This window comes from Arachis hypogaea, chromosome 16, assembly GCF_003086295.3.
Source record: "Arachis hypogaea cultivar Tifrunner chromosome 16, arahy.Tifrunner.gnm2.J5K5, whole genome shotgun sequence".
NCBI classification, from domain to species: Eukaryota; Viridiplantae; Streptophyta; class Magnoliopsida; order Fabales; family Fabaceae; genus Arachis; species Arachis hypogaea.
The window spans coordinates 105,346,606-105,418,694 of record NC_092051.1 but is presented as its reverse complement, the minus strand read 5'-3'; the positions used below and the strand labels follow the sequence as shown (position 1 = coordinate 105,418,694).

General features: G+C 37.8%; 2 non-coding genes across 2 annotated transcripts; both read right to left on the bottom strand.

Annotated features, from left to right (window-relative positions):
- Positions 1–43,791: 43,791 nt before the first annotated feature.
- Positions 43,792–43,899, bottom strand: LOC112761204 (small nucleolar RNA R71). The gene has a single exon (XR_003181610.1). It is a non-coding gene; the product is annotated as a small nucleolar RNA R71 (small nucleolar RNA).
- Positions 43,900–63,229: 19,330 nt separating this feature from the next.
- Positions 63,230–63,337, bottom strand: LOC112760370 (small nucleolar RNA R71). The gene has a single exon (XR_003180814.1). It is a non-coding gene; the product is annotated as a small nucleolar RNA R71 (small nucleolar RNA).
- Between the last annotated feature and the right edge of the window lie 8,752 nt (positions 63,338–72,089).

The window sequence follows — 72,089 nt, the reverse complement described above, 5'->3', positions numbered from 1 at the left end:
TGAACATTCAAGGACCTCCCACAGCCCCATGTGGACAATCTAATGAAGAGCGTAGTATGAAGGAGATACTAGAAACTCCAGTGGACAGAACAGGGCATGACTTCGTACTGGAACAAGTAGAGGAAGCTATCATTGTAAAAGAAGAAGAGTTGGTTGAAGACTTAGGAGAAGCTGAACTTCCATGGGAATCCAGAATTGTGAAAAATTCTGTCAAGGACGTTACAATTGATGCTAAGGAGGATAGTGCACAACTCCCAAAGCAAGTCTTTTATGAAGAACTAGACAGAATAATCCAAGAAGTAAGTTTCCTTGATGATGATAATCTCAAGTCAAGTTCTCCTAGTAATGAACTTGCATCCGCAAGTGAATTCTCTGAGATCGAAGAATCTTCCCCAAGTGAATACAAAGATGATGCGGGGGTAGATTTCTCTCAACCTCCCGTTTATGACTTAAGTGACGAGGAAGACATAGAAGGCTTTGATCAGGACATGGATGCATTTGAAGAAGTCTGCAAGGAAGTGAAGAAATTCACGGAAGAGCACAAGGGAGTAGAACTTACAGAACCACTGGAAACACCTATCCCAAGGCCATTACCACCCAATACAAGCTTCAAGTGGGTACAATCCTTAACCTTTAGCTTTATTTTTCCACTTGAATATGGGTTGCTTGAAACAGATGGCCAGCTTAGAGCTCTCTGCGGCTTTAAGAGTAAGAAGGAAATGGCTCGTACTCAGAGCTGGTGCACAAGGTTCAATAAGGTTCTACGCTTCAATTTGAAGTGCACGGATTGGCATCATGATCAATCGAATGGATCTCGGAAAATATTTGGTCACCATGGTGAGAATCTACTTTCTAAACCACCCGGATTGAAAAATATAGATCAAGACGGAGGCGGATTTAAAAGCAAAGTTTGGGATCCTGGAATCTATTCTGACATTCGCCACCCTGGGAACCTGAGAATCTGTTTGAAGCTACTCAGAAGCTTTACATGCCTAATTTGGGACCCCGGAGGCCATTGGCATTCCAAACATTGGTGGAGATTTCTGGATGAATTTAAGCATAAGCCACCATAACAGGAAGCTCATCCAATGTCCAACTTAAGGACTTTAACTAAAAGTGCTAGGTGGGAGACAACCCACCAGGGTATGGTCGTTCCTTTTTCAGTTTTATTTCGTGTTATTTATTTTTATTTCCTTTTCAATTGAACCTGAATATTATTCACTCGCATTGCATATTGCATAATTGCATACCTGCATAAAAAATAAAAAAAAAAGAAAGAAGAAAGGGCGCGCGACGTGACTGCATCACTCATGCGATCGCGTCAGTTGCGAAAAACACTTCCAACGCGTCCGCGTCATTCACGCGGCCGCGTGATCTGGAAATTGGCGTAAGGATCCAACGCCCAGAAAGTTGGGCTGGAATCGTGCAGCTGTTGCGCGTTTCGCACAAAATGACCCACGCGGTCGCGTCCTTGACGCGATCGCGTCACTTGCACAACACCCATCCCACGTGAAAGCGTGAGCGATGCGATCGCATCGCGTGGATTGCACAACACCCCAAAGGAGACAGAGAGTTGCACTGAAACAACGCTGGAATTGTGCGTTTCGTACAATTTCCAGCGACACGGTTGCATGCCTCACGCGACCGCGTCATTCATCCTTTTACCCATTCCATGCGATCGCATCACTCACGCGATCGCGTCAACCCCCATTCCACCCCAGCCACGCGACCGCGTGTCCCACGCGATCGCGTGGATTCAAATTTGATAACAACCAGCCACACGAAACCCTACCCATTCGTGCCCCCTAACCCTCTTCTCCTTCCTCTCTTCTCTGCAACCAACCACCACCAACTTCCAGCCACCACCACCGACCACCGCCCTACCGTCGACCACCCAGACCCCACCGCAACGCCACCCCCTTATTCCTTCCCTCTCTTTCTTCTTCTTCTTCTTTCCTCTTCTTCCCTCTACCACCGCTACCCCCTCTGCGACAACCACCGCCCACCGCGCCATCACCGCCGCGCCTCCACCCACCACCCACGCCTCCCTTCCCTTCCTTCCCCCTTAAACCCTACCTCCATTACCCTACCCGAAACCCCCTGCCTCTGAACAGCCACCACCGCCGCGCCAACCACCCTCAACCGCCGCGTCAGCCACCACCGCAGCCACCCCTACCATCTCTCTGCCCCACTTTCATTCATATGCCTACCAGGTTCCGCTGAACGCCACCCTTCTTTCAATTAATAGTTAATACCATAATTTTTTGTTTATGATTCATAATTAGGCTAGTTAGATATGCATGTTGTAGTAGATTCTAGGTGGTTAGGTAGCCTAGGATGTGGTTAGTGGATTTAGGCCTGATTAATTGCGTTGTTCATGCTACTTGCTTTATACTTTTCGTAATTCTGCTGTTGCTGTGCTCTACGTATTGTTCATATGATATTCTTACTATTCATGCTACTACTGCGAATGTTCCTTCATGTTCATCTTATTTATATCTATTTGCAGTTTATTTTAACTTATATGAACTATTCTGTTGCTGTTTATTTTTTGGAAACATCCAATTTTAGCCGGAATGCTGCCCAAATTCCTGTAAACCATTTTGATTTTCATTCATGTCTTGGTTTTGGCAATTTGTACTCTGCTTTACTCTGCTTTTACCAAACCATTGCATGAATGCCAGGGCAAGCTTTCTTATTCTTTTTAATTTCCTGGATAATAATCTGCATTTTTGATGTTTAGATTCCAATTTCTGCTATTTCTATATCCATATGAATCATCATCAACTTCCTTGTTTGAATATGAGTTGCCTGTAGCTTATAATTGTGAATCCTTGTTATTTAGACACCAATCATCATGCCGCTTACCTTAACTTTCTTTTTACTAACTCACTGATTTTTGATTTCTAACCTCTTTTTCAATTTCATACCACTTTTAACTTTCTAACAACCCCCTCTGCTTTTTGACTCACTCTTTACTTTTATTTTAACTCAAGGCATGTTTGTGGTTTTCCTAATTAACATGAATTCTATGGATCTTACATTTTTTGGATTGTGAATTTTTCTTCTCAGTTTTCTAACTCCCATACAATCCTTAATGCAAATTTACTTAACTCATTTTCATCATTCTACTGCTTCTTTGACATTTTATGCTTCTTTTGTTATTTGCCTCCTTGTTTTCCTGTTTTTATTATATCCTTGATTTCTGTTTTTCAGGATGTCTGACACCCAAAGAAAAGGAAAAGGTAAGGCAACAACTGGCAAACGTAAAAGAGGAGAATCCTCTATGTCCATCCTGGACATCATGCATGATGACTCCTGGCGGGAGAAACACTTTACCCCGCAGGAGAAGGCTGACCAGCTACTCCCTGCTACTGATCCCATCAAGTTTGCAAACAAATACTGCGAGTTAAAGTATCCGGTGTTTACAACCTCCAGGAACCTGTACCTAGAGTGGACTCTGAAATTCCAGAAGAACTCCAGTAATACACTTCTGATCAGATCAAATAAAGAGGCTGGTTCTTCCTGGAGAGAAACCTAACTGAGGTCAATGCTTCTTGGGTAAGAGAGTTTTACTGCAATTACTTCAAAACTTCTCTAGATGCAGTGAACCTAAAAGGAAAGCAGATACTGGTCACTGAAGAGGCCATTGAGGATATTCTGAAGCTTCTGCCTAAATCTGATCAGCCAGATGGTTATCAAAAGGATGAGGAGGACATGCGCTTCATGAGGTTTGACTGGGATGCCGTCAAGGCAAGGATAGCCCTTGACCCGACAGTTCCATAGGTCATAGGTCAGAACACCACCATGCCTAAGGGAATCAAGCGAATTTACTTAAATGATGAGGCTCGGCTATGGCATCAGATCCTGAGCAACTTTGTTATGCCGAGTACCCATGAGACGGAGCTACCTGCCGCTATGATCACCCTCATATGGTGTGTGATGGAGGGTAAGGACCTGTACCTACCACGCTTCATCCGGTACTACATGGCCAGGGTCCACGTCTGAGGCACTCTCCCCTTTCCATATCTGATTACACAGCTAGGCCGTCGAGCTGACGTGCCTTGGGAGGATGCTGATGAGAAGCCACCTGCTGTAGAATGCAAGAAGATTATCCCTCACAGCAGGAACTTTCTGGCTTTGGGCTACAGACCTCCATTCCTCACAGCTCCTGGTGAGACAGCTACACCGTCTGCTGGCCCCTCTTCCTCTACAGCTACCCTAGCTACCCCTGCTACCACCACTGCACCTCCACCTACCTTAGAGCCAGTTTATCACCTAGTACATCGCCTGTTTCAGTAGCTAGACCAGATGGAGCGCCGCAACCGGCGCCGATATGAGAGATCTGAGTGTCGCAGCAAGCGACGCTATGAGCACCTGAAGCTGATGATCCGTTCTGGCAGTGACATCCCCTCCGAGCCTGACACATCATCAGAGCCATCTGAGGAGGAGGCGGATGATCATGAGGCGGAGACCCACCCACAGAGAGAGGCTGCGCAGGCAGGCACGAAGCAGGCTGCATCACAGCAGGAGACCCCGCCTCAGATTCAGGCTGCAGACTCAGAGATCCCTATTCAGTCAGCACCTCCTCTGCAGCAGGCAAATCTTCAGACCACCACCACAGAGACTCCGGCTACCCATCCTTTCAGTGATGACACCCCTTCACACCCTGCTTGAGTGAGCATCAGGGACGATGCTTCATTTTAAGTGTGGGGAGGTCGCCATCTCTGGCGTATTTTTTGGTGAACCACTACAGACTCTTTTACTTTATTTTGCTACTTTTCTGTATTTTTCTTTTTATTTTTTTTATTTTCTCAATACTTATACATTGCTATTTTCATGTATTTTTACTATATTTCTGCATGCTGCACTTTTGTTCATATTTTAGCCATTTAGTTTAGTTGCAATTCTAACTTATTAGTTATAGAAAATGTGGATTAATTAGTATAGTTAACCCTTTTTAGCATAAGATAACTTAGTTTAAATTGAAAATATAAAAAGGAAGTAAACTAGAGACTTTAACATAATAAAAACAATCCACACACCTTGTATATAGCATTACATGTTAGTTAGTTAACAACATTTCATCAAGGAGAAACACTAAAACTTTAAAGCCACCTTAAGATTTACATTGAGAATAATGGGAACTCTTAATTTTTACTTGCATGACATATATAACTGATATATGATTTTTGAGTTAGAGAACACACAGCCTGTGAGTTTTGAGCTTAATTGTATGGTTACATTCAAACCATAATTTTTATTCCTGTGTGTTTCGCCTTTCTTTTTTTATTCTGGTGTTCTTTACTTTGTTTTAATCTATATGTCCGATTATAGAATATAGATACATACCTAGAAAGTGATTGAGGCCATTGTTTGATTCTAGATCACTTATCCCAAATTAGCCTACCTTTTACATCACCCTTGTTAGCCCCCTTGAGCCTTTAAATCCCCTCTTATTCTATAAACCACAATACTAGCCTTAAGCAGAAAAACAAAATAAAAATCCCAAGTTGAATCCTTGGTTAGCTTAAGATAGAAAGTGTGTATTGTTTAAGTGTGGGAAACCTATTGGGAACATGGATGATAAAAACAAAGGGTAGAAAGTTAAAAAGAATAAAATAATTCAAAATAAAAATTTTGGAAAGCATGCTCATGTGAAATCAAAATAATTGAATTACCATGTGCATTAAAAAAAATAAAAAAAAAATTTACTTTTCAGTATTTGAATAAAGGGGATTCAAAAGAATTCCCCAAATGCAAAATAAAGCAATGCACATGGGACAAAATTAAAACTAATGCATGAGCATGTAACATCAAAAGTGGGAAAATTTGGGTGAATAGGTAAAGAAATTCTTGCTTTACAAAGTATGTATGTTAGGAGAAATCTTAGACTAATCAAGGATTCACTTATTAGCTCACTTAGCCTTATACATATACCCTTACCTTTACCTTGGCCCCATTACAACCTTAATTAAAGACCTCATGATTTTTGTATGCCTATATTCTATAATTGTTGATTGGTTAGATGAAGAACAAAGTTATAGAAAGTAAGGATATAAAGAAGAATAGAGTGATTAACCCAATAAACACTGAGTAACTAGAGAGTAAACACAAAATCCAGTGAGGGTTCAATAGCTCATTAACATATATCTCTGCTTAAATTGTTAATTGTCTTGCAAGCTTGTAAAATGTCTTTCTCTCCCATCTCAATTGTAAAAGTGCTTTATCATTATCTAAGGTTTGGCTATATATATATATATATGATTCCTTGAGAATGTGAATTAATTCAACTACATGTAAGCTTTATATACAAGTGGATTTAGAATTGCATGATTCAATTAGGTAGTTGCATTTAGAATAGATTGCATTGCATGAGATTCCACCACTTTAACCTTACCTTACTCTTTATCTTGGATTTAGCATGAGGACATGCTATTGTTTAAGTGTGGGGAGGTTGATAAACCCATATTTTATGATATATTTTGTGCTCAAATTATGTGATTTATTCAATCCTTCACTCACTTATTCATGAAAATTGCATGGTTTTACTTTTCCTTCCTTATTATGTGATGTATGTGAAAAAAACATATTTCCTATGCTTTAAAAATAATTATTTTAATTACCCTTTATTTTCATTCGATGCCGTGATTCGTATGTTGAGTAGTTTCAGATCTTCTAAGGCAGGAATGACTCAAAGGATGGAAAGGAAACATACAAAAATGGAAGAAAAGCACAAAATAGAGTTTTTGGAGAAACTGGCAGTGACGTGATCGCATGGACGATGTGGCCGCATGCCAGCGCGAAATGATTGGAAGAAGGCAATAGGAAAGCAAAGGTTCAGAAGGAACAAAGCATCTTCATACGCTTATCTGAAATTCTTACCAATGAATTACATAAGTATCTCTATCTTTATTTTATGTTTATTCATCTTTTAATTATCAATTCTCCATAACCATTTGAATCCGCTTGAATGAGATTTACAAGATGACCATAGCTTGCTTCAAGCCGACAATCTCCATGGGATCGATCCTTACTCACGTAAGATTTATTACTTGGACGACCCAGTGCACTTGCTGGTTAGTTATGCGGAGTTGTGATAAAGAGTTGAGATTACAATTGTGCGTAGCAAGTTTTTGGCGCCATTGATGATTACAATTTCGTGCACCACCCAACACTTGCGAGTTTGAAGCTCGTCACAGTCATCCCTTCCCAGATCCTACTTGGAATACCACAGACAAGGTTTAGACTTTCCGGATCTCAGGAATGGCCACCAATAATTCTAGCATATACCATGAAGACTCTGATCGTAGATCAGAAGGCTAAGAGATACGCATTCAAGCTTGCTTTCATGTAGAACGGAAGTGTTTGTTAGGCACGCGTTCATAAGTGAGAATGGTGATGAGCGTCACATAATCATCACATTCATCATGTTCTTGTGTGCAAATGAATATCTTAGAGAAGAAATAGGCTTGAGTTGAATAGAAAAACAATAGTACTTTGCATTAATTCATGAAGAACAGCAGAGCTCCACACCTTAATTTATGGTGTGTAGAAACTCCACCGTTGAAAATACATAAGTGAAAATAGTTTGAGCATGGCCGAATGGCCATCCTCAAAGGTCTAAGGACTAAACGTCCAAAGATGATGATAATCCCTCAGTAAAAGGTCCTATTTGTAGAAAACTAGTAACCTAGGGTTTACAGAATTGAGTAAATAATGCAGAATCTACTTCCAGGCCCACTTGGTGTGTGCTTGGGCTGAGTATTGAAGCTTTCACGTGTAGAAACTTTTCTTAGAGTTAAACGCCAGCTTTTGTGCCAGTTTGGGCGTTTAACTCCAGCTTTTATGCCAGTTCTGGCGTTTTGACGCCAAAATTTTTGTGATAAATTGGAATGCCGGTTTGGGCCATCAAATCTCAGGAAAAGTATAAACTATTATATATTGCTGGAAAGCCCAGGATGTCTACTTTCCAACGCAATTAAGAGCACACCAATTGGGTTTTTGTAGCTCCAGAAAATTCACTTCGAGTGCAGGGAGGTCAGAATCCAACAGCATCTGCAGTGCTTTTTCAGCCTCTGAATCAAATTTTTGCTCAGGTCCCTTAATTTCAGACAGAAAATACCTGAAATCACAGAAAAACACAAAAACTCATATTAAAGTCTAGAAATGTGATTTTTATTTAAAAACTAATAAAAACATAATAAAAACTAACTAAAACATACTAAAAACATACTAAAAATAATGCCAAAAAGCGTATAAATTATCCGCTCATCACCCATTCACTTTCAAAAATAAAACATATTAAGTTCACATCTCACCAAGAATCATTTTCATATCTCATTTAATCTAAAATTCACAGTCGGATTTGCAAACAATTTAGAAACTCAATTCATCGGATTTTTCCACACTCATTTTAGAGTTTAAAAATCAGTTATCAAACATCATATAGGTTTTACAGGGGATTACAAGCTTGTAGGGAAAGATAATACAACGATATCACATAACCAAAAGTACAAAAATCCCTTCAAAAGTATCTTTGTCCATATCCTGAAAAGGTAAGACTATAGGGGTGAGAACCTAACCATATAGTCTCAGCAGAAGAGTTTAGAATTGTTATAAGAAGATATATAAAAAGGAAAGTTATTTTCAATCGTAGTAATCATCATTCATTTTATGAACCTTTTTGAAATCCAACAGCTAATCATCCAAAAATCCAAACCTCTTCGAAGACTAACAGTTAATTATCCAAAATCCAAAACTCGTATGTTTTTTATAAAAATCTTAAAAATTACCTAGACTATATGAATGACCAACTTGTTCCAAGCATAGGTTCATTAAGTCTATGCTGAACCACCTTAATTTTTTATACTTGCTAAACCTCAAACACAAAATCAATCACGGCCACTAGCCCATCATATAATCAATCACGGCCTCCAGACCAAACAAGTCAATCAATACTTAAATCACCACAATCCTACCAATCAGTCACAATCACAATTAATGGAGTTCAAGCACAATCAAGAGCAATTACAGCAAGTATGGCAATTAACAGTTAAACATAATTACTCACATAGGCAAACCAAATACGATATGTACACCCAAACAATGTCTCATAGATGCACATGATACATGCCTGTCCTACTAGCCATGTGCTCACGTGTCGGTTATATTGCCAGACCTGACTGGAGCAAGTGGGATAAACTAACCATCTTTACTCTTAGGTTCCATATAAACAAGCAAGATTCACCAACCATCCTTGCTTGGAACATTTTTACCTATGCAAGCGGGATTAACCACCGTCCTTGCCATCTAAGTAAACCACATTAGTCCACGAGTAAGCGGGATTAACCAATCATCCTTACCAGGTACCTCGAACAAGCGAGATTAACCAATCGTCCTTGTCCGGAACAAATCTAAGTAACATTCACAATTAATCAAGCTCAAATTCACAATTAAAATTGAACCATAATTCTTTAAACTCATTTTTATCATGATTCAAAATCATACTTGGCCTATTCACTTTAAAAAATAAAACATATTCAGTTCACATCTCACCAAAAATCATTTTCATATCTCATTTAATCTAAAATTCACAGTCGGATTTGCAAATAATTTAGAAACTCAATTCATCGGATTTTTCCACACTCATTTTAGAGTTTAAAAATCAGTTATCAAACATCATATAGGTATTACAGGGGATTGCAAGCTTGTTGGGAAAGCTAAACCACCAAAAACAGAGTTCTTTCAAGAAAATAGGACATATGCTGCATAGAATAACCATGAGCATCATAGTTGTTTATTATAGTTATTTTTCATAGAATAACCATGAATCCTGCTCATTAATGAAATGTTTTTGTGGATAATTCTCATTTTTCATGGCATGCAAAGAATCATTAAACGTTGGCTGATTTTGGAGTGTTTCATGATTATTTGAATATAGCTTTGAGCCCTTTGGTCTAATGATCTTTGCAGAAAAATGTTAAGCAAGAACAGAAGCCACCAAAAAACAAGAATAAGCCAATATGAAGGGTGCATACACAAATACTCCATCAACAATGCATGCATTTGGAGCTTGCAATTCTTGTGTCAAAAGATGGCATTAAACATGCCAAGAAAGCAAGGCGTGTGTGCCCAATAACGCCTTCTATGATTGCCTTCCCTGAAAGCTTAAGTTTTGCAAGAAATGTGGCGTTAAACACGTCAAGATTGTGAAGAGGGTGAGCAAAGTAACGCCTTTGACTCAACTCCACTCATGGGTGCACCAGTTTTGCAAGAAATGTGGCGTTAAACACTGATAAACCACTATTTTATGGTTTATCTTGTGTTTAATTGAGTGGTTTCATCAAGTCTTTACCAACTTATTCATATGATTTGCATGATTTTACAACTCCTTCCTAGTTTTGTTTTATGGTTGAAAACTTGCTTCCTAGGGATCTTTAATTTGTGTATTTTAATTCTCCTTTATACCATTCGATACCATGATCCGTGTGTTAAGTGTTTCAGGCATTATAGGGCAGGAATGGCTTAGAAAATGGAGAGAAAGCTTGCAAAAATGGAAGGAACACAAGAAACCAAGGAGATAACCACTGAGCATCGACACGCACGCATGGCTCACGCAAGCGCGCGATATGGAGAAATTTGCAGCGACGCGTACGCGTGCCTGACGCGTACGCGTAGATTGGAGTTCTGCAAGAAAAGGAAAGCGAAGAGAGCGCCGTAACAAGCGCCGATTTACACACCTCAAGGAGCTGTTTGTTGGTAACCACCGACCTGAAGAAGACCCAGACACCCCGGACTCCACTTTATTTACCAGCACAGGGAGCCATGACGGTTTCGATTGTGAAGATACTGCTACCAGCTCTCCTTTGTTCCTGACTGATGGCACCGAGGACGGTGCAAAGCTTTAAGTGTGGGGAGGTCGGTCTGTACCTGACTTCCGGAGGTATTTACTTTTCCTTAACATCAATAAATTATTTATTTTTATTTTTCTTTTGTTTAGGATATGATAAATTGCATAGTAATAGGTATTTGCATGCATGTTCTAATTGGTTGAAAAATAATAAGTTTCTTTTTAAGACCCTATTTTTGAAAATTGCACTAATTCAAATCAAAACTTTTGAGTTAAAACCTGTTTGAAGACTGTAAATTGGAACATGGTTTAAAGCTAGAACACACAACCTGTGAGAATCGAGCATAATTACATGGTTACATTATTTAACCATAATATTTTATTCTTGTGTGTTTTACTTCTCTATGATTGTAATCTATATTTTGTTCCATCCTATATGTCCAATGTTTAGTGTATTTATATGCATGCATATGCTTGAGGCCATCATTTGTTATTAGCTCACTTATCCCAAATAGCCTACCATTTTCACTTACCTTTATTAGCCACTTTGAGCCTTTTAATCCTATTTGTTCTATATTTTACCACATCACTAGGCTTAAGCAGAAAAATAAATTAAATACCCCAAATTAAATCTTTGGTTAGCTTAAGATAGAGATTATGTGCCAATTAAATGTGGGAAAAATTATGGGAACATGGGTTAATAGGGAATGTGTCATGATAAAATATTAGGAAATTGGGTACCTACTCATGTAAGACCAGAAAAATTAAAAATCCATGTGCATTAATAAGTTATATTTATTTTTCCTTAAAAAAAATCCAAAAATATTCAATAAATAAGTAAATAAATAAGGGGACAAAATTACCCCAATGCTAAGTTAAGTTAATGAAAAGATCAATGCATATGTGATAGAAATTGAAAGAAAAGTTGATGCATGAGTATGTAATGAAAAAGTGGGAAAATTATGGGTAGCTAGGTATGATTTTTAAAAGTATAAAGAGTGTATGTATAGGTAAGAGCTTAGGTTAATCAAGGATTCAATTCATAGCTCACTTAGCCATATATATATACCCTCACCTTTACCTTAGCCCCATTACAACCTTGAAAAGACCTCATGATGTTTGCATTGGTATATTAAATTTTTTTTGATTGGTTAGGTGAAGAACAAGGTCTAGAAAGCATGACTAGAGAAGACTAGAGTGATTACCCTATACACTTGAGTGATTAGAGTGCATATACACCATCAATGAGGGTTCAATGCTTAATTCTATGTTCCTTGCTTTCATGAGCTGTCTTCTTACAAAGTTTACTTGTCTTTTATCATAAGAATTGAATTAGTGGAATTTGATTTATGTTTGTCTTGAAGGACCTATTTATTTTTAATCAAGTAGACAGAATCATCTTAGCATATAGTTGCACTCATACATAGGTTGCATTGCATTGCATTGCATGAGTCTTACTTTTCCCTACTCATTTATTTTATCTCCTTAAGCTAAGCATGAGGACATGCTAATGTTTAAGTGTGGGGAGGTTGATAAACCACTATTTTATGGTTTATCTTGTATTTAATTGAGTGGTTTCATCAAGTCTTTACCCACTTATTCATATGATTTGCATGATTTTACAACACCTTCCTAGTTTTGTTCTATGGTTGAAAACTTGCTTTCTAGGGATCTTTAATTTGTGTATTTTAATTCTCCTTTATACCATTCGATACCGTGATCCGTGTGTTAAGTGTTTCAGGCTTTATAGGGCAGAAATGGCGAAGAAAATGGAGAGAAAGCTTGCAAAAATGGAAGGAACACAAGAAACCAAGGAGATAACCAGCGAGCGCGCGATATGGAGAAATTTGTAGCGACGCGTACGCGTGGATTGGAGTTCTGTAAGATGACGTGTACGCGTGACTGACGCGAACGCGTGACACACCAAAACGACCAGCGGCGCGTACTCGTAATTGACGCGTACGCGTGACATGCGCAATCTGCAGAAATAACCGAAAATGCTGGGGCGATTTCGGGCCAAGTTTTGACCTAGTTTTTGGCCCAGAAACACAGATTAGAGCCAGGGAACATGCAGAGACTCAACACACATTCTCATTAGCATAGTTTTAGGTTTTTAGATTGGGATCTAGAGAGAAATTACTTTTTCTCTAGGTTTTCTTTACACTCATAGCTTATTAGTTTTATTGCTTTTGCTTTGGATATTGAAGAGTCATCACCTCCGTTGAAGATACTACTCTAGTTTGTTTTCTTACTTCCTATTTATTTATTCTATATTCTTAATTCTTGTTTAGAGTTACAATTGGATTATTTTCATGGATTGTTAATGCAAAGAGTACTTTTCCTTTAATTGAATTTCAATCTCTATTTTATTTAATTTATCATGTCTTCTTCTTATATTTCTATGAGCGTTATATTCATGTCAATGGAGTAGATTACCTACTTGACATGGGGGTTGATTAAGAGGAGACACTTGAGTTGGAATACTTAAGTGATTAGTTAGATTGGAAGTTGTTGGCTAATTCTGTATTTACTAACACTGGACCTTCCCAAGGGAGAGGACTAGGATTTACGAATAAGAGTTAGCTCAATCACTTGACTTTCCTTTATTTAGTAAGGGTTAACTAAGTAAAAATAACAACCTCTTTATACTACACTTGAGAGAATTCCAACAAGGATAGAACTTTCAATTAATCATTCCCCCAGTCAAAGCTTTTTATTTAGAATATTATTAATCTCTTTTAATTTTCACTGCTATTTACAATTATTTATTTGCCCATTACCCAAACTTAAAATCACCCAGAAACTCCTGATTAATAACTTAGCATCCTTTCTAGCAACTCGTTGGGAGACGACCTGGGACTCCTACTCCCAGTATTTTTTTTCTAAATTTTTGTGACAACCTTTCTAAACTTTCTAAGATAACAAGGCGTGTGAGCTTGTTAACGCCCTAAAAAATATGGTGCATTAAGAAGCTCCAATTTTGGTCCCAAGTGTGGTGTTAAGCATGCCAATTTTGTGAATAGTTAGACTACACTAATGCCTTTGACAATTGGTTCATTGGAAGCTAACAATTGTGGCATCAAAAGCTGGCATTAAACACACCACAAAGACAAGGCGTTAGAGCTCATTAATGCCTTTGATGGTTACTGCCCTGGGAGCTTGATTGTGGCATCAAAAGGTGGCGTTAAACATGCCACAAAGACAAGGTGTTAGAGCTCATTAACACCTTTGATGGTTACTTTCCTGGGAGCTCGATTTTCCTTCAAAAGGTGGCATTAAACATGCCACAAATACAAGGCATTGGTGCACAATAATACCTTCGATAATTTGCTCATTGAGAAGCTCCAAGTTTGGTTCAAAAGGGGGCGTTAAACATGCCAGTTTTATTGAGGCGTGTAAGCACTTTAATGCCATGCACAATGTGGTCCCTAGGAGGTTGAAATTTGGCCAAAAAGTGGCATTAACACACGCCACAAATGCAAAGAGGGTGAGCATTTACATGCCACTTCATAACACTAACAATGCATGGCCAAAACTATCACCCAAGTCCACCTTATTTTCATACAACTAAAGCCCACAAGTGACAAGCAATCAAGACCACAAAAGGACCCATTAATGAAGCAAGAATCATCTAGAATAAGTCACTAAGTGAATTTGAATTTGATTGTAATTTGAATTGAGCTTTTCATTTGAATTTGAGAAGTAGTATAAAAGCCCATAAATGATACATTGTTAGGGACTTCTTTACTTCTCTCTATCTCATTTTATTCTATCTTTTCTTCTAGCTTGTAGCATGAGTCAGTAATTTTTCTTCATTAAGGAGATAAGCTTTGTTGAATAATAATGAATTGATGTATTCTTTCTCTTCTTCTTGATTCAATCATTGTTGTTATAAGAGAGAGTTTTGTTTTTCTTTACAAAGATTCAAATCTATTGGAAAATAGTTTGAATCTCATTTGAATTCTATGAGAACTTGGCAAAAGGGATCATAATAATTAAGCTCGAAACTCTTCTCTCATAATTCCTCTGAATCTTGATTTAGAATTTGATAACTAACGTTGAATCAATCTAAACCTAAATCTTAAGAGTTGTGTGGTTTGAATAAAAAATTATTCTTCACTTCTTCTCATAAGCAATTAATCAAGAAATTGACAATTGATTAAGTTAAGAGAAATTGAATCACCAAGGAATTGGGGTTCAATTACTTATAATTTTCCAGAGATCTAACTTTGCATGATTGAGAAAGGAGTGAATTTCATTAATTCATGAAGATTCAACATCTCCAATCCTTAATGTTTCAAATTCATATTACTTTTTTCATCAATTAATTGCTCACTTACAATCTAATTCATTTACTGCTTTCTTATTATTCAAGTCATTTACTAGCTTTCCTTTAATTCTTGTCATTTAAGAGCTTTCCTTTAATTCTAGTCACTTAATTACTCTATTGATCCTCTATTTTTATTTTCGTCAATATCTTTATTACAATTTACATTCTGGAATTTATTGCTTTCATTTAATTACCGTTAATCAATTGTTTCAATTTAATGCTTTCTTTTGATGTTCATTTACTTATGCTCGTTTAATTGCTTTCTTTACTTGCATCATAACTTCATTTAATTGTTTTTAATTCCTCTAGATCCCTGCTTTCAATTTGTTCTTTAATCTTGAATCAACAAACCATAATTCGAACCGTTTAACTAGAATAATCAATTAATCATGGTTGCTTGATCTATAAATCCTCGTGGAAATGATTACCCACTTACTGTGGTATTAATATCGGTGTACTTGTCAGTAGTTTACAGATTTGCTAAAATCCGTATCATATTTTTGGCGCCATTGTCGGAGATTAATTGTGATTAACAACCACCACATTAATTGATTACCTAGATTAGACACTTTTTTATTTTTTTTGTTATTTACTTGTTTTTGTTAGTTAATAAATTTTTGTTAGTTTCCTGCTTGTGTTATTGTCTCACTTGGGATTCCCTTTACTTTGATGTGGAGAATTCCAACTCCTCTTTCTCTTGGTGCTTTTGTGTTTTGAGAAAAATCACATAAGTTACTACTCATAACCATAAAATAATTCATATTCCATGGATGGGAGATCTATCTGGATTTTGATTGGGAGAGTCAAAAACAAGGAATGGAGTTTGAATCACCCTACATGGGATACTTTTCACCACCACAAAATGATTCACATTTCCATAAATGGAGTAACTATCCAAATTATGGTTAAAAAAACTAACAACAAGAAAATTTCAGTGTTCCATATCCCATTCATCAAGAGCCATCACCTGTTGAGCTTGCCTTGAAAGAACTAGAGCAAACAGTTGCCAACAAACAAGAGGAATGAGGAGCTTCTACATGCATTCCACCAAAGGAGAAGGATACAGTGAAGCCTTATACACCTAGAATTCCATATCATCAAAGGCTACAAGAGGTGACAGAGGAACATGCAAATTTTATCCCAAGAGAAACAAACAAACAAACAAAGGAGGAAGCGATGCACACTTCATGCATGTACGTTCCAACAACTAAGGAGGATGCCATACATGTCCCTTCAACCCTATGCATGCAAGCTCTTAGAAAGAAAAGTTTGAATGCACCACCCACATTTGAATTGAAGTCTCTCCTGCCAACACTTGAATATACTTTTCTTGGTCCTAGTGAATCAAAGAATTGTATGGAAGTTAATTTCTGGTGAGTATCCTTGTTCTCCTCATGTCCATTGAAGTCATTTCTCTTAACCAACTGGAAGAAGAGGAAGAAAATTCAAGAACCACACGTCAAGCTAATAATGTTAAAAGAGCGCTTGTTGGGAGTCAACCCAATTTTTGGTAACTTATTTTCTCACTCTTCTCTTTTAGTATTCAATTAATTTTGATGTGTATTGCATGGAATAAGTTGGTGTTAGCACACAATAATATAAGTTTTTACCCTCACTGGATACTTGGCACAAATTCAAGGTTTATTATAAGTTAACATATCATTTGAAAGAACAACTAAATTTACAACTCTAAATTCCACCAAAGCTACAACAGAAAATAGCAACTACAAATGCCCCTAATATCAAACCGCTAACAAAGGCAAAAATTTCACTTTCTTAACAACATTGTCATTTTTTTTCTCAAACATCAGTTCTTCAAACACCTTAACTCTCTTGATGGTAATCAGTGGCTAAGAGAAAGGGGGTTGAATCTTAGCCCCTTTTTTTGCTGAGAATTGCTTTCTGCCTTTTAAGATAGCTTCAGGAGATATTTCTCTTTTTGTCCTGTAACTAGTCAAGAGACATTTTCTTTTTGTCTCATTACCGGTTAGGAGATATTTTTCAATTTTGTCTCATACGCAATAGAATCAGAAATGGAGTAGAAGAGAAAGAGAGAATCACACCCAGAAGTATCCTGGTTCAGCTGCTAAGTGCAATGCAACCTACATCCAGTCTCCATCACAATAGTGATGGAATTTCACTATAATCAAATGATTATATACAGCAATTCTTTCCTAGGAACTACCCATTCCTATCTGGGACAAGTCCAGAATCTACCCCAAAACTAAACTTGACTTGGTCACCTACCAAGCTTTCAACCGCAAAGTGCTAACCCAACTTGCAAGGGAATCCCCACAGGATCATGAAACACAACACAGATGTACAAAGGAACTCTTAGACATCTATGACTTTTTCTTTAATTTCACACACTCTGCCTTTTTTCTCTCACTGGTTTTTTTTTACAAACCTCACTCTGTTTGCCTTTTTCACCATGAGACTCAAACAGACAAAACTAAAGAAAAGAATACAAAATATACCACATTGAAGGAGAAGAACGCCTGTTAGCTTCGGTAGCTATGAGAACTCTGTGCTTACTCTCCTTGTCTTAACCCTTGACTGTTCACCCTTATTATAGAAGGCGAAGCTTCCAAGGTTGAAACCGGTTCAACCAAGCCACAAACATCTTCTCCATCAAACAAAACCGGTTCGGACAGAGAGAAGAGAGAGGGAAACCGAAAGTAAATCAACATGCATGTACCTCTCTCTCATCCCTTCTCATCAAGCTTCATCAATCTGAGCCTTCCATCTTGACTTTGTCCCCAAGAAAGAATTCTGACCCTTGATGAATTCTTAATCCTTGACAACTCCATCTATTCCATTTTTGCTTCTTCCTCCACGTAGCTACAGTAGCTACCTTCTGTCTTGGATGAACAAAAGTGAAAATGAGCTTCACCACAGAGATCTTCTTCTCTGACCGAGGGTGATTGCTTCTACTTTTGGCATGAAGATCTTGAAGCTTCTTCTTCACATCTTGCCTTTAGTGGCAAAAATCTCAGCCACGCCATGCTTTAGATCTTCTTTTCTCAAAGGCCATCTTTACCCTAGCCTTTTTTCCTTCTTCATAGCTTTACTGCTTTTCTGATAACTTCTTCTTTCTTCCTTCCTGTATGACCTGACTGAATACAAAAGAGAGAGAGGAGAGAGAAGAGAAAAAAAAGCTTTGGATGCAATGAATGAAATTAAAATAAATTAAATCCCACTTCCATTCTCCTATGCATAGTAACGTGTGGAGCATTGATTGCCATCAAATCAATTTAAGTTTTCTTTCACTTACCAAGGCAAGTAATTAAACTAATTTAATTTTGAATTCCATTCCACAAGGGGAGTAGGTAACCGAACTAAGCTTGCTCCAATTCCTTTCTTTCTTCTTCAATTTCGGACCAACAAGTTTTTGGATCAAAAGGAAGCATTGTTTTGGGCTTCACATTAGTTTTCTGGCCCAATAAGCATTTGCTTATGCAAAAAATAATTCAGCCACTTTGCTTGGAATTATTTTTGCACCAAGTTTGAATACTTTCTCATCATATTGGACTCATGTGACTTTTGGCCCAATAAAAATCTGCACACTCAACAAAATTATTAAATAACTAATTGGAATAAAAAATCAAATTAATAACTTTGTAATAATATTTGATCATCATCATATTTTAAGTTTTCCATACTCAACAATCTCCCCCTTGATGACAAACATTATTAAAAATGAATTGAAAAAGGTTAAGTATTAAGAGAACTTCCTTGAAGATTTTGAATCCTCCCCCTTTCCATTTATCATATAGCTCCCCCTTAATGTGTGCATTTTTTCAGTGGAAGCAGTACCTGTACCATGCTTCAAGTAGTTCCAAAAGAAATTTATGTATTCACCACTTGGAACCTTAAGAAGCAAAGAACATGCTAAAAATTGATTTTTGATCAAATGGATAAAAATAATCAGATAACATGCTACTCAAAAAATGTTGTTGTAAAACGGAGTATGCCAGAGTACATTAAGAGTACATTTTAACAAATGGTCAAGACTCAACATACTGCCAATATTAACATGTTCAGATCATAAATAAATCCCTACCAATAAAAATATTTCCTACCAATCAAAGCAATAAATCAAGCAATGAAACATATAGCCAATATTCAGTTATTAAATCAGAGTATCAGAAATATTGGCATGAAGCAATAATTATCAGAAAACTAAAAAAAAATCAGAAATCAGAGCACAAGAATTGGATTGGAACTATCAGAGCACAAGAATTGGATTGGCAGTTCCAATTCTATTTTCAACTAATCAGCCTATTTTTCTTTTCTTTTTAATGTTCCTCCCCCTTTTGTCATCAAGGAGGGACCCTGCAAAAAAGATTGTGAGAAGCAATGCAATGCAATCCATAATCATTAAACAGAACAAGTAGTTAAGTTATGGTTACAGTCATCCAAATCAAAATAAATAGTTCAAATAAAACTGTCCAAAATAAACTAAGTCTATAACACCAAAGAAATTTTATGTCCATGAAGAGCAGAGAACAAATCTTCTGGCATCAGAGAGATTGACATCAGAGTCAAGAAGGTCATCTTCCTTGTCGGTATGGACCGTGTCTTTTTCTGTAGTCTTCATATGCTTGATGAGCAGATTCACCCTCTCATGGTATTTCATCCATGCCTTTTCATTTTCAAAGACTTGTTTCCTAGCCTCTTTGTATGAATTTGCCATGAGGTTGGACATTTAAAAGAGCGAAACTCTTGCGCGATCTAGAATTTTCACAAATAAGTTCCCGTTGTAAGTATAGCTTCTAGACCGACAAGAATTCCTTCCTTACAAAAGTTTTGTTTGTCACTTAAGCAAACCCAATAAAATTATAAACCGAAGTATTCAAATCTCGGGTCGTCTTCTCAAGGAATTGCAGGGAAGTATGATTTATTATTGGTTATGAAAAATAGTATTTTTGGGTTTTAAAAGGTTTGAACAAGGGGAATAAATTGCAGGAATTAATAAATTAATAACCAATAAAACTCTTGGCAAGGTATGAAAATTTGGAAGTCCTATCCTAGTTATCCTTATCGATGGTGATGAGAATTGAGTTTTAATCCCACTTAGTTAACCTTTACTAAAGCAAAGGAAAGTCAAGTAGACTAATTAGTTTGATCCTCAAGTCCTAGCCAACTCCTAAGAAAGGACTAGAGTTATCGGAATTCAATTCAATTAGCAAAAACAACAATTATCAATCACGATGAGTTTGATAACTCAAGAGTCTCCAATTAATCAATTAAAGCCGAGAATATGAAGAGCTAAATAAATAAAAATCATAAATCTAAAATACCTCAATTGCATTAATAAAAGAAAATCAATCTAAACATAAAGAGTTCATAAACTAAATTGATAAAATAAATAAAAGGAACATTGAACCTATAATGAAGATAAGCAGTCCTAACATTGAGAGAAATCCTAATCCTAATCCTAATCCTAAATCCTAAGAGAGAGGAGAGAACCTCTCTCCCTAAAAACTACATCTAAATTATGAAAAGTGAATAATGAGTCATCTCTCTTCATTCCTCCACTTTACAGCCTTTAATCTGTGTTTTCTGGGCTTGAAACTGGGCCGGAAATAGCCCAGAAATCGCTGATTACAAAATCTGCCACGCTGATTTTTGTCACTGCAATGCGTCCGCGTGGAGCACACGTTCGCGTCACCTATCTGTACGGCTACTATGGCAAATTATATATCAAATCGAAACCCCAGACGTTAGCTTTCCAATGCAACTAGAACTGCATCATTTAGACCTCTGCAGCTCAAGTTATGACCGTTTTAGTGCGAGAGGGTCAGGTTGGACATCTTAGCAATTTCTTCAACTTCTTGTATTCCTTCCACTTTTGCATGCTTCCTTTCCATCCTCTAAGTCATTCCTGCCCTGAAATCACTTAACGAACATATCAAGGCATCGAATGGTAATAAGAGAAGATTAATATTAGCAAATATAAGGCCAAAGAAGTATGTTTTCAATCATAGCACAAAATCAGGAAGGAGAATGTAAATTCATGCGAATCATATAAATAAGTGGGTAAGGACTTGATAAAAATCACTCAAATGAGCACAAGATAAACCATAAAATAGTGGTTTATCAGACATATTGGAAAATTCAGTGAGAAAGTCCTTAATAGTTTCAGAGAACCGAGAGGTTTTAGGAGGAAGACTCTCCTCTTCACTTTCATAGACCTCAGATTCCTTATAATTTTTACCCTTCTTTCCTTTGGCAGTCTCAGGAACACCCCCACCTTTGATCATGAAAACCTTATTCTCCACCGGCTCATTAGTAAGATCAACATTAAAGTATTCAAAAATACATGTAAGAAACATGCCATAAGGTAGATTGCATTTTTTGTCACTCCGAACACAGTCCCAAATATTTCTGATCATGAGATATGCAAATGATATGGAGGAAGAAGTCAGAATAGCAAATAACACAAGAGTATCACAAACTGTGACTCTCTGATAAGAGCCACTTTGTGGCATGATGACATGTGTAACGATCCGATGCAACAGAGCTCTCATAGGTCCGAGAGCTTTATGAGTCAAGGTGGTACCATCCAAAGACGAGAAGTTTTCACACACCCTAGCCAGAGCATCTTGAAGAGAAATGCCAACTTGGTTATCCCATTTTCCAGTCATATAAGCTCGGGCCCCCTCATCTTGATATCCCAAGGCAGTGCTTATGGTTTCATGGTTTTAAGAAAGATGGACCTTTTTAACGTAAGTGTGAAGTTCACCATCATGAAAAATTAAGTTTGCATAAAACTCTCTTACTAAGTTGGGATAAATAGGCTTTCTAATTTTGAAAATTAGTGTCCATTTCAAATGTTGAAAATTTTGTGAAAAATCAATGCCCTTTTCAGTAAGAGTTTCCAAGTTAATAGCAAAAGAAGCACATAAGGGACGGTTCACCAACACCTTATAATGGAACTCATAAGCAGCACAAGAGATAAACCGATAAGGGTCAACATGAGAATGACTCTTAACATACTTGCTCTTGAATTCCAGGGAATCAAGATTAAGGGGTTCTCGGGTGTTGTAAATAGTGTAGCGCTTTGATCACTGAGAGTGTGTAGAACGGCCTGAGGGATGGGGTGTGGAGCGCCGTGGAGGTGGAGAGGGACGAGGTGGTGGAGATAGCGACGCTTCTTCTTCCTCGGGCATTGGCCCCTTTTCTTTTGTGTCCTTCCTGCAGGATGAGCTTCTTGGATGAATAACCTTTTTTCTCATGGAACCGGTTGAATGAGAAGAGGGAGATGAGGATGAGGGAGAGTGAATATGAATGTGAGTTGAGTTTGAGGAGCAGAGGAAGATGGAGGATTTTTGATAGAGGGGGTTCGGTTGCTTCTTTGTGTGGCTAACTTCTTTCTCATGATGAAAGTGATGAAGTAGAGAATAAGAAGATGAAGAGAGGCCGAAGAGGATGGAAGGTGAGGAGAGGTTACAACGCATTAAATGCTGAGTGGAGAGAATATCATTTAAAATAATGAGCATTTAATGGAAATGGTTTTCAATCAAGGAAATTTTAAAATTAAAACAAATAATTGAAAGGTCTTTTCCTTAAAACATGGGAGAGAATAAGGGAAAAGATTTTGATTTGACATGAACTCCCCTTATGAAGATATGATGTAATAACCTTCCCAAAAAAATTATTTAAAATTATTTTAATGAAAACATGATGAAAAAAAAAATGAAAACGGGCCAGTATCATGGAATGGATCAAAGTTAGTAGGTTGGGCTTGAGTTAAAAGGCACCAAGGTCCAGTCTCCCCCTGATTCACAGCTTGTTCATCATATGCCCAGATTTGTCTCCCTGCTACCTACGAGACAAAAACCAACAGAGACAAGAAAATCACATTTTTTCAATAAAACACAAGTCCTTCATCCCCAAACTATTCCTTAATGTACAAAACCTGTCTTTACACAGAGGTTTAGTGAAGATATCAGCAAGTTGCTCTTCGGATTTCACAAATTGGATATCAATAGTACCTTTTTGTATATGTTCTCTAATAAAATGATATCTTACTTAAATGTACTTAGTTCTAGAGTGCAGCACAAGATTTTTAGAAATTTTTATAGCACTCATATTATCACAAAACAAAGGTATACTATTGATTTTCAATTTGTAATCTTCTAACTGTGTTTTAAGCCATAAAAGTTGAGAACGACAAGCTGCCGCAAAGATATATTCAGCCTCAGCAGTGGATAAAGCGACTGTGGCTTGTTTTTTGCTAGACCACATGTTGAGTGAGCTTTCAAGGAAGCAACACATTCCAGAAGTGTTTCTTCTATCCACTCGGTCACCCACAAAATCTGCATCACAAAAATTTACTGCACAAAATTCATTAGATTTTGGATACCATAAACCAAGGTCATATGTGCCCTTAATGTATCTAATGATTCTTTTAACAGCCGAAAGATGGGATTCTTTTGGGTGTGATTGAAATCTTGAACAAACACCCACACTTTGAACAATATCCAGTCTAGAGGATGTAAGATACATAAGTGAGCCTATCATTCCTCTATACCGTATTTCATCCACATCTTTGCCATTTTCATCCTTATCAAGTTTAGTGTTTGGATGCATAGGTGTTCCCATTGGTTTGGAATTTTCAAGGACAAATTTCTTGATTAATTCTTTTGTATATTTACCTTGGTGAATAAAAATAACACTAGGAGTTTGTTTAATTTGAAGACCAAGAAAAAAGGTTAATTCACCCATCAAACTCATTTCAAACTTACTAGTCATAAGTTTTTCAAACTCTTCACACAAGGTTTCATTGGCTGAACCAAACACTATGCCATCCACATAAACTTGAACAAGTAAAATATCATCATTAGATTCTTTTATAAATAAAGTAGTATCGGTGGTACCCCTTTGAAAATGATTTTCCAACAAGAAGGCCCTAAGCCTTTCATACCAAGCTCTTGGAGCTTGCCTTAGGCCATAAAGAGCCTTTGAGAGTTTAAAAACATGATTTGGAAATTCTTTAGTTTCAAAACCGGGGGGTTAAGCCACAAATACTTCCCTATCTATAAAACCATTAAGGAAAGCACATTTGACATCTATTTGAAATATCTTAAAACCCTTGTGGGTAGCATAGGCAAGAAGCAATCTAATTGCTTCCATTCTCGCTACCGCGGCAAATGACTCATCAAAATCAATCCCTTCCTCTTGATCGTAACCTTGGGCCACTAATCTAGCCTTGTTACGAATAACACTACCATCCTCACCCAATTTATTTTTAAAAATCCACTTTGTACCGGTTACCTTCTTACCATTAGAATTTGGTACAAGTATCCAAACCTCATTCTTTTCAAATTGAGCAACTCCTCTTCCATGGCTTTAACCCATGAGGGGTCTTCAAGGGCTTGCTTTATATTAAGAGGCTCCAATTGGGACAAGAATGCAACATTGCTTTGTTCCACTTGTTTCTTGCTTGAGGTTCTAGTGATTATGCCTTGGGAAGGATCACCAATGATAAAATCATGGGGGTAACCCTTCAAAAACTTCCATTCTCGTGGCCTTTGAGGGAAGGTTCTGTCTTGATGAGTTTCAGTGGAATGCTCTGTTCTGGATTCTCTGGCTTGTTCAGGAGACAAAACAGAAATGTCTCCTTCATTCTGACAAGATATTTCTAGACAGTCAGGTTCAGCAGCTGGGATGGACTTGGGATCATCTTGACTGGCTTCTTGGTTTACATCAGCATCACAACCCGCATCATCTTCTATCACAGCACTGAGAATAGAGTTAGAATCACAAAAAGATACATGTATGGATTCCTCTATTGTTCTATGTTCCTTGAGGTAAATTCTAAACGCTTTACTAGTGGTGGAGTATCCAACAAAAATTCCTTCATAGGATTTTGGATCAAATTTTCCAAGATTTTCTTTATTGTTAAGAACAAAACATTTGCATCCAAAAATGTGGAAATACTTAAGATTAGGTGGGATTCCTTTCCATAGCTCATATGGAGTTTTCTTTAAACCTTTTCGAATGATGGTTCTATTCAAAATATAACAAGCTGTATTTACAGCTTCAGCCCACAAAAATTTTGGTACAACATTTTCACAAAGCATTGCCCTGATCATTTTTTGAAGCCTTTTATTCCTTCTTTCAACCACCCCATTTTGTTGAGGAGTTCTAGGACATGAAAAGTTGTGTACAATACCAAAATCATCACAAAATTTTTCAAAATCTTGATTTTCAAATTCTTTTCCATGATCACTTCTCAAGTGCGCAATTTTCAAATCTTTTTCATTTTGAATCTTTTTACAAAGATTAGAAAAAGCATGAAAAGCATCATTCTTGTGAGCTAAAAAGAGAACACAACCAAATCTAGAGTAATCATCCACCACCACCAAACTATAGTGTTTACCTCCCAAACTTTGAGTCCTAGTTGGACCAAAAAGATCAATGTGCAACATTTCTAATGGCCTCTTAGAGGAAATTCTATCTTTTGGTTTAAAAGAAGATTTTACTTGTTTGCCTAGTTGACAAGCATCACAAGTAATATCTTTGTCAAATTTAATATTGAAAATTTCTCTAACCAAGTTTTTCTTAACAAGCTTAGAAATTTGGTACATGCTTGCATGGCCCAATTTCTTATGCCAAAGTCATTTTTCAGATTCAAGAGAAGTAGAATAGGTTACTTTTTTATCTTTTAGATCCTCAAGAGTCAATCCATACATATTATTACATCTTTTTGCTTCAAACAAGAATTCACCAGATTTTTCACAAATAACTAAGTAATCTAATTTTCTAAAAATAACCTCATAACCAAGATCACACAATTGGCTAATGCTTAGTAGATTGTGCTTTAATCTGTCAACAAGCCAAATATCATTAATAAAAGAAGAAAAACCCCCACTTTACCTATGGCCACTATTTTTCCTTTTCCATTGTCACCGAAAGTAACAAAGCTTCCATCATACTTATCAAGCTTGATGAAGAATGTTGCCTTTCCGGTCATATGCCTAGAGCACCCACTGTCCATATACCACATGTTGTCCTCTCTTTTGGATGCTAGAAAAACTTACAAAATAAGCTCAAGTGACCTTAGGTATCCAAATCTTTTTGGATCCTTTGATGTCAAACCATCTTCTTTGTCCCAAGCCATTATAATCACAAACAATTTTGTAAACCTTTTCTCCAATCATCCTTTCACTTATAAAACACTGAATATGGAAATGACCATTCTGATTGCATAATCTACAAAATTTTTGAGTTGCTGTTTTTCTAAAGTTTGTTGGGTTTTGAAACATTATGTCACCCAAAGAGGATGCCATGTTGGTAAAAGAAGACTTTTGAATGAATTTTTCAGATTTGTGAAAACCCAACACAGCTTTATCATAAAGAGGTTTTTGACTAGCCAAGAGTTGATTTAGATTTTCAGAACTTTGAGCAAAGTTGGCTAAGTCCTCTTTAAGTCTTTTTATCTATTTATGCAGCCACTCATTTTCTTCAAAATAATTCAGATTAGCAGTCACAGAATGGTGATATTCACAGCTCTTAAGTTCAACTTTCAACCGCTTGTTTTCTTCAACAAGATCAACAGTAGTTTTGGCTTTCCTGAATTTATCTTTAAGAAAACCATTTTCAATTTTCAGTATTGCTATTTGAGACTCAAGATCTTGGTTTTCACTTAGGAAGCATTTATCTTTTCAGAAAGATGATTTATCATAAGATGAAGGTCTTCAGTGGAAGGGTCAAGAAATACTACCTGCTCTACATGATCGGCCATGAGGCAGGTTTGAGACTTGGTTTTTGATTCTTCATCCTCATCCGAGTCATTTTCCAAGTCTTCCCAAGAAGCCATGAGACCTTTCTTCTTTTCTTTTTTGGCTTATCCTCCTTCTTCAGTTTTGGACAATTAGACTTGAAGTTTTCAACTTCTTTACAGTTGTAACATATCACTTTGCTGAGATCTCTTTTTGGCTTCCTTGAGCTGCCTCCTTTGTTTCATTCTTTTAGCTTCACCATTTTCCTGAATTTATTAGCAAACAAAACAAAATCATTTTCAGATGAGTTATCACTAGATTCATCATCCAGTAGTTCAGAAACAGATTTGAGAGTAATTCCTTTCTTTTTTGTATCTTTTTTCAAATATGTGGTTTCAAAGGCAAGTAAATTTCCTCTCAAATCATCATAGGTGATGCACGGAAACTTGTCTCTCAACAAATTTCCCTTCATCAAGTATACCGAATTGTCGTCAAGTAATAACTCACAAAAGAGTGAGGTCGAATCTCACAAAGATTAATAGATTAAGCAATCAATGGTTCATTGATTATCCTAGTCAGATGAATCATTAAGGAGTGATGAGCAACAAGAAAAGTAAATTGCATGAATGTAAAGGAAAAACTATAAAGTGCAGAAAAATAAAATGGCAAGAAAAGTAAACGTAAGAACTAAAAATAAAATGAACATTGGGATCAAGAGATATTGCAATCTTCCGGATCAAGTTCATTCTCATCTCTTCCTCAATCAATGCATTCATTGATCTCCTTGGCAATCTTAAGTGATTGGATCCCAATTCCTTGGCAATCCAATCTCTCTAAGCTTGAACAATTTCCCAATTCCTTGATTTAATTGCTCATGGGAAGAGATGAAGTTTGGTCACTGATTATACCATACACATTCATAGATTAAAGTATTGGTAAGATTAAATGTCACAATATCCATCCAACCCCCAACCTAATCCAATGTGAGAGAGCATTTCTAGCATGATCTCCTCATTCCTCTTCCAAGGTTCAGAGGAAATCCAAGTATGAGCAATTTCTCTTTCAATTGGATGAAGATCGAAAGCTCTCTAGTAAAATCAAGAGAAAAGAAAGAAGAAGAAGAATAAGAACTACAGTTGATCCATTGAATCATAATAGAGCTCTCTAACCCAATGAAAAGAGTTAGTTGATCATTGCTCTACCAAAATAAAAAAGAAAGAAAGTGAAGAAAAGTAAAGATGAAGATTAAAACTGAAATTGAAACTTCAAAATTTATAAATAAAAATTACAACTAAAACGAAACTACTCCTAAGGAAGAAAAGAAGAGAAAAGGAAGAAGAGTGTAGAAGGGGAGGGGTCCGAAGACCCACTCCCCTTGGAGTGTGCCAATTCACAGAAGTTCGAATTGGTCTTCACTCTCTCCCCCTTCTTTCAATTTCCCCGTTCCAGAATGAATTCAATGTAGAAACTAAGGCCTTTTTATAGGCTGTCCTAAATTACAAAATGAAATGAAATTAAAAGCAAATTACAATGAAATGAAAACTAACTATTCTAGATGCTTCTTGTGGCCTTGATTGGTTGACAATTGTGGGCTTGCTTGCTTGAGCTTTGAAGTGGACTTGAGAGAGAAGTGAATCAAATTGAGGTCCAGGGTGACTTGGCGTTATTGCTGCCGTTAGCCACACTAACGCTACAAGTGTGGCGTTAGTGCTAAAGTTAGTGTGGCTAACGTCACACTTGCTACCCAGTTGGTGTTTTTGGGGCTTAAAAGATGCCTTTGGTTTGTGCTCCAATTTTATGCCTACTATGGAGTATTATATATTGTTAAAAAGCTCTGAATGTCAGATTTCTAACGCAACTAGAATCACCTCAATTGGACCTCTGTAACTCAAGTTATGCTCCTTTGAAGTGGACAAGGTCGCTGGCATAGTCGCTGACGTTATTGGAAAAAGTGAGTCACAATAACGTTAGCGATCAGGGGATGAATATTGCCAGGTTTTGAAGTTCAAACTTAATGTCAATCCCATACTATTATATATTTTTGGAAAGCCCTGGATGTCTACTTTCCAACGCCTTTGTAAGCGCATCATTTGGAGCTCTATAGCTCGAGTTACACTTCTTGGAAGGTGAAGAGGTCAGCTGGCCTTACTATAGGTTGATACCATGTTCATCTTTGCTATTTCGGGACAGGTTTTCTCCCTCAAATTTAGTGTCCACCATGTAGTGCCATATATGCTTGGAATGCTCTGGATTCCTACTTTCCAATGCCACTGGAATCACCTCATTTGGAGTTTTGTGGCTCAAGTTATTTTGGTTTGAAGAAGGTATGGTCAGGCTGCCAGGTGAGATTTTTGCCCACGTTAATGTCCACGTTAGTGTAACTAACGTGGCCATTAACGTAGGTCTTCCTTTGCTTCGCAAACGTTAGTGGCACTCACTTTTTCCACTAACGTTGGCGTTTCCCTTTCCTTCCACGTTAGTTCCCACGTTAATGTAACTAACGTGGTAGCTAACGTGGGTCTTCTTTTGCTTCGCTAGCGTTATTGGCACTCACTTTTGCCAATAACGCTGCTCCTTCTTCAAAGTTAATGCCGTTAACGTTCCCACTAACGTTCCAAACTTTCCTTCCTTCCACGTTAGTATCCACGTTAGTAGCACTAACGTAGCCACTAACGTGGCTCTTCTCTGCTTCTTTTGGTCTGTAATCAAGCAAACAAAGTGTATCAAAGTAACATACAAGACAAACTTCATTTTACTAAGTGTGCTAATAATGCCCACAATCAAAACTTTACTTAGTGTGATCTATTTTATCATATTTACCCTGTATATTAGCTAAAATTCACCTATGCTTGAGATTTTGTTTCATGCAGAGATTTTTCATGCTATTACTCATATATTGGCAAAATTTATATTAAAACTAAACAAAAATCTACTGAAATCACTACTAAAAATAGGCAATGATGCACCCGCATCAATAGGTCATAGTATCAATGTTACTACTCTCAGCTATTACTATTGCTTTGGTTTCCCACTCTTTTGTGAGACATCTCAGTATTCTCCTCACAAGCACAGATTCTGAATATGTGATCCCCATAGCATCCAAACCAGTGACGATGACATTGAATCTTTCAAACAGTTCATCAATCGTCTCTCCTTCCTTCATTGAGAACATTTCATATTCTCTGTTCAGCATGTCTATTCTGGTCTTCTTTACTAGGGTTGTGCCTTCATGAGTGATTTGAAGTTTGTCCCAGATTTTCTTTGCTGTTGTGCATCTTGATACCCATCAGTATTCCTTGAAGCTGACTGCACAGTTGAGCAAGTTGACAGCTTTGGCGTTGAGCTCTACTTTCTTTCTATCTTCCTCATTCCAATCGACTTCACCTTTGAGTGTAACCACACTATCAACACCTATAACTGTTGGAAACTGTGGTCCTTCCAAGATTATCTTCCAGAGTCTGTGATGAGCGGATAAATTATACGCTTTTTGGCATTGTTTTTAGTATGTTTTTAGTATATTTGGTTTTTATTATGTTTTTATTAGTTTTAAAATAAAAATCACATTTCTGGACTTTACTATGAGTTTGTGTGTTTTTCTGTGATTTCAGGTATTTTCTGGCTGAAATTGAGGGACCTAAGCAAAAATCTAATTCAGAGGCTGAAAAAGGACTGCAGATGCTGTTAGATTCTGACCTCCCTGCACTCGAAGTTTATTTTCTGGAGCTACAGAAGCCCAATTGGTGTGCTCTCAATTGCGTTGCAAAGTAGACATCCTGATCTTTCCAGCAATATATAATAGTCCATACTTTGCGTGAGATTTGATGGCCCAAACCGGCGTTCCAAGTCAGCATAGAAATTCTAGCGTCAAAACGCCAGAACTGGCATAAAAGCTGGAGTTAAAAGCCCAAACTGGCACAAAAGCTGGCGTTTAACTCCAAGAAAAGTCTCTACATGTGAAAGCTTCAATAATTAGCCCAAGCACACACCAAGTGGGCCCGAAAGTGGATTCTGCATCATTTACTCATTTCTGTAAACCCTAGGTTACTAGTTTTCTACAAATAGGACCTTTTACTATTGTATTTGGATCATCTTTGGACGTTTAGTCCTTAGACCTTTGAGGCTGGCCATTCGGCCATGCTTAGACTATTTTTACTTATGTATTTTCAATGGTGGAGTTTCTACACACCATAGATTAAGGTGTGGAGCTCTGCTGTTCCTCATGAATTAATGCAAAGTACTATTGTTTTTCTATTCAACTCAAGCCTATTTCTGTTCTAAGATATCCATTCGTTCTTCAACATGATGAATGTGATGATCCATGACACTCATCACCATTCTCACCTATGAACGCGTGCCTGACAACCACTTCCTTTCTACATGCAATCAAGCTTGAATGTGTATCTCTTGGGTTTCTAATCTAAGATTAGAACCTTCGTGGTATAGGCTAGAATCATTGGCGGTCATTCTTGAGATCCGGAAAGTCTAAACCTTGTCTGTGGTATTCCGACTAGGATCTGAGAAGGGATGACTGTGACGAGCTTCAAACTCGCGAGTGTAGGGCGTAGTGACAGACGCAAAAGGATCAATGGATCCTATTCCAACATGATTGAGAACCAACAGCTGATTAGCCGTGCGGTGACAGCGCATTTGGACCATTTTCACCGAGAGGACGGGAAGTAGCCATTGACAACGGTGATGCCCAACATAAAGCTTGCAATGGAAAGGAGTATGAATGATTGGATGAAGGCAATAGGAAAGCAGAGGTTCAGAAGGAACAAAGCATCTCCATACGCTTATCTGAAATTCCTACCAATGAATTACATAAGTATCTCTATCTTATTTTATGTTTTATTCATATTTTAATTATCAATTCTCCATAACCATTTGAATCCGCCTGATTGAGATTTACAAGATGACCATAGCTTGCTTCAAGCCGATAATCTCCGTGTGATCGACCCTTACTCACGTAAGGTTTATTACTTGGACGACCCAGTGCACTTGCTGGTTAGTTGTGCGAAGTACTGATAAAGAATTGAGATTACAATTGTGCGTACCAAGCTGTTGGCGCCATTGATGATCACAATTTCCTGCACCAAGTTTTTGGCACCGTTGCCAGAGATTGTTTGAGTTTGGACAACTGACGGTTCATCTTGTTGCTTAGATTAGGTAATTTTATTTTATGTTTAAGCTTTTTACTTCTTACTTTCGAAAAAATTTTCAAAAATACAAAAAAAGAATTTCTATTCTGTTTTTCAGAGTTTTTAAGAATGAATTCTAGAGTTTCATGATGATTTGTTGAAGTCTGGCTGGCTGTGAAGCCATGTCTAATCTTTTAGACCGAGGTTTCAACTTATCATCACAAGAGCTTGTTGATTTCTATCAATTTTTCTGTTGAAAGTAATGATTTGCTAAAGCTTGGCTGGCCATTGGCCATGTCTAGTGTTTTGGACCGAAGCTTTCACTGAAAGCTTGGCTGGCTAGTAAGCCATATCTAATTCCTGGACCGGAGTTTTAGACTAACATTGCAATGATTCCTGGAATTCTCATTAAAAATTTTGAATCCCTTTATTTTCCTTTCCATATAATTTTCGAAAAATCACAAAAAAATTTTATAAAATAAAAAAAAATCAAAAATATTTTATGTTTCTTATTTGAGTCTAGTGTTAATTTTTAAGTTTTGTGTCAATTGCATATCTTTCTTCTTCTTGCATTTTTTCGAATATATGTAATATGTTCTTCATTGATCTTCAAGTTGTTCTTGATGACTTCAGTGCTCTGATCTTTAATTTCTCTTATTTTGTGTCTTTTATTGTTTTTCATATGCATTTTCAATTTGTTATAGTCCTTAGTATACAAACTTCTAAGTTTGGTGTCTTGCATGCATTGTTTATTTGATCTTAGTTGCATTTTTTATTGTTTCTCATCATTAAAAATTCAAAAAAATTTTAAAATTATGTCTTTTTAAGTCAATAATATAGAGAATTGAAGATTCAGAACATTCAGCAGAGGAATCACACCGAAAAAGCTGGGTGTTCAAAACGCCCAGTGAAGAAGGAAAACTGGCGTTTAAACGCCAGGGGCGTTAAATGCCCAAAAGGTAGCATTTTAGGCGTAAAACGCCAGAATGGATGCCATTCTGGGCGTTTAACGCCAGGAGGACACTAGAGGGAAGATTTTGTTTTTAATTCAAATCTTTTTCAAATTTTCATAATTTTTCAAAATCAAAATTTTTTCAAATCATATCTTTTCAAAATCAATTTCTTTTCAATTTTTTTTATTTATTACTATTTTCGAAAATCCTTGCTACAATTAGTGATTTAATTCAAAATTTTCAAGTTGTTACTTGCCTATTAAAAAAGGATCAAAAGTTTTAATTCTAGAATCATATCTCTTAATTTCTTGTTGGTCAAGTAATCAACTTTAATTTTAAAAACTTTCTTCTTTTAAATTTGATTCTCAATCATATATTCTCAATTATGTCTTTTCAATCACATCTTTTTCAAAATTAAGTTTCAATCATATCTTTTTTATTTCTAATTTCAAAATCTTTTTCAAAAATCACTTAATTTCTTTCCCAATCTTAGTTTTCGAAAATCATTTACCAAATTTTCAAAATTTCTCTTAATTATTTCAAAATCTTTTACTTTATTTTCGAAAATTCTTCCCCTCTTCTCACATTCTTCTATTTAGAGGACTAACACCTCTCCATTATCAATAATTCGAACTCTATCTCTCTTGATAAGTTCGAATTCTCTCTTCTCTACCTCATCCTTCTATTTTTATTTTCCTCTGACACCTCAAGGAATCTCTATACTGTGACATAAAGGATTCCATATTTTCTTCTCCTCCCTTTTCATATGAGCAGGAGCAAGGACAAAGGCATTCTTGTTGAAATTGATCCTGAATCTGAAAGGACCTTGAAGAGAAAGCTAAGAGAAGCTAAAGTACAACTCTCCATAGAGGAGCTAACAGAACTTTTCAAACAAGAAGAAGACATGGCAGCCGAAAACAACAACAATGCCAATAATGCAAGGTTCTTGGTGACTTTACTGCACCTACTCCTGACTTCTATGGGAGAAGCATCTCAATCCCTACCATTGGAGCAAACAACTTTGAGCTTAAGCCTCAATTAGTTTCTCTGATGCAACAGAATTGCAAGTTTCATGGACTTCCATTGGAAAATCCTCATCAATTCTTAGCTAAATTATTGCAAATCTGTGACACTGTCAAGACCAATGGGGTTGATCCCGAGGTCTACAAGCTTATGCTTTTTCCCTTTGCTGTAAAAGATAGAGCTAGAACATGGTTGGATTCACAACCTAAAGAAAGCCTGAACTCTTGGGAAAAGCTAGTCAATGCCTTCTTGGCAAAGTTCTTTCCACCTCAAAAATTGAGCAAGCTTAGAGTGGAAGTCCAAACCTTCAGACAGAAGGAAGGTGAATCCCTCTATGAAGCTTAGGAAAGATACAAACAATTGATCAGAAGGTGTCCTTCTGACATGCTTTCAGAATGGAGCATCACAGGTATCTTCTATGATGGTCTATTTGAACTGTCCAAGATGTCATTGGACAGCTCTGTTGGAGGATCTCTTCATCTGAAGAAGACGCCTGCAAAAGCTCAAGCACTCATTGAAATGGTTGCAAATAACCAATTCATGTACACTTCTGAAAGGAATCCTGTGAATAATGGGACAAATCAGAAGAAATGAGTTCTTGAAATTGATACTCTGAATGCGATATTGGCTCAGAACAAAATATTGACTCAACAAATCAATATGATTTCTCAAAGTCTGTCTGGAATGCAAGCAGCAACAGGCAGTACCAAAGAAGCTTCATCTGAAGAAGAAGCTTATGATCTTGAGAATCCAGCAATGGAAGAGGTGAATTACATGGGAGAACCCTATTGAAACACCTATAATCCTTCATAGAGAAATCATCCAGACCTCTCATGGAAGGATCAACAGAAGCCTCAACAAGGCTTCAACAACAATAATGGTGGAAGAAATAGGTTTAGCAATAGCAAGCCTTTTCCATCATCTTCTCAGCAACAGACAGAAAATTCTAAGCAGAGCCATTCTGACTTAGCAACCATAGTCTTTGATCTAATTAAAACCACTCAAAGTTTCATGACTGAAACAAGATCCTCCATTAGAAATTTGGAGGCACAAGTGGGTCAGCTGAGCAAGAAAGTTACTGACCTTCCTCTTGGTACTCTTCCAAGCAATACAGAAGAGAATCCAAAAAGAGAGTGCAAGGCCATCAACATTACCCACATGGCCGAACCTGGAGAGGAGGAAGAGGCAGTGATCTCCACTGAGGAAGACCTCAATGGACGTCCACTGGTCTCCAAGGAGTTCCCTAATGAGGAACCATGGGAATCTGAGGCTCACACTGAATTTATTTTTGCCATTCATGAGCTCTGATGAGTATTCTTCCTCTGAAGAGGATGAAGATGTTACTGAAGAACAAGTTGCTAAGTACCTTGGAGCAATCATGAAGTTAAACGCCAAGCTATTTGGTAATGAGACTTGGGAGGATGAAACCCCCTTGCTCACTAAAGAACTAGATGACTTGACTAGGCAGAAATTACCTCTAAAGAGACAAGATCCTGGAAAGTTCTCAATACCTTGTAGCATAGGCACCATAACCTTTGAGAAGGCTCTGTGTGACCTAGGGTCAAGCATAAACCTCATGCCTCTCTCTGTAATGGAGAAGCTAGGAATCATTGAGGTCCAAGCTGCAAGAATCTCACTAGAGATGGCAGACAATTCAAGGAAATAGGCTTATGGACTTGTAGAGGATGTCTTAGTAAAGGTTGAAGACCACTACATCTCTGCTGATTTCATAATTCTAGACACTGGAAAGAGTATGGATGAATCCATCATACTTGGCAGACCTTTCCTAGCCACAGCAAAAGCTGTGATTGATGTTGACAGAGGAGAATTGGTCCTTCAAGTGAATGAGGACTCCTTTTTGTTTAAAGCTCAAAGATCTCCCTCTGTAACCATGGAGAGAAATCATGAAAAGCTTCTCTCAATACAGAGTCAAGAAAAATCTGCATATTCAAACTTTAAGTTTGGTGTTGGGAGGCCACAACCAAACTCTAAGTTTGGTGTTAAGAGGCCATCATCATGCTCTGATATTTGTGAGGCTCCATGAGAGCCCACTGTCAAGCTAGTGACATTAAAGAAGCACTTGTTGGGAGGTAACCCAATTTTACTTATCTATGTTAAATTTCTATTTTCCATTGTTATTTCATGTTTTCTGTAGGTTTATGATCATGTGAAATCACAAAAAACAATTGAAAAAACAAAAACAAACTGAAAAACAGAATGAAAAATAGCACACCCTGGAGGAGAAGGCTACTGGCGTTTAAACGCCAGTAAGGGTAGTAGAATGGGCATTAAACGCCCAGTCTGGCACCATTCTGGGCGTTTAACGCCAGAAATGGGCACCAGACTGGCGTTTAACGCCAGAAAAGGGCAAGATGCTAGTGTTAAACGCCAGAAATGGGAGCAACCTGGCATTTAACGCCAGGATTGACAGCAGAGGGCGTTTTGCACGCCTAATTGGTGCAGGGATGAGAAATCCTTGACACCTCAGGATCTGTGGACCCCACAGGATCCCCACCAACCTCAACTCACTCTCTTTCTTCTTCACACCTTTTCATAATACTCTTTCCCAAATACCCTTCACCAATCACTTCAATACCTCTTCCCCAAAAACCCCTCACCTATCAAATCTTACCCTCTTCTCCAAAAACCCTTCACCAATCCACATCCACCCATCATAAACCACACCTACCTCACCATTCAAATTCAAAACACTTTCCCTCCCAAACCCACCCATACATGGCCGAACCCAAACCCTCCCTCCACACCTATATAAACACATCTTCACTCCTTCATTTTCACACATCTTAAACACTACTTCACCCCCTTGGCCGAAACACTACCTCCCTCCATCTCCTCTAAATTTTCTTCTTCTACTCTTTTCTTTCTTATTTTTCTCAAGGACGAGCAAACCTTCTAAGTTTGGTGTGGTAAAAGCGTTGTTTTTTGTTTTTTCATAACCATTTATGGCACCTAAGGCCGGAGAAACCTCTAGAAAGAGGAAAAGGAAGGCAAAAGCTTCCACCTCCGAGTCATGGGAGATGGAGAGATTGATGCACGGAAAACTTGTCTCATAACAAATTTCCTTCGACAAGTGTACCGAATTTGTCGTCAAGTAAAAACTCACAATAGAGTGAGGTCGAATCCCACAAGGATTGATTGATCAAGCAACTTTAATTAGAGGAATGTTCTAGTTGAGCAAATCAAAAATTTAGTTGAGAATTGTAGAAAATTAAATGGCAGGAAAGTAAATGGCAAAAAGTAAATTACAGAATCTTAAATGGGAATGGGGGAATTGCTCATAAATGTAAATGACAGAAATTAAAGAGAATGGGTAAGATCAGAAATGGGAGTTCATTGGGCTGAGGAGATGTTGCATTCTCCGGATCAATCTCATTTTCATCTCTTCCTCAATCAATGCACTCATTGATCTCCTTGGCAATCTTAGGTGATTGAATTACAATTTCTTGTAATTGAATCTCTCAAATCTTGATCAATAGCCAATTCCTTGGTCAATTGCTCATGAGAAGAAATGAAGTATGGTCACTGATTATACCACATGCATTTCCCAAATCAAGTATTGAGAGGATTATAGTCACATATCCATCCAAACCCAATTTGGTCCAGCATGAGAAAGCATTTCTAGCTTGATCTCTTCATTCCTCTTCCAAGGTTCAGAAGATATCCAAGTATGAATAGTTTCTTTTCCAAGATCACTATCCAATTGGATGAAGATCGAAAGCTTTCAAGTAAAATCAAGAGAAAATATAGAAGAAGAATAATGAAAACTAGTATTGATCCATCAAATTACAACAGAGCTCCCTAACCCAATGAAAGGGGTTTAGTTGTTCATAGCTCTGGAAAATGAAAACAAAGATGGAGAATACATAATGAAAACTAGAAGTGCAGAGAAAGTAAATACAGGAAGTAGTTCTATGCTATTTTCCAACTCCCGGAACTCCCAAAATAATTCAAAGCTACTCCTATATATACTACTCTTCTCATCTTCTAGTTGGCTCTTCAAGTCTTGGGCCTTTGGATCTTGAGTTTGAAGCAGTTCTTTTCTTCATTTGGGCTTGGCTTTACTTGCAGAGAGAAAGTGTGAATTGGGCAGAGACTTTAGCTCAGGGGGTTAGGGGTGTTAACGTTTAGTGAAAATATGAGTTCGAGAACGTTAGTGACAATCAACTTTCTCACTAACGTTCCTAAGTAAAAGCCACGTTAACTTCAACGTTAGTGGCACAAACGTTGCCACTAATGTTGCCTCTAGGTCCTTCGCACACGTTATTGGGGTTTAACTTTCCCAATAACGTTGAAAAGCCCCCATGTCTCACGTTAGAGCCCACGTTAACTTAGTTAACGTGGCTCTTTAACGTGGGCTTGCCATCCTTCGAGAACGTTAGTGACACTTAACATTGTCACTAACGTTCCAATGTGCCCCCATGTCTCACGTTAGAGCCCACGTTAACTTAGTTAACGTGGCTCTTTAACGTGGCATTGCTTAGCCATCCCCAACGTTAGTGACAATGTTGAGTGTCATTAACGTTGGATCATCTTTTACTCATCCACGTTAGCTTCCACGTTAACTAAGTTAACGTGGGAGTTATCGTGGCTCATAGTGGCTTGTGTGGCTCCTTCCAACGTTAGTGACAATGTTGAGTGTCACTAACGTTGGCCATCACCTTCTTCTCTCACATTAGCCTCCACGTTAACTAAGTTAATGTGGAAGTTAACGTGGCTCCTTGGGGTTGTGTGGTTGCTTCCAACGTTAGTGACAATGTTGGGTGTCACTAACGTTGTCGACCACTCTTGCCTCTTCACGTTAGCTTCCACGTTAACCAAGTTAACGTAGTTAACGTGTCATTGTGCACTTACGCAAACGTTAGTGACAATGTTGAATGTCACTAACGTTTGCTTCCTTTCCCCCTTTTAACGTTAGAGGCCACGTTAACTAAGTTAACGTGGACTCTAACGTGGCCACTTGTGAGCATTGGCCAACGTAGTGATAATGTTAAGTGTCATTAATGTTGGCTCAAATTCCCTTCTTCACATTAGAGTTCACGTTAACTTAGTTAACGTGACTCTTAACGTGGGTAATGATGGCTTCGAGAGCGTTATTGGCAGTCACTTTTCTCATTAACTCTGCAAGTTACCTCCCATTCCTTGCTTCCTTTGGTCCTGAAATCAGGCAATAGAGTGCATCAAAATTCTAGTCCAAGTCATGGGTAATGCAGCATACAATTTGTCACTAAACTCATGCAAAGTCCTCATGAAATCATGTAAAATGCACAATGTATGCTTAAATCCAGGTGTAAGTGAATATCTACCCAAAACTAGCTTATTTCCTAAGAAAATGCATGAAATTACCCTAAAAATAGTAAAGAAAAGGTCAGTGAAACTGGCCAAAATGCCCTGGCATCAGAGATTCATCTCAAAGGTGCATCAAGACCACTTCTATGAAGTCATGGCCAAGAAGAAAGTGATCTCCGAGGTCCCTTTCAAGTTCCAAAAGGGTGAATATCCGGAGATCCGACATGAGATTCGAAGAAGAGGTTAGGAAGTTCTCACCAACCCCATTCAACAAGTCGGAATCTTAATGGTTCAATAGTTCTATGCCAATGCATGGATCACCAAGAACCATGATTAAAGTGTGAACCCGGACCCTAAAAATTGGCTTACAATGGTTCGGGGAAAATACTTAGATTTCAGTCCGGAAAATGTAAGGTTGGCATTCATCTTGCCAATGATGCAAGGAGATGCACACCCCTACACTAGAAGGGTCAACTTTGATCAAAGGTTGGACCAAGTCCTCATAGACATTTGTGAAGAGGGCGCTCAATGGAAGAGAGATTCAAGAGGGAAGCTGGTTCAACTAAGAAGGCATGACCTCAAGCCTGTGGCTAGGGGATGGTTGGAGTTCATCCAACGCTCAATCATTCCCACGAGCAACCGGTCTGAAGTTACTATAGACCGGGCTATCATGATCCATAGAATCATGATTGGAGAGGAAGTAGAAGTTCATGAGGTTATATCCCTAGAACTCTACAAGGTGGCGGACAAGTCCTCTACTTTGTCAAGGTTAGCCTTCCCTCATCTTATTTGTCACCTTTGCAATTCAGCTGGAATTGACATAGAGGAAGACATCCTCATTGATGAGGACAAGCCCATCACTAAGAAAAGGATGGAGCAAACAAGAGATCCCACTCATGGACAAGAGCATGAGGAAATTCCTCATCATGAAATCCCTGAGATACCTCAAGGGATGCATTTTCCTCCACAAAACTATTGGGAGCAAATCAACACCTCCCTAGGAGAATTAAGTTCCAACATGGGACAACTAAGGGTGGAGCACCAAGAGCATTCTATCCTCCTCCATGAAATTAGAGAAGACTAAAGAGTTATGAGAGAGGAGCAACAAAGGCAAGGAAGAGATATTGAGGAGCTCAAGCACTCCATAAGATCTTCAAGAGGAAGAACAAGCCGCCATCACTAAGGTGGACCCGTTCTTTAATTTCCTTGTTCTTTATTTTCTGTTTTTTGAATTTTTATGCTTTATGTTTATTTATGTTTGTGTCTTTATTACATGATCACTAGTGTCTAAGTGTCTATGCCTTAAAGCTATGAAAATGAATCCATCACCTTTCTTAAATGGAAAATGTTTTTAATTGAAAAAGAAAAAGAAATACATGAATTTCAAATTTTAAAACAGTTTAGATATTTTGATGTGGTAGCAATACTTTTGTTTTTCTGAATGAATGCTTGAACAGTGCATATTTTTGAATTTGATTGTTTATGAATGTTAAAACTGTTGGCTCTTGAAAGAATGATAGAAAAGGAGAAATGTTATTTGATAATCTGAAAAATCATAAAATTGATTCTTGAAGCAAGAAAAAGTAGTGAAAAGCTTGCGAAAAAAAAAAAGAAAGAAAGAAAGAAAAAGAAAAAAGCAAGCAGAAAAAGCCAATAGCACTTTAAACCAAAAGGCAAGGGTAAAATAAAAAGGGATCCAAGGCTTTGAGCATCAGTGGATAGGAGGGCCCACAGGAATAAAATCCTGGCCTAAGCGGCTAAACCAAGCTATCCCTAACCATGTGCTTATGGCGTGAAGGTGTCAAGTGAAAACTTGAGACTGAGCCGTTAAAGTCGTGGTCCAAAAGCAAAAAGAGTGTGCTTAAGAGCTCTGGACACCTCTAATTGGGGACTCTAGCAAAGCTGAGTCACAATCTGAAAAGGTTCACCCAGTTATGTGTCTGTGGCATTTATGTATCCGGTGGTAATACTGGAAAACAAAATGCTTTGGGTCACGGCCAAGACTCATAAAGTAACTGTGTTCAAGAATCAACATACTGAACTAGGAGAATCAATAACACCATCTGAATTATGAGTTTCTATAGATGCCAATCATTCTGAACTTCAAAAGGATAAAGTGAGATGCCGAAATTGTTCAGAAGCAGAAAGCTAATAGCCCCGCTCATCTAATTAAAACTGATCTTCATAGATGTTTTCAGATTTCATTGTGTATTCTATTCTTTTTATCCTATTTGATTTTCAGTTGCTTGGGGACAAGCAACAATTTAAGTTTGGTGTTGTGATGAGCGGATAATTTATACGCATTTTGGCATTGTTTTTAGTATGTTTTTAGTATATTTTAGTTAGTTTTTATTATATTTTAGTTTTTTAATAAAAATCAAATTTCTAGACTTTACTATGAGTTTGTGTATTTTTCTGTGATTTCAGGTATTTTCTGGCTGAAATTGAGGGACCTAAGCAAAAATATAATTCAGAGGCTGAAAAAGGACTGCAGATGCTGTTGGATTCTGACCTCCCTGCTCTCAATTGCGTTGGAAAGTAGACATCCTGGGCTTTCCAGCAATATATAATAGTCCATACTTTGCTGAAGATTTGATGGCCCAAACCGGCGTTCAAAGTCAGCATAGAAATTCTGGCGTCAAAATGCCAGAACTGGCATAAAAGCTGGAGTTAAACGCCTAAACTGGCACAAAAGCTAGCGTTTAACTCCAAGAAAAGTCTCTACACGTGAAAATTTCAATACTCAGCCCAAGCACACACCAAGTGGGCTCGGAAGTGGATTTCTGCATCATTTACTCATTTCTGTAAACCCTAGGTTACTAGTTCTCTATAAATAGGACCTTTTGCTATTGTATTTACAGACTTTTGATCTTTGATTAGTCTTATGCTATCTTAGACCTTTATGAGGACTGGCCATTCGGCCATGCCTAGACCTTGTTCTTATGTATTTTCAACGGTGGAGTTTCTACACACCATAGATTAAGGTGAGGAGCTCTGCTGTTCTTCATGAATTAATGTAAAGTACTACTGTTTTTCTATTCAATTCATGCCTACTTCTTCTCTAAGATATACACTCATTCTTAACTTGATGAATGTGATGATCTGTGACACTCATCATCATTCTCACCTATGAACGCGTGCCTGACAACCACTTCCGTTCTACATGCAATCAAGCTTGAATGTGTATCTCTTGGGTTTCTAATCTAAGAATAGAACCTTCGTGGTATAGGCTAGAATTATTGGCGGCCATTCCTAAGGTCCGGAAAGTCTAAACCTTGTCTGTGGTATTCCGAGTAGGATCTGGGAAGGGATGACTGTGACGAGCTTGAAACTCGCAAGTGTTGGGCGTGTGACAGACGCAAAAGGATCAATGGATCCTATTCCGATATGATCGAGAACCGACAGATGATTAGCCGTGCGGTGACAGCGCATTTGGAACATTTTCACTGAGAGGACAGGAAGTAGCCATTGACAACGGTGATGCCCAATATAAAGCTTGCCATGGAAAGGAGTATGAATGATTGGAAGAAGGCAATAGGAAAGCAGAGGATCAAAAGGAACAAAGCATCTTCATATGCTTATCTGAAATTCCTACCAATGAATTACATAAGTATCTCTATCTTTATTTTATGTTTTATTCATCTTTCAATTATCAATCCTCCATAACCATTTGAATCTGCCTGACTGAGATTTACAAGATGACCATAGCTTGCTTCAAGCCGACAGTCTCCGTGGGATCGACCCTTACTCACATAAGGTTTATTACTTGGACGACCCAGTGCACTTGCTGGTTAGTTGTGTGAAGTTGTGATAAAGAATTGAGATTACAATTGTGCGTACCAAGCTGTTGGCGCCATTGATGATCATAATTTCGTGCACCAGATTCCATAATTTTCTTCTCCTCTCTTTTTATATGAGCAGGAGCAAGGACAAAGGCATTCTTGTTGAAGCTGATCCTGAACCTTAAAGGACCTTGAAGAGAAAGCTAAGAGAAGCTAAAGTACAACTCTCTGTAGAGGACCTAATAGAACCTTTCAAACAAGAAGAAGCCATGGCAGCCGAAAACAATAACAATGCCAACAATGCAAGGAAGGTGCTTGGTGACTTTACTGCACCTACTCCTGACTTCTATGGGAGAAGCATCTCAATCCCTGCCATTGGAGCAAACAACTTTGAGCTTAAGCCTCAATTAGTTTCTCTAATGCAACAGAATTGCAAGTTTCATGGACTTCCATTAGAAGATCCTCATCAATTCTTAGCAGAATTCTTGCAAATCTGTGACACTATCAAGACCAATGGGGTTGATCCCGAGGTCTACAAGCTTATACTTTTTCCCTTTGCTGTAAGAGATAGAGCTAGAACATGGTTGGATTCACAACCTAAAGAAAGCCTGAACTCTTGGGAAAAGCTAGTCAATGCCTTCTTAGCAAAGTTCTTTCCACCTCAAAAATTGAGCAAGCTTAGAGTGGAAGTCCAAACCTTCAGACAGAAGGAAGGTGAATCCCTCTATGAAGCTTGGGAAAGATACAAGTAATTGATCAGAAGGTGTCCTTCTGACATGCTTTCAGAATGGAGCATCACAGGTATCTTCTATGATGGTCTGTCTGAACTGTCCAAGATGTCATTGGACAGCTCTGCTGGAGGATCTCTTCATCTGAAGAAGACGCCTGCAAAAGCTCAAGAACTCATTGAAATGGTTGCAAATAACCAATTCATGTACACTTCTGAAAGGAATCCTGTGAATAATGGGACAAACAGAAGAAACGAGTTCTTAAAATTGATACTCTGAATGCGATATTGGCTCAGAACAAAATATTGACTCAACAAATCAATATGATTTATCAGTCTGTCTGGAATGCAAGCAGCAACAGGCAGTACCAAAGAAGCTTCATCTGAAGAAGAAGCTTATGATCCTGAGAACCCAGCAATGGAAGAGGTGAATTACATGGGAGAACCCTATGGAAGCACCTATAATCCTTCATGGAGAAATCATCCAAACCTCTCATGGAAGGATCAACAGAGGCCTCAACAAGGCTTCAACAACAATAATGGTGGAAGAAATAGGTTTAGCAATAGCAAGTCTTTTCCATCATCTTCTCAGCAACAGACAGAGAAATCTAAGCAGAGCCACTCTGACTTAGCAACTGTAGTCTCTGATCTAATTAAAACCACTCAAAGTTTCATGACTGAAACAAGGTCCTCCATTAGAAATTTGGAGGCAAAAGTGGTCTAGCTGAGTAAGAAAGTTACTGAACTCCCTCCTAGTACTCTTCCAAGCAATACAGAAGAGAATTCAAAAGGAGAGTGTAAGGCCATCAACATAACCCACACGGCCGAACCTGGAGAGGAGGAAGAGGCAGTGATCTCCACTGAGGAAGACCTCAATGGACGTCCACTGGCCTCCAAGGAGTTCCCTAATGAGGAACCATGGGAATCTGAGGCTCACACTGAGACTATAGAGATTCCATTGAATTTACTTTTGCCATTCATGAGCTCTTATGAGTATTTTTCCTCTGAAGAGGATGAAGATGTTACTGAAGAACAAGTTGCTAAGTACCTTGGAGCAATCATGAAGCTAAATGCCAAGCTATTTGGTAATGAGACTTGGGAGGATGAACCCCTGATAAACCACTATTTTACGGTTTATCTTATGCTTAATTCAGTGGTTTTTATCAACTCTTTACCCATTTATTCATACTAATCGCATGTTTTATATTTTCCTTCCTGATTTTGTGCTATGATTGAAAACATGCTTCTCTGGCTTTAAATTACCAAATATTAATCCTCTCTTATTACCATTAGATGCCTTGATATGTGTGTTAAGTGTTTTTAGAGATTACAGGGCAGGAATGGCTTGGAGGATGGAAAGGAAGCATGCAAAAGTGGAAGGAATACAAGAAACTGAAGGAACTGCTAAAGCTGTCCAGCCTGACCTCTTGGTACTAAATCGACTATAACTTGAGCTACAGAGGTCCAAATGAGATGGTTTTAGTTGCGTTGGAAAGCTAACGTCCGGGGCTTCACAACGATATATAATTTGCCATAGCTGTTTCGAAGTTAGGCGATGCGAACGCGTGAATGACGTGCCCGCGTCGCATCTGCGAATTGCAATCCGCGCGAACGCGTGGATGACGCCTCCGCGTCACTTTCCCGCGACCTGAACGTAACAAAAATTGCAGGGGGCAATTTCTGGGCTATTTTTGACCCAGTTTTCAGCCCAGAACATACAGATTAGAGGCTATAAAGTGGGAGAATTCATCCATTCATAATCATGCTCTCATAATTCACAATTTTAGTTTTAGATGTAGTTTTTAGAGAGAGAGGTTCTCTCCTCTCTCTTAGGATTAGGATTAAGATTAGGATTTCAACTTTATTATTTCAACTTACAACTTCAATCACAGGTTCAATATTCCTTTTATTTAGTTTTCCAATTAATTTATGAATATTCATGTTAGATTTGATTTCTTTTATTAATGCAATTTGAGGTATTTTCAGATTTAATTTTGCTTTGCTTTATTTACATGAATGCTTTTAATTTAATTTAGAATTCTCCCTTTTGGCTTTGGTTAAGTAATTGGTAACGCTTGAGCTGTCAAATAAAGCAGTGGTTGAAATTGGGAGTTGCTCTAATAACTCTAGTCTCTCCATAGGAATTGACTAGGACCTGAGGATTAAGCTAATTAATCCACTTGATTTACCTTCATAGTTAGAGGTTAACAAAGTGGGATTAAAATCCAATTCTCATCACAATTGATAAGGATAGGACTTCCAGTTCTTATACCTTGCCAAGAGTTTTATTATCTATTTAAATTAATACAATTTACTTTCTTGCCATTTACTATTCTCGCTTTTTATCTTATACATTAAAAACCCCCAATTTACAAACTCACAACCAATAATAAGAACACCTCCCTGCAATTCCTTGAGAAGACGACCCGAGGTTTAAATACTCGGTTATCAATTTTAAAAGGGGTTTGTTACTTGTGACAACCAAAACGTTTGTATGAAAGGACTTTTGTTGGTTTAGAAACTATACTTGCAACGAGGATTTATCTGCAAATTTCTAGACCACACAAAAGTTTTCTCTTCAACCCCCTTACTCACCAAAGAACTGGATGACTTGACTAGGCAGAAATTACCTCTGAAGAGACAAGATCCTGGAAAGTTCTCAATACCTTGTACCATAGGCACCATGACCTTTGAGAAGGCTCTGTGTGACCTAGGGTCAAGCATAAACCTCATGCCTCTCTCTGTAATGGAGAAGCTAGGGATCTTTGAGGTACAAGCTACAAGAATCTCACTAGAGATGGTAGACAATTCAAGAAAAGAGGCTTATGGACTTGTAGAGGATGTCTTGGTAAAGGTTGAAGACCACTACATCCCTGCTGATTTCATAATCCTAGACACTGGGAAGTGTATGGATGAATCCATCATCCTTGGCAGACCCTTCCTAGCCACAGCAAGAGCTGTGATTGATGTTGACAGAGGAGAATTGATCCTTCAAGTGAATGAGGACTCTCTTGTGTTTAAAGCTCAAGGATCTCCCTCTGTAACCATGGAGAGGAAGCATGAAAAGCTTCTCTCAATGCAGAGTCAAACAAAATCCCTACATTCAAACTCTAAGTTTGGTGTTGAGAGGCCATCATCATGCTCTGAGTATCTGTGAGGCTCCATGAGAGCCCACTGTCAAGCTACTGACATTAAAAAAGCGCTTGTTGGGATGCAACCCAATTTTACTTATCTATGTTAAAATTCTATTTTCCATTGTTATTTTATATTTTCTATAGGTTGATGATCATATGAAGTCACAAAAACAATTGAAAAAGCAAAAACAAATTGAAAAACAGAATGAAAAACAGCACACCCTAGAGGAGAAGGCAACTGGCGTTTAAACGCCAGAAAAGGGCAAGAAGCTAGCGTTAAACGCCAGAAAGGGGCAGCAACCTGGCGTTTAACGCCAGGATTGGCAGCAGAGGGCATTTTGCACACCTAATTGGTGCAGGAATGAGAAATCCTTGACACCTCAGGATCTGTGGACCCCACAGGACCCCCACCAACCTCAACCCACTCTCTCTCTTCTTCACACCTTTCCATAATGTCCTTCCCCAAATACCCTTCACCAATCCACATCCATCCATCATAAAACCCCACCTACCTCACCATTCAAATTCAAACCACTTTCCCTTCCAAACCCCCCTCCACTCCTATATAAACCCATCTTTACTCCTTCATTTTCACACATCTTAAACACTACTTCACCCCCTTGGCCGAAACACTACCCCCTTCATCTCCTCTATTTCTTCTTCCTCTACTCTCTTCTTTCTTCTTTTTGCTTGGGGACAAGCAAACCTTCTAAGTTTGGTGTGGTAAAAGCTAAAGCTTTTTATTTTTCCATAACCATTTATGGTACCTAAGGCCGGAGAAACCTCTAGAAAGAGGAAAGGGAAGGCAAAAGCTTCCACCTCCGAGTCATGGGAGATGGAGAGATTCATCTCAAAGGTGCATCAAGACCACTTCTATGATGTTGTGGCCAAGAAGAAGGTGATCCCCGAGGTCCCTTTCAAGCTCAAAAAGGGTGAATATCCGGAGATCCGACATGAGATTCGAAGAAGAGGTTGGGAAGTTCTCACCAACCCCATTCAACAAGTTAGAATCTTAATGGTTCAAGAGTTCTATGCCAATGCATGGATCACCAAGAACCATGATCAAAGTGTGAACCCAGACCCAAAGAATTGGCTTACAATGGTTTGGGGGAAATACTTAGATTTCAGTCCGGAAAATGTAAGGTTGGCATTCAACTTGCCAATGATGCAAGGAGATGCACACCCCTATACTAGAAGGGTCAATTTTGATCAAAGGTTGGACCAAGTCCTCATAGACATTTGTGAAGAGGGCGCTCAATGGAAAAGAGATTCAAGAGGGAAGCCGGTCCAACTAAGAAGGCATGACCTCAAGCCTGTGGCTAGGGGATGGTTGCAGTTCATCCAACGCTCAATCATTCCCACTAGCAACCGGTCTGAAGTTACTATAGACCGGGCTATCATGATCCATAGCATCATGATTGGAGAGGAAGTAGAAGTTCACGAGGTTATATCCCTAGAACTCTACAAGGTGGCAGACAAGTCTTCTACTTTGGCAATGTTAGCCTTCCCTCATCTCATTTGTCATCTCTGTAATTCAGCAGGAATTGACATAGAGGAAGACATCCTCATTAATGAGGACAAGCCCATTACTAAGAAAAGGATGGAGCAAACAAGAGATCTTACTCATGGACAAGAACATGAGGAAATTCCTCATCATGAAATCCCTGAGCTGACTCAAGGGATGCATTTTCCTCCACAAAACTATTGGGAGCAAATTAACACCTCCCTAGGAGAATTAAGTTCCAATATGGGACAACTAAGGGTGGAGCACCAAGAACATTCCATCCTCCTTCATGAAATTAGAGAAGATCAAAGAGTCATGAGAGAGGAGCAACAAAGGCAAGGAAGAGACATTGAGGAGCTCAAGCACTCCATAAGATCTTCAAAAGGAAGAACTAGTCGCCATCACTAAGGTGGACACGTTCTTTAATTTCCTTGTTCTTTTTTTCGAATTTTTATGCTTTATGATTATCTATGTTTGTGATTTTATTACATGATCATTAGTGTCTTAATTTCTATGCCTTAAAGCTATGAATATGAATCCATCACCTTTCTTAAATGAAAAATGGTTTTGATTGCAAAAGAAAAAGAAGTACATAAATTTCGAATTTTAAAAGAGATTAATTATTTTGATGTGGTGGCAATACTTTCTGTCTTTCTGAATGAATGCTTGAACAGTGCATATTCTTGAAATAATAATGAAAAAAGAGAAATTTTATTGATGATCTGAAAAATCATAAAAATGATTCTTGAAGCAAGAAAAAGCAGTGAATAAAAAAGCTTGCAGAAAAAAATATATGCGAAAAAAAATGCGAAAAAAAAGAAAAAGCAAGCAGAAAAAGCCAATAGCCCTTTAAACCAAAAGGCAAGGGTGAAATAAAAAAGGATCCAAGGCTTTGAGCATCAGTGGATAGGAGGGCCCACAGGAATAAAATCCTGGCCTAAGCGGCTAAACCAAGCTGTCCCTAACCATGTGCTTGTGGCGTGAAGGTGTCAAGTGAAAACTTGAGACTGAGCGGTTAAAGTCGTGGTCCAAAGCAAAAAGAGTGTGCTTAAGAGCTCTGGACACCTCTAATTGAGGACTCTAGCAAAGCTGAGTCACAATCTGAAAAGGTTCACCCAGTTATGTGTTTGTGGCATTTATGTATCCGGTGGTAATACTGGAAAACAAAATGCTTAGGGTTACGGCCAAGACTCATAAAGTAGCTATGTTCAAGAATCAACATACTGAACTAGGAGAATCAATAACACTATCTGAATTCTGAGCTCCTATAGACACCAATCATTCTGAACTTCAAAGGATAAAGTGAGATGCCAAAACTTTTCAGAAGCAAAAAGCTAATAGCCCCGCTCATCTAATTAAGACTGATCTTCATAGATGTTTTTGGAATTCATTGTATATTCTATTCTTTTTATCCTATTTTATTTTCAGTTGCTTGGGGACAAGCAACAATTTAAGTTTAGTGTTGTGATGAGCGGATAAATTATACGCTTTTTAGCATTGTTTTTAGTATGTTTTTAGTATATTTTAGTTAGTTTTTATTATGTTTTTATTAGTTTTTAAATAAAAATCACATTTCTGGACTTTACTATGAGTTTGTGTGTTTTTCTATGATTTCAGGTATTTTCTGGCTGAAATTGAGGGACCTGAGCAAAAATCTAATTCAGAGGCTGAAAAAGGACTGTAGATGCTGTTGGATTCTAACCTCCCTGCACTCAAAGTGGATTTTTTGGAGCTATAGAAGCCCAATTGGTGTGATCTCAATTGCGTTGGAAGGTAGACATCCTGGGCTTTCCAGAAATATATAATAGTCCATACTTTGCCCGTGATTTGATGGCCCAAACTGGCGTTCCAAGTCAGCATAGAAATTCTGGCGTCAAAACGCCAGAACTGGCATAAAAGCTGGAGTTAAACACCCAAACTGGCACAAAAGCTGGCGTTTAACTCCAAGAAAAGTCTTTACTCATGAAAGCTTTAATACTCAGTCCAAGCACACACTAAGTGGGCCCGAAAGTGGATTTTGCATCATTTACTCATTTCTGTAAACCCCAGGTTACTAGTTTTCTACAAATAGGACCTTTTACTATTGTATTTGGATCTTCTTTGGACGTTTAGTCCTTAGACCTTTGAGGCTGGCCATTCGGCCATGCTTAGACTATTTTCACTTATGTATTTTCAACGGTGGAGTTTTTACACACCATAGATTAAGGTGTGGAGCTCTGCTGTTCCTCATGAATTAATGCAAAGTACTATTGTTTTTCTATTCAACTCAAGCCTATTTCTGTTCTAAGATATCCATTCGTTCTTCAACATGATGAATGTGATGATCCGTGACACTCATCATCATTCTCACCTATGAACGCGTGCCTGACAACCACTTCCGTTCTACATCCAATCAAGCTTGAATGTGTATCTCTTGGGTTTCTAATCTAAGATTAGAACCTTCGTGGTATAGGCTAGAATCATTGGCTGTCATTCTTGAGATCCGGAAAGTCTAAACCTTGTCTGTGGTATTCCGAGTAGGATCTGGGAAGGGATGACTGTGACGAGCTTCAAACTAGTAAGTGTTGGGCGTAGTGACAGACGCAAAAGGATCAATGGATCCTATTCCAACATGATCGAGAATCAACAGCTGATTAGCCGTGTGGTGACAGCGCATTTGGACTATTTTCACTGAGAGGACGGGAAGTAGCCATTGACAACGGTGATTCCCAACATAAAGCTTGCAATGGAAAGGAGTATGAATGATTGGATGAAGGCAATAGGAAAGCAGAGGTTCAGAAGGAACAAAGCATCTCCATACGCTTATTTGAAATTCCTACCAATGAATTACATAAGTATCTCTATCTTATTTTATGTTTTATTCATATTTTAATTATCAATTCTCCATAACCATTTGAATCTGCCTGACTGAGATTTATAAGATGACCATAGCTTGCTTTAAGCCGACAATCTCCGTGGGATCGACCCTTACTCACGTAAGGTTTATTACTTGGATGACCCAGTGCACTTGCTAGTTACTTGTGCGGAGTTGTGATAAAGAGTTGAGATTACAATTGTGCGTACCAAGTTGTTAGCGCCATTGATGATCACAATTTCGTGCACCAGTCTGTAATCTATGGATTGAACAAATATCTTCATTCTTTCTTTCTAGTAACTGTAGTTCTTTCCATTGAAGAATGGAGGTCTGTTGCTTGACTGCCCTTCTGTCAGAGTATAGGCAACCATATTTGAGTCGCTGTTAGCGGCCATCAGGATCTTTTCTCCAAGCTGCAAAGCTTGATCTCTTTGAGACCAAGCTCTGATACCAATTGATGGTAATCAGTGGATAAGAGAAGGGGGGTTGAATCTTAGTCCCTTTTTTTGCTGAGAATTACTTTCTGCCTTTTAAGATAGCTTCAGGAGATATTTCTGTTTTTGTCTCGTAACTAGTCAAGAGACATTTTCTTTTTGTCTCATAACCAATTAGGAGATATTTTTCAATTTTGTCTCCTACGCAACAGAATCAAAAATGGAGTAGAAGAGAAAGAGAGAATCACATCCAGAAGTATCATGGTTTAGTTGCTAAGTGCAATGCAGCCTACATCCAGTCTCCATCACAATAGTGATAGAATTTCACTATAATCAACTGATTACATACACCAATTCTTCCCTAGGAACTACCCATTCCTATATGGGACAAGTCCAGAATCTATCCCCAAAACTGAACTTGACTTGGTCACCTACCAAGCTTTCAACCGCAAAGTGCTAACCCAACTTGCAAGGAAATCCCCGCAGGATCATGAAACACAACACAGATGTACAAAGGAACTCTTAGACATCTATGGCTTTTTCTTTAATTTTACACACTCTGCCTTTTTCTTCTCACTGGCTTTTTCTTACAAACCTCACTCTGTTTGCCTTTTTCACCATGAGACTCAGACAGACAAAACTAAAGAAAAGAATACAAAATATAACACATTGAAGGTGAATAACATCTGTTAGCTTGGGTAGCTATGAGAACTCTGTGCTTACTCTCCTTGTCTCAACCCTTGGCTGTTCACCCTTATTATAGAAGGGGAAGCTTCCAAGGTTAAAACCGGTTCAACCAAGCCACCAACATCTTCTCTATCAAACAAAACCAATTTGGACAGAGAGAAGAGAGAGGAAAACCAAAAGCAAATCAACATGCTGATGCACTGAAACTTGTCTCTTAACAAATCTCCCTCGGCAAGTATACCGAATTGTCGTCAAGTAAAAACTCACAATAGAGTGAGGTCGAATCCCACAGGGATTGATTGGTCAAGCAACTTTAATTGGAGGAATGTTCTAGTTGAGCTAAGCAGAATTTGATATGAGAATTGCAGGAAATTTAATGGCGGGAAAGTAAATGGCAGAAAATGTAAATGCTGGAAATAAAGAGCTGAATATAAATGACGGAAAGTAAATTGCAGAATCTTAAATGGGGAAAGGGAGTTCAGCATGAAAGTAAATGGCAGAAACTAAAGAGAATGGGTAAGATCAGAAATGGGGAATTCATTGGGCTTAGGAGATGTTGCGTTCTCCGGATCAAGTTCATTTTCATCTCTTCCTCAATCAATGCATTCATTGATCTCCTTGCAATCTTAAGTGATTGAATTCCAATTACTTGGTAACTCAATCTCTCAAATCTTGATCAATAGCCAATTCCTTGGTCTAATTGCTCATGAGAAGAGATGAGGTGCGGTCACTGATTATACCACATGTATTTCCAAATCAAAGTATTGGGAGAATTATATGTCACCATATCCGCCCAAACCCCAATTTGGTCCAACATGAGAAAGCATTTCTAGCATGATCTCTTCATTCCTCTTCCAATGTTTAGAAGAGATCCAAGTATGAATAGTTTCTTTTCCAAGACAACTATCCAATTGGATGAAGATTGAAAGCTTTCAAGTAAAATCAAGAGAAAAGAAAGAAGAAGAATAATGAAAATTATTATTGATCTATCAAATTACAACAGAGCTCCCTAACCCAATGAAAGGGGTTTAGTTGTTCATGGCTCTGGGAATGGAAAACAAAGATGGAGAGTACATTCTGAAGTAAAACTAGAAGTTGCAGAGAAAGTAAAATTATACAGAGAGTAGTCCTCCCAATCCAAAAACTTTCTCTCTAGTTCAAAACTACCCCTATATATACTACTCTTCTGATCTTCCAGTTGGCTCTTCAAGTCTTGGATATGGGCCTTTGGATCTTGAGTTGAAGCAGTTTGGAATCTTCAGTGGGCTCAGCTTTACTTGCAAAGAAAGTGTGAAGTAGGCATGGACTTTGGCTAGGACGTTAGTGGCGTTAAAGTTAAGTGAAAATGTGGGTTCGAGAACGTTAGTGACAATCACCTTTTGCACTAACGTTCCTAGCCCAAGATGAGTTACGTTAACTTCAACGTTAGTGGCACTAACGTGACCACTAACGTTGCCTCTTGATCCATCGCGAGCGTTATTGGCGTTTACCTCTGCCAATAACATTGCCCTTGGCCCCTTCTTCCCTACGTTAGAGTCCATGTTAGTGTAGCTAACGTGACTCTTAATGTGGGTATGCCTCAACTTCAAGAGCGTTAGTGACACTTACCTTTGTCACTAACGCTCCAAACACCCTTCTTCCCACGTTAGAGTTCACGTTACTTAGGTTAACGTGGCTTCTAACGTGGTAGTGATAGCCATCTCCAACCTTAGTGACAAAGGTGAGTGTCACTAACGTTGGCTCATCATTCCTTTCCTCCACGTTAGCTTCCACGTTAATGCAATTAACGTGGCAACTAACGTGGCTAATAGAGGCTTAGTCCAATGTTAGTGACAAAGGTGAGTGTCACTAACATTGGCTCTTCATTGCTTCTCCCACGTTAGAGTTCACGTTAATGTAGTTAACGTGACTCTTAACGTGGCTAAGTGTGCCCCTCTCCCCAACGTTAGTGGCATTCACTTTTACCACTAACGTTGGAGCTTTACTTTTCTTCCACGTTAGCTTCCACGTTAACGTAGTTAACGTGGGCTATGATGGCTCACGAAAGCGTTATTGGTGTTCACTTTTCTTGTTAACGTTGTAAGCTAGCCTCCTTTCCATGTTAATGGTCACGTTAGTTGGACTAACGTGGCTATTAACGTGGCATCTTCCTTGCTTCCTTTGTCCTGAAATCAAGCAAATAAAGTGCATCAAAGCTAGGTTCTAACCCATGAGATCATGCATCATTCAATTTATCATTCAATTCATAAATAATTCTCATAAAATTATATAAAATTCACAATGTTTGCTTGAATCAAGATGTAAATGATTATTTACCCAAAACTTGCTTATTTCCTAAGAAAGCACATGAAACTACCCTAAAACCATAAAGAAAAGGTCAGTGAAACTGGCCAAAATGCCCTGGCATCACATGCATGTACCTTTTTCTCATCCCTTCTCATCAAGTTTCATCAATCTGAGCCTTCCATCTTGACTTTGTCCCCAAGAAAGAATTCTGACCCTTGATGAACTTTTGATTCTTGACAGCTCCATCTGTTCTATTTTTGCTTCTTCCTCCACGTAGCTACAGTAGCTACCTTCTATCATGGATGAACAAAAGTAGAAACGAGTTTCACCACAAAGATCTTCTTCTTTGACCGAGGTCGATTGCTTCTACATTTGGTATGAAGATCTTAAAGCTTCTTCTTCACATCTTGCCTTTAGTGGCAAAAATCTCAGCCATGCCATGCTTTAGATCTTCTTTTTTCAAAGGCCATCTTTACCCTAGCCTTTTTTCCTTCTTCATAGCTTTACTGCTTTTCTGATAACTTCTTCTTTCTTCCTTCCTGTATGACATGACCGAATGCAAAGAGAGAGAGGTGAGAGAAGAGAGAAAAAGCTTTGGATGAAATAAATGAAATTCAAACAAATTAAATCCCACTTCTATTCCCCTATGCATAGTAACATGTGGAGCATTGATTGCCATCAAATCAATTTAAGTTTTCTTTCAGTTACCAAGGCAAGTAATTAAACCAATTTAATTTTGAATTCCATTCCACAAGGAGAGTAGGTAACCGAACCAAGCTTGCTCCAATTCCTTTCTTTCTTCTTCAATTTCGGACCAACATGTTGTTGGATAAAAAGGAAGCATTATTTTGGGCTTCACATAAGTTTTCTGGCCCAATAAGCATTTGCTTATGCAAAAAATAATTCAGCCACTTTGCTTCGAATTATTTTTGCACCAAGGTTGAATGCTTTCTCATCATATTGGACTCATGTGACTTTTGGCCCAATAAAAATCTTCACACTCAACAAAATTATTAAACAACCAATTAGAATAAAAAATCAAATTAATAACTTTGTAATAATGTTTGATCATTATTATATTTCAAGTTTTTCAAACTCAACAATCTCCTCCTTGATGACAAACATTATTAAAAATGAATTGAAAAAGGTTAAGGATTAAGAGAACTCCCTTGAAGATTTTGAATCCCCCCTTTCCATTTATCATATAGCTCCCCCTTAATGTGTGCATTTTTTCAGTGGAAGCAGTACTTGTACCATGCTTTAAGTAGTTCCAAAAGAAATATACGTATTCACCACATGGAACCTTAAGAAGCAAAGAACATGCTAAAAATTGATTTTTGAGCAAATGGATAAAAATAATCAGATAATATGTTGCTCAAAAAGTGTTCTTGTAAAACAGAGTATGCCAGAGTACATTCAGAGTACATTTCAATAAATGGTCAAGACTCAACATACTGCTTATAATAACATGTTCAGATCATAAACAAATCCCTGCCAATAAAAATATTTCCTGCCAATCAAAGCAATAAATCAAGCAAAGAAACATATAGCCAATATTCAGTTATCAAAACAAAGTATCAAAAATGTTGGCATGAAGCAATAATCATCAGAAAACTAAAAAAAAAATCAGAAATCAGAGCACAAGAATTGGATTGGAACTATCAGAGCACAAGAATTGGATTGGCAGTTCCAATTCTATTTTCAACAAATTAGCCCATTTTCTTTTCTTTTTAATGTTCCTCCCCCTTTTGTCATCAAGGAGGGACCCTGCAAAAAATATTGTGAGAAGCAATGCAATGCAATCCATAGTCATTAAACAAAACAAGTAGTTAAGTTATGGTTACAGTCATCCAAATCAAAATAAACAGTTCAAATAAAACAGTCCAAAATAAACTAAGTCCATAACACCAAAGAAATTTTGTGGTTGATTTTCTTGCATACAGAATAACACATCCATCAATCACCTTCTAATTTTTAACAATTTTTTTCAAATTTAAGATCTTCACATTTAACAACACATATAAATACCTTGAAGTAAGGACACCCGAAGAACACTCTATTTGGGTTCTGCACTATTTGAGACCGGGTGACTATAGCATACATCCCACACTTGCACTTAGGGTGTTCTTATTTTCTAAAATTCCTCTTACCCCCAAAAGTGGTGCTTTCAATGCTCAATCTATCACTGGCAAATCTCCCACCACGATGCCTACTTGTTGTCAACGTGTTGCCTCCCGTCGCCATCTCCAATTAACTTACCTTAGTCTACAATAGTCTTGGTCAAAAGCACAGAAGAAAAATCAATTATGGATTACGTTGGAAGAGGGTTGAAAGATAAACCCAAATTTTATAAAATTTCCAGGACAAAGGTTGGTGACTAATCTATCCCATTCAAAATGACGTTGTTTGGAGTAGCCATAAAACGATGTCATTTTGGCCACGTGTACAAGGACTAATGTATCCTAGAAGCAACGCGTATCAGTGAACCTGACATGTCACACTAATCACCTCCACGTGGGAGAGAGAGAGAGTGTGTGTTCTATAAACCAACTAAACCTGGACTAGGGACATATATGGCGTATATCTAATAATTTTGAAGACCGAAAACCTAGTTAATTTTTTTAGAAGACAAATTTGTTGGATGGTCAAATTCTTGGAGTCCTATTTGAGGTATTACTCTAAATATTATTATATATCTTTTTTAATTTTTGGTCTCTTCAAAAAAATTTTCAAGTTCTTCCACTGCTCATACGAGTCTCATAGGATAATATTTAGACCTAAACTTTGAGACCTCCACCTCTAGTTTAAAATAGAAAACTGGATAAGAGATTGTCGTTTTGCCAGGCATTCCAACTACAATATTAATTAACTATGTCTCATTTTATATCTTTTTTTATTATATATAGTTTGTTACATCAACCATTGACACTAGAGAAACAAATAGCATTGGATTACTAAATAACAAACTACAAATTAAAATTAGTTAATTTTTTTATTTCTGCACCTAACCACTAATTTCCTCGAACTTTTTGGCTATTCTGTTAAACTCTCTGTCCAAAATCAACGAATCTTGCTTACGTGTAATGTTAACTTATTACGTGTCAAAAAACTATTCCAAGGACAAAATGCCCCTGTCGTGTCAGTAGGACAAGTAAACCCCTAAAAAAATTTTTAATGACACTTAAACTCCTAACCAATTAAAAACATATATAGACATATACACCCATAATGAACCACAAAGTAGGACAAGTAACCTTAAATTTCAACAAGACATTGTACCTATTGTTGCAGTGGTTGCTGACCTCGGTCAGTGGTGGCCTTAGTTCCTTAGTTTTCCTTATAATTTTTCTTCTCTACAAAACTTTGATATGAGTGTAGTGAAAGCTACCTCATCAAGTTTAATCGCCCTTCCCTTTCTAACCATTCTCTTCTTGATCTCTGTTCAAGCGGTACCTGAAGGTTCAAAGAGTGCTTGTTTAGGTGAAGAGTGATCAGGCATCTGTTAGTCCGGTAGGATGGCGAGGCTGAATCCAGAGAGCGTGGGAATGGTACCTGCAAAGGCACTCCGACGCCAAGTCAGAGAACTAAAGAGGTAGCAGATAAGTGAATAGGATTGAATTATCATACCTGGGGGAGTGATGAGACTCCTCTTTTTGGGGGTGGCAGTGGGGTGGGTAGGGGCGGGTTTTTGCCTTACCTGACCCCGCCCGGCCATCCTTTTACATAGGTATAACCCGCCCTATCACTATCTACGGGTAGTAAACTACAGTACCTAACCCTCCCCTACGGGTACCCGCCCCACCCCTATATGCCCCTATAAAAATTAAATATCATTTATATTTTTATATATTCATATATAAATTAAGACAAAAACTTAAAATTTATAGATAAATTAAAATACAAATATAAAATTCATACAATGTCATTAGCTCAAATAACTTGAATTTTAAAAAAAGAGAGTGTTAGATCACTACAAATTTAACATAATAAAGAAATAACAATATTAGATTTAAAATAGCCTTCAATCCTTATTCTTGATTACTTTTCATATCTTCATCATCATTAAAAGTTTGCAAATAAAGATTTAAAGTTAAAAATCAAAAGAGATAACAATTAACAAATTAATTGGTACTATGTAAAAAATTAACATAAATATAAAAATACTTAGTAGATCTAAACAAAATAAAAATACAAACAAACAAAAATAATTCAAGTAATATATGATGACAATAAATAGCATATTAGTCTTCTTAACATAAATTGAAACAATATGGCATATATGACAATAAACAGCAAGAAGTAGTGTTAGCTAACACTATTTAATATTTGTATCATGTTTTGCAATCCTGAGCTATTCTTTTATTATTGTGTAAATAAATGATGAGCGAATAATTTATACGATTTTTGGCATTATTTTTACATAGTTTTACTTTTTAGTATGATTTAGTTAGTTTTTAATATATTTTTATTAGTTTATAAATAAAAATCACATTTCTGGACTTTACTATGAGTTTGTGTGTTTTTCTGTGATTTCAGGTATTTTTTGGCTGAAATTGAGGGACTTGAGCAAAAATCTGATTTAGAGGCTGAAAAAGGACTGCAGATGCTGTTGGATTCTGACCTCCCTGCACTCAAAGTAGATTTTCTGGAGCTACAGGAGTCCAAATGGCGCACTCTTAACTGAGTTGGAAAGTAGACATCCAGGGCTTTCCAGCAATATATAATAGTTTATACTTTGCCCAAGTTTAGATGACGTAAACTGGCATTCAACGCCAACTTTCTGCCCTATTCTGGCGTTAAACGCCAGAAACAAGTTGCAAAGCAGAGTTAAATGCCAGAAACAAGTTACAAACTGGAATTTAACTCCAAGGAAGACCTCTACATGTGAAAGCTTCAATTCTCAGTCCAAGCACACACCAAGTGGGCCCGGAAGTGGATTTCTGCATCATTTACACATTTCTGTAAACCCTAGTTACTAGTTTAGTATAAAAACTACTTTTAGTGATTTTTTGATCATCTCTGAAACACATTATGTAACTTTTACGTTCTAAGACCTCCATAGGAGGCTGGCCACTCGGCCATATCTACCCTATTTTCACTTATGTATTTTCAACGGTAGAGTTTCTACACACCATAGATTAAGGTGTGGAGCTCTGCTGTTTCTCATGAATTAATGCAAAGTACTATTATTTTTCTATTCAACTCAAGCCTATTTCTTCTCTAAGATATTCATTCGCATACAAGAACATGATGAATGTGATGATTATGTGACGCTCATCACCATTCTCACTTATGAACGCGTGCCTGACAAACACTTCCGTTCTACATGAAAGCAACTTTGAATGCATATCTCTTAGCCTCCTAATTTATGATCAGAGTCTTTGTGGTATAGGCAAGAATTATTGGCGGCCATTCTTGAGATTCGGAAAGTCTAAACCTTGTCTGTGGTATTCCGAGTAGGATCTGGGAAGGGATGGCTGTGACGAGCTTCAAACTCGCGAGTGCTGGGCGTAGTGACAGACGCAAAAGGATTACTGAATCCTATTCCAGCATGATCGAGAACCGACATATGATTAGCCATACAATGACAGCGCATTTGGACCATTTTCACTGAGAGGACGAGATGTAGCCATTGACAACGGTGATGCCCAACATACAGCTTGCCATGGAAAGGAGTATGAATGATTGGATGAAAGCAGTAGGAAAGCAGAGGTTCAGAAGGAATAAAAGCATCTCCATACGCTTATCTGAAATTCTCACCAATGAATTACATAAGTATTTCTATTCTATTTTATATTTTAATTATCAAATCTCGATAACCAATTGAATCCGCCTGACTGAGATTTACAAGGTGACCATAGCTTGCTTCAAACCGACAATCTCCATGGGATCGACCCTTCCTCACGTAAGGTTTATTACTTGGCCGACCCAATGCACTTGCTGGTTAGTTGTGCGAAGTTGTGACAAAGAACTAAGATTATGAACGTGCGTATAAAGTTTTTGGCGCCGTTACCAAGGAATGAACGATCACAATTTTGTGCACCAAGTTTTTGGCGCCGTTGCCGGGGATAGTTCGAGTTTGGACAACTGACGGTTCATCTTGTTGCTCAGATTAGGTAATTTTATTTTAATTTTAAGCTTTTTATTTTTATTTTTTCTATTTTCGAAAAAAATTAAAAAAAATTCAAAAAAAATTATTTTATTCTATATTCTTTAGAATTTTTAAGAATGAATTCTAGAGTTTCATCATGATCTGTTGAAGCCTGGCTGGCTGTAAAACCATGTCTAAATTATTTTGGACTGAGGCTTCCTCTTCACATGCTTGAACTATGTATGCTGAAACTTGGCTGGCCATTGGCCATGTCTAGTGTTTTGGACCGGAGCTTTCACTGAAAGCTTGGCTGGCTAGTAAGCCATGTCTAATTCCTGGATCATAGCTTTAGACTAACATTGGATGATTCCTGGAATTCTCATTAGAAATTTTGAAATCATTATTTTCTTTTTCAAAATAATTTACGAAAAATATACAAAAAAATTAATAAAATCATAAAATCAAAAAAATAATTTGATTTTTATTGTTTGAGTCTTGTGTCAATTTTTAAGTTTGGTGTCAATTGCATCTTTTTAATTTCATTAAAATTTTCGAAAACCCATGCATGGTGTTCTTCATAATCTTCAAGTTGTTCTTGATGATCTTCTTTGTTTGATCTTTGCATTTTCATGTTTTGTGTCTTTTCTTGTTTTTCATATGCATTTTCAAATTGTTAGTGTCTAAAGTTTGAAAATTTCTAAGTTTGGTGTCTTGCATGTTTTTCTTTTATTAAAAATTTTCAAAAATAAGTTCTTGGTGTTCATCTTGACATTCAAAGTGTTCTTGGTGTTCATCTTGACATTCAAAGTGTTCTTGCATGCCTCATGTGTTTTGATCTTGAATTTTTATGTTTTACATCATTTTTATGTTTTTCTCTCTCCTCATTAAAAATTAAAAAAAATTATCTTTCCCTTTTTCTTCTCATAAATTTCGAATATTTGAGTTGAATTTTTCAAAAAATTTTCAAAATTTAGTTGTTTCTTATGAGTCAAATCAAATTTTCAATTTAAAAATTCTATCTTTTTCAAATTTTTTTTAAAAAAAATCAAATCTTTTTCATTTTTCTTTCATATTTTCGAAAATTCAAATTGATTTTTAAAAATCTTTTTCTTATTTTATTCCATATTTTTCAAAATCTTTACTAACAATTAATGTGATTGATTCAAAAAAATTTTTGAGTTTGTTACTTGCCTAGTAAGAAAGGTTCAATCTTTAAATTTTAAAATCATATCTTTTTGTTTCTTGTTAGTCAAGTAATCAACTTCAATTTTCAAAATCAAATCTTTTTAATTTCCAATTCAAATATTTCTCAAAATGATTTTCAATCATATATTTTTCAATGTCAATCACATCTTTTTCAAAATCAATTTCGAAATATTTTCTAACCTCTTTTCTTTTCAAAATTGATTTTCAAATCTTTTTCCAATTAATCTTATCTTGTTTGATTCTTATCTTTTTCAAAACCACCTAACTAATTCTCTCTCTCCAATTTTCGAAAATCACTAACCTCTTTTTCAAAATTCCTTTTTAATTAACTATTTATTTTAAATTCTAATTTAATTTAATTTCATTTTTCTTTTTAAAAAACTTTCGAATTTTAACTTCAAATTTTAAATTAAAAACAAAAATATTTTTATTTTAGTTTATTTAATTTTCGAATTCTTCCCTCTCTCATCTCCTTCTATTTATTTATTTATCTACTAACACCCCTCTTTCACTCAAAAATTCGAACCCACTCTTCTCCTCTGTGTTCGAATTCTTATCTTTTCCTTCTTCCATTCTTCTCTTCTCACACTCATATAAGGAATCTCTATACTGTGACATAGAGGATTCCATATTTTCTTTTCTGTTCTCTTCTTTTTCATATGAGCAGGAACAAGGATAAGAACATTCTTGTTGAAGCTGATCCTGAACCTGAAAGGACTTTGAAGAGGAAGCTAAGGGAAGCTAAATCACAACTCTCTAGAGAAAATCTGACAGAATTTTTCGAAAAAGAAGGAGACATGGCCGAACCCAACAACAATGCAAGAAAGATGCTTGGTGACTTCACTGTACCAAATTCCAACTTACATGAAAGAAACATCTCAATCCCTGCCATTGGAGCAAACAATTTTGAGCTAAAGCCTCAATTAGTTTCTCTGATGCAACAGAATGCAAGTTTCATGGACTTCCATCAGAAGATCCTTTTCAATTCTTAACTGAATTCTTGCAAATCTGTGATACTATTAAGACCAATGGGGTTGATCCTGAGGTCTACAGGCTTATGCTTCTCCCGTTTGCTGTAAGAGACAGAGCTAGAATATGGTTGGACTCTCAACCTAAAGATAGCCTGAACTCTTGGGATAAGCTGGTCACGGCTTTCTTAGCCAAGTTCTTTCCTCCTCAAAAGCTTAGCAAGCTTAGAGTGGATGTTCAAACCTTTAAACAGAGAGAAGGTGAATCCCTCTATGAAGCTTGGGAGAGATACAAGGAACTGACCAAAAAGTGTCCTTCTGACATGCTTTCAGAATGGACCATCCTGGATATATTCTATGATGGTCTGTCTGAACTATCAAAGATGTCACTGGACCATTCTGCAGGTGGATCCATTCACCTAAAGAAAACGCCTGCAGAAGCTCAGGAATTCATTGACATGGTTGCAAATAACCAGTTCATGTACACTTCTGAAAGGAATCCTGTGAGTAATGGGACGCCTCAGAGGAAGGGAGTTCTTGAAATTGATACTCTGAATGCCATATTGGCTCAGAATAAAATATTGACTCAGCAAGTCAATATGATTTCTCAGAGTCTGAATGGATTGTAAGCTGCATCCAACAGTACTAAAGAGGCATGTTCTGAAGAAAAAGCTTATGATCCTGAGAACCCTGCAATAGCAGAGGTGAATTACATGGGGGAACCCTATGGAAACACCTATAATCCCTCATGGAGAAATCATCCAAATTTCTCATGGAAGGATCAACAAAAACCTCAACAAGGCTTTAATAATGGTGGAAGAAACAGGTTTAGCAATAGCAAGCCTTTTCCATCATCCTCTCAGCAACAGACAGAGAATTCTGAGCAGAATCCATCTAGCTTAGCAAATATAGTCTCTGGTCTATCTAAGGCCACTCTAAGTTTCATGAACAAAACAAGGTCCTCCATTAGAAATTTGGAGGCACAAGTGGGCCAGCTGAGTAAAAGAGTCACTGAAACTCTTCCTAGTACGCTCCCAAGCAATACAGAAGAGAATCCAAAAAGAGAGTGCAAGGCCATAACCTTACTTGGTGTGGCCGAACCCAGAAAGGAGGAGAAGGACGTGAATCCTAGTGAGGAAGACCTCCTGGGATGTTCACTGACCAATAAGGAGTTTCCCTTTGAGGAACCAAAGGAATCTGAGGCTCATCTAGAGACCATAGAGATTCCATTGAACCTCCTTTTACCATTCATGAGCTCTGATGACTATTCATCTTCTGAAGAAGATGAAGACATTGTTCAAGGGCAAGCTGCCCAGTATTTGGGAGCAATCATGAAGCTGAATGCCAAGCTATTTGGTAATAAGACTTGGGAGGACGAGCCTCCATTTCTCATTGATGAACTAAATATCTGGGTTCAGCACACTTTACCTCAAAAGAAACCGGATCCTGGTAAATTTCTAATTCCCTTTAACATAGGCACCATGACCTTTGAGAAGGCTCTGTGTGACCTGGGATCAGGCATAAACTTAATGCCACTCTCTGTAATGGAGAAACTGGGAATCTATGAGGTATAAGCTACAAGAATCTCACTAGAGATGGCAGACAAATCAATGAAACAGGCTTATAGATTAGAAGAGGACTTGTTAGTAAAGGTTGAAGGCCTTTACATCCCTGCTGACTTCATAATCCTAGACACTGGGAAGGATGAGGATGAATCCATCATCCTTGGAAGACCCTTCCTAGCCACAGCAAAAGCTGTGATTGATGTGGACAGAGGAGAGTTGGTCCTTCAACTGAATGAGGACTACCTTGTATTTAAGACTCAAGGTTCTCCTTCTGTAACCATGGAGAGGAAGCATGAAAAACTTCTCTCACTGCAGAGTCAACCAAAGCCCCCACAGTCAAACTCTAAGTTTGGTGTTGGGAGGCCACAACCAAACTCTAAGTTTGGTGTTAAAAGGTCCCAACAATGCTCTGAACATCTGTGAGGCTCCATGAGAGCTCACTGTCAAGTTATTGACATTAAAGAAGCGCTTGTTGGGAGGCAACCCAATGTTATTTAATTATATTTAATTATTTTCCATTTCTATTTTATATTTTTTTTAGGTTGATGATCATGTGAAGTCACAAAAACTACTGAAGAATCAAAAACATAATGAAAAACAGCATTAAAAATAACTCACCCTAGAGGAAGAACTTACTGGCGTTTAAACGCCAGTAAGAAGCATCAAACTGGCGTTTAACGCCAGGAAGAAGCATCAAGCTGGCGTTAAACGCCAGAAACAAGCACCAGACTGGCATTTAACGCCAGAACAGAGCATGGAATTGGCGTTAAACGCCAGAAACAAGCAGCAAGCTGGCGTTTAATGCCAGACATGCATTCTAAGGGCGTTTTACATGCCTAAATGGAGCAGGGATGTTAAGTCCTTGACCCCTCTGGATCTGTGGACCCCACAGGATCCCCACCTACCCCACCTCTTCTTCTCTCCTCTTCATACCTTTTCATAACTCTCTTCCCCAAATACCCTTCACCATTCACATCCATCCACTCTTCCCCATAAACCCCACCTACCTCCAAAATTCAAATTCTTTTTCCTCCCAAACCCAACCCTAATGGCCGAAACCTACCCTCCACCCCACCCCTATATAAACCCCTCAACATTACTCCATTTTCACACATTACAACCACCACTTCTCCCCCTTGGCCGAATACACTCTCTCCCTCCATCTCCTCCATTTTCTTCATCTTCTACTACTTTCTTTCTTCTTTTGCTCGAGCACGAGCAAACCTTTTAAGTTTGGTGTGGTAAAAGCATTGCTTTTTATTTTTCCATAACCATCAATGGCACCTAAGGCCAGAGAAACCTCAAGAAAGAGGAAAGGGAAGGCAATTGCTTCTACCTCTGAGTCATGGGAGATGGAGAGATTCATCTCAAAGGTCCATCAAGACCACTTCTATGAAGTTGTGGCCAAGAAAAAGGTGATCCCTGAGGTCCCTTTTAAGCTCAAAAAGAGCGAATATCCAGAGATCCAACAAGAGATTAGAAGAAGAGGATGGAAAGTTCTCTCTAATCCTATTCAACAAGTCAGGATCTTAATGGTTCAAGAGTTCTATGCAAACACATGGATCACTAGGATCCATGATCAAAGTAGGAACCCGAATCTAAAGAATTGCCTTACAATGGTTCGGGGAAATACTTAGATTTCAGTCCGTAAAATGTAAAACTGGCGTTCAACTTGCCAATGATGCAAGAAAATGCATGCCTCTACACTAGAAGGGTCAACTTTGATCAAAGGTTGGACCAAGTCCTCATGGACATATGTGTGGAAGGAGCTCAATGAAAAGTTGACTCAAGAGGCAAGCCGGTTCAATTGAGAAGACCGAACCTTAAGTCTGTAGCTAGAGGATGGTTGGAGTTCATTCAACGCTCAATTATTCCTACTAGAAACCGGTCTGAAGTTACTGTAGACTGGGCCATCATGATCCATAGTATCATGATTAGGGAAGAAGTGGAAGTTCATGTGATTATAACTCAAGAACTCTACAAGGTGGCTGACAAGTCCTCCACTTTGGAAAGGTTAGCCTTTCCTCACCTCATTTGCCACCTCTGCAATTCGGCTGGAATTGACATATAGGGAGATATCCTCATTGATGAGGACAAGCCCATCACTAAGAAAAGGATGGAGCAAACAAGAGATCATGGACCTCAACAAGAGCATGAGGAAATTCCTCACTATGAAATCCCTGAGATGCCTCAAGGGATGCACTTCCCTCCACAAAACTATTGGGAGCAAATCAACACCTCCCTAGGAGAATTAAGTTCCAACATGGGACAACTAAGGATGGAACACCAAGAGCACTCCATCATTCTCCATGAGATTAGAGAAGATCAAAGAGCTATGAGGGAGGAGCAACAAAGACAAGGAAGAGACATAGAGGAGCTCAAGAGTACCATTGGTTCTTCAAGAAGAGGAAGACGCCACCCTCACTAAGGTGGACTCGTTCCTTAATCTCCTTGTTCTTATTTTCCTGTTTTTTGGTTTTTGAGCCTTATGTTTTATTTATGTTTGTATCTTTACTATATGATCATTAGTGCTTATGTGTCTATGTCTAAAAGCTATGAATGTCCTATGAATCCATCACCTCTCTTAAATGAAAAATGCTTTTAATCACAAAAGAACAAGAAGTACATGATTTCAAATTCATCCTTGAAATTAGTTTAATTATTTTGATGTGGTGACAATACTTTTGTTTTCTGAATGAATGCTTGAACAGTGCATATATCTTTTGAATTTGTTGTTTATGAATGTTAAAATTGTTGGCTCTTGAAGAATGATGAAAAAGGAGAAATGTTATTTGATAATCTGAAAAATAATAAAATTGATTCTTGAAGCAAGAAAAAGCAGTGAATACAAAAGCTTGCGAAATAAAAAGAAAAGAAAATTGGCAAAAATAAAAATAAAAAAAATAAAAAAATAAAAGAAAGAAAAAGAAAAAGCAAGCAGAAAAGCCAAGAGCTCTTTAAACCAAAAGGCAAGAGCAAAAAGCCAGTAACCCTTTAAACCAAAAGGCAAGGGTAATAACTAGGATCCAAGGCTTTGAGCATCAGTAGATAGGAGGGCCCAAAGGAATAAAATCCTGGCCTAAGCGGCTAAACCAAGCTGTCCCTAACCATGTGCTTATGGCGTGAAGGTATCAAGTGAAAACTTGAGACTGAGCGGTTAAAGTGAAGGTCCAAAACAAAAAGAAGAGTGTGCTTAAGAACCCTGGACACCTCTAATTGGGGACTTTAGCAAAGCTGAGTCACAATCTGAAAAGGTTCACCCAGTTATGTGTCTGTGGCATTTATGTATCCGGTGGTAATACTGGAAAGCAAAGTGCTTAGGTCCACGGCCAAGACTCATAAAGTAGCTGTGTTCAAGAATCAACATACTGAACTAGGAGAATCAATAACACTATCTATATTCTAAGTTCCTATAGATGCCAATCATTCTGAACTTCAATGAATTAAGTGAGATGCCAAAACTATTCAGAGGCAAAAAAAGCTACTAGTCCCGCTCATGTAATTGGAGCTAAGTTTCATTGATATTTTGAAATTTCTAGTATATTCTCTTCTTTTTATCCTATTTGATTTTCAGTTACTTGGGGACAAGCAACAATTTAAGTTTGGTGTTGTGATCAGCAGATAATTTATACGCTTTTTGGCATTATTTTTACATAGTTTTTAGTATGATTTAGTTAGTTTTTAATATATTTTTATTAGTTTTTAAATAAAAATCATATTTCTGGACTTTACTATGAGTTTGTCTATTTTTCTGTGATTTCAGGTATTTTCTGGCTAAAATTGAGGGACTTGAGCAAAAATCTTATTTAGAGGCTGAAGAAGGACTGCAGATGTTGTTGGATTCTGACCTCTCTGCACTCAAAGTGGATTTTCTGGAGCTACAAGAGTCCAAATGGCGCGCTCTCAACTGCGTTGGAAAGTAAACATCCAGGGATTTCCAGTAATATATAATAGTCCATACTTTGCCCAAGTTTAGATGATGCAAACTGGCGTTCAACGCCAGCTTTCTGCCCTATTCTGGCGTTAAACGCCAGAAACAAGTTGCAAAGCAGAGTTAAACGCCAGAAACAAGTTACAAACTGGCGTTCAACTCCAAGGAAGACCTCTACACGTGAAAGCTTCAATTCTCAGCCCAAGCACACACCAAGTGGGCCCGAAAGTGGATTTCTGCATCATTTACTCATTTCTGTAAACCCTAGTTATAGTTTAGTATAAAAACTACTTTTAGTGATCTTTTGATCATCTCTGGAACATATTATGTAACTTTTACGTTCTGAGACCTCCATGGGAGGCTGGCCACTCGGCCATGTCTACCCTATTTTCAATTATGTATTTTCAACGGTAGAGTTTCTACACACCATAGATTAAGGTGTGGAGCTCTGCTGTTTCTCATGAATTAATGCAAATTACTATTGTTTTTCTATTCAACTCAAGCCTATTTCTTCTCTAAGATATTCATTCGGAGACAAGAACATGATGAATGTGATGATTATGTGACGCTCATCACCATTCTCACTTATGAACGCGTGCCTGACAAACACTTCCGTTCTACATGAAAGCAAGCTTGAATGCATATCTCTTAGCCTCCTTGTTTACGATCAGAGTCTTCGTGGAATAGGCTAGAATTATTGGCGTACATTCTTGATATCCGAAAAGTCTAAACCTTGTCTGTGGTATTCCGAGTAGGATCTGGGAAGGGATGGCTATGACGAGCTTCAAACTCGCGAGTGCTGGGCGTAGTGACAGACGCAAAAGGATTACTGAATCCTATTCCAGCATGATCGAGAACCGACAGATGATTAGCCATATGGTGACAGCGCATTTGGACCATTTTCACCGAGAGGACGGGATGTAGCCATTGACAACGGTGATGCCCAACATACAGCTTTCCATGGAAAGGAGTATGAATGATTGGATGAAAGCAGTAGGAAAGCAGAGGTTCAGAAGGAATAAAAGCATCTCCGTACGCTTATATGAAATTCTCACCAATGAATTACATAAGTATTTCTATCCTATTTTATATTTTAATTATATTTTAATTATCAAATCTCGATAACCAATTGAATCTGCCTAACTGAGATTTACAAGGTGACCATAGCTTGCTTCAAAGCGACAATCTCCGTGGGATCGACCCTTACTCACGTAAGGTTTATTACTTGGACGACCCAGTGCACTTGCTGGTTAGTTGTGCGAAGTTGTGACAAAGAACTAAGATTATGAACGTGCGTATAAAGTTTTTGGCACCGTTATCAAGGAATGAACGATCACGATCTCGTGCACCAATAAACATGTAATGTATGTAGTATATATGTATAGGTAAATTAGAAGATACATTATTATTATTATTATTATTATTATTATTATTATTATTATTATTATTATTATTATTATAAAAGTGGGCCTAAGAGCAACAATCAACAACACAATCCTGAGCTATTTTATTGACTTGACAATTAAAGAAAGAAAAAGAAGAAAAGAAACACAATCAGCAACGAAGGAGGCTAAGAGCCTAATGCAGTAATATCTTTCCTCAACTCTGTCTGAAACTACTTCCACGAACCAACCATTCAATATATATACTCATGTCTACTAGCCGCAACATGTTTTGCCATCTTGTCAACCACATTATTAGCTAATTCAAGAATAGGAACAATGTGCACATTAAAATTGTAATGCAATAACTCTTAACACTCTTCTTAGACATTAACATTAAGACATCTAACCAATCAGTCTAGCAAATGAAGTCTTTCAATCCAATTTTTCAAGCCAAAACTATCCCTTTCTAAATAGCAAAGAGTCTACTACTTCTTAACATTGCATATATAACTTTGAAATTTTAATGTAAAATCAGGAAATCCAGTTATATGTCCAGCCCAAGGTTAGAAACAATATAAGAATGAATGTTGCAAATTCCTCCTAACATGACTCAGATAAACAGAACAACCTAACCCATCAATATCAAATAGTAGGAAATTAACTTAGTTACAGATTTCTAGTTACAAATCCAGTGTTCTAGTTCCAGAGTTTAGTTGCAAATTCACAATGGGAGGGAGAGAGAGAGAGAGAGAGAGAGAGAGAGAGAGAGAGAGAGAGAAACTTACAGATCCAGTGATTCACAGGACGCAGGGACGGCGATGGACTCACATCGACAGCGACGACAACAGACTCACGACGAAGAACAGAGGAGGACGGCGAAGCTTTGCTCTCAGAAAGAGGATGGCTGCAAAGCTCTTCTCTCAAATGAAAGATGGCGGTGAAGCTCTGCTCTCAGACGGAGGATGGAGGCGAAGTTCTGCAATCGAATAGAGGACGGCGGCGAAGAACTACTCTTGGACGGAGAGCAGAAGCGAAGCCCTTCTCTTAGACGGAGAACGACGGCAGCCGGCGGGTTTGGAGAAGAAAAAGCTCGATGCTCTATTGCTCTCAGAGTCTCAGCCTCAGCCTCTCACACTCTCACTCAGTCACTTGTCACTACTCTTATTCTCTCACTCACTGGTCATGGTCACTGGACATTGGAAAAGAAGATTAGGGTTTAATTTTGAATATGAAGAGTCAAGAGTGAAAATGAAACCCTTGCCACAACTACAAAAGTCTTTTATATATTTTTTATATTTAATAATTTTATATATTTATATTATATATTTTATTTTATATTATAATATATAATATATACTCCGGGGCGGGTTTACCCTATTCCTGATCCCGCCTCGCCCCGCTAGTGCTCCTGTCCAGACAAAACCCGCGGGTCGGACACCCTCGAGTTCGGGTACTCTGCCACCCCTACCCCTTTTATAGACTTTGTTGGGTTATCTTATCTTTGTGGGACTAGTCCCACTTCATATAATTTTTGAAGGTGGTTAGGAGGTAAAGATGGTCTCGCCCATTACGATGGCGGGAATTTTTTTGGGTTGGTTGTATTAGACCCGTTAAGAATCCAGATGCCAGGTTTAGAACAGTTGCCCTCGAAGTGTGATGGTAAGCATGCTTAGTCTTCAAGCTGATTGAGTTCGATTCTCCGTGGTTTCGAAGATCATGAATCTCACGTTGGAAAGCAAAATATTACTTTGTGTTTTAAATACTTTTGGGCCTATTAGTGGGACGTTTTAATATTTTAGTTTGGTTAATTTTAGATATCCATTTCGTTGGCCTCAGGGGTGATCAATCTCCGGGATAGTTATTTTGTCGAGTTCCGTTTAACATTTTGGATTTACTCGTACAAAAAAAAAAGGAAAACTTTAGTTAAATGGGGAATGTTTACAAGGTGAGTGCCTTGTTAAAATCTCCCATTGCTTTAGGTAGGAAAGAGTGTCCTTTAAAAGAGAGAAAGGAAAACAAAGTATCAAAAAGGAAAAAATGCTAAAAGATAAGCTACCAATTCTCGTTTATGTAAGTGACTTTCTCTCTGGATTGTCCTATTTGTAGCTTCTTTAAGTCTCCCTCCAGTTCTGGTCTTAGCAGGTCATCTTGTCGTGCATCTAGATTGTCAAGGAAGATTCCAATAGCGGTCATTTTTGAG